The following is a 52,370-nucleotide window of genomic DNA, read 5'->3' on the forward strand; positions in this document are numbered from 1 at the left end:
GGGTAAAACTGTGTGTTTAGGGAAGGGGTATAGGAATATTTCATTTAAAATGTTTCTATATGTATATGCCAGGGTTTCTTAACCTTGGGCCCCCAGATGTTGATGGACTACAACTCCCATCATCCCCAGCCATGTCCATTGTGGCTGGGGGTGATGGGGGTTGTAGTCCATCAACATCTGGGGGCCCAAACCCTGGCATATATGCATATTACTTAAAACATATCTGCACAGTATTTCTTTTTTCTGAAGGGTTCCTTTGAATCCCTATTTAAAAGATTTATTTAAAACACTTCTATACCAGTCCCTTAAAAATAAACATCCTTTTAGAGGAAGAGAAATACTTTAAATGAGTAACAAACACACACACATCGTGGTTGAAGCCTGGGCGGACAACACCCCCGGGCAAGCAGAAAAGCCCGGCCACGGGGGAGATGCAGCCCCCGCCTGCAACCCTGCTCTGGCCGGGGCCCATCACCCGGGTATCAGGGCTTATAGCAAGCACCATAGGGTGGGGGGGCCTCTCGTGAGGTCTGGGCAGCTGCCAGGGAATTCCCAGGGCTGCCTTTAAACACTTAAAAAAATAAAAAGACTTGAGAAGTCAGGCCGTTGCCCTTATCTCTGGGCTGCAGAAGTTGCTGACGTGCTGCTGCAGAGCTACGTGCAAAAGGTGCCGTCCCTGGGTGTGTGCTGGGGGTGGCGGGGGTGAGAAGGGAACGGGCCAGGTGCAGGGGGGGGGCAGAGCCAGGGCGGGGGAGGCATCCGGCCATCAGTCCAGCCCGGCAAGGCGAATTCTGCCAGGCCAGGCCGGGGGTGGGGTGGGGCACCGCTCACCCCTCTGCACGGAGGGGCCATTTGTGACCCCGGACAGGCAGATAGGCAGAGATATGGTTTATTCATCCAGATATGTAAAGAATCGCGGAGTTCTGGTTCAGGGGCCCGTTTTCAGCCGGTGCTGGTACTTCTTCATGGTGCCGAGCGGGAGGCTGCTGCACTGGAAGTCTCCCATCGCGAGGGTGATCGGCCCTGCGTATTTGTCTGTGTAGGCATCCTTTTGCTCCGTGCTGAACCAGCGCAGCTCCCTCCATGGGTGGACCAAGTGGGAATATTTAATCTGGGGTGTGGGGAGAGAGCGGGGGGGGGCACAAACCTTCACTGGCCAATGGTACAGAACAGCTGGCTGAGGTTTGCTCAGTGGAAGCTCAAGATTAGGAGGCGGCCTCTTGATCACTGGTTGTCTCTCTGTGTTTCGGAATGAGACACCCATAACAGCTAAGGGAATTTGACACCCTCTCGGGCTGAAGGGGAGAAGCAGAGGGAGGAGGTGGGCAGCCTTCGGTTTGGAGATGGAGACAGACGGTTTAGCCGGGATTAGCCAAGTGTGGGGCACCATGTGCTGTGCTCTGGGGGCACTTCCACCTTGCAGGAGCGCCCCTTTGCCTCTTTTCATGCGCTGCCAGTGTATTTGTAAATGAGGCCGATATCACACCCTGAAGTATCCAGGGCACTCCGTTTCCGTCATAGGAAACTGGATCTCATCACCTGAGGCGGCAGAACCTCCCCATGTCCGGCATCCTGTCTCTGGCACACCCTCGCATGGCCAAGCGCTGGATCTGAGAGTGGGGCTGTGGATTCATTTCGCAGAGGCCGGGCTCGCCCCATTCCACCAGCAGCTCACCCTGTCGAGCTGGCAGGGAGCCAGAGGTGGCAGGGAGTGGTTAACCGCGCAGCTCTACCTGACAGGCGGCCCGCCTGCAGGCGGCGTGGCACGGGTGGGGCAGGCTGGGAGAGGGAGGGGCCGCCCGAGCTGCTGGCGGGAAGCAGAGGCAGCTGTGCCCCCCTTAGCGCCCCCCCCAGCTGGCTAGGAGAAGCCGCTGCCGCTCCGTTCCCGGTGGTTGGAGGGCAGCGCCCGGGTTGGGAACCTGCCCCTTGGCCCGGGGGGTGCTGGGGGCCTGGGCCGCCTCGTGGCGCTTCAGGGCAGGCCGCAAGGCCACGAGGGCCCTCCCTACCGTCTCCAGATCCTCCTCCGTGAGCTGGTGCTTTGGTTGCCGGTGAGGAACGAGCATGTCTTGGGTGGAGGTGGTGGACGGCCCCGAAGCTGCAGGGAAGAGAGGCCGTGAGGGGACCCAGCAAGGAGCCCCGTCCGCTGGAGGCAGGCAGCAAGGGACGGGGCAGGGCTGGGCATTTCTTGGGCCCATCCTGCTCTCTCTCTCTCTCACACACACACACACATATCCACCCACCCACCCAGCTGCTCTGTGTGTGTGGGCATTCCAGGCTGCCGTCCAAACCCTCATTGGTGCAGTTTGTAATGATGACATCCACCCCGATCCAAGGTGGCAGACACATGAACATTTGTAGTGCAAGAGATCTGACTTGTGGACCTCGATTTGCACCAAATTTAGTCCAGATATAGAGACAGTGAAAGGAAAATAGGCTGATTAGTTCTTACTAGAACAACTTGTTATTGGATTGTTTTTATCTTGCTGTTAACCGCCCTGGGGTCTTAGGATGAAGGCTGGTATAAAAATATAAATAAAGAGCTTAACGCTGAGCTTCACCTGAGTCCAGCAATTAGGTGGGTCTCTGCCTGCGAGCGCGCGTTAATCTCTATAGCACCTCCCTTTCCAAACACCAGGGTGACCAACCCAACCCTAACCAACTGGTGACAAAATGGCCAGGCCCTGTTGGAGATGGAGTTCCAGTTCATCAGCCTTTTGCGCCAACTGTCCTAATGACCACTAGCGGCATTGGGAGGAGAGATAGTGAGTAAGGGTCTCTCTAGCTGATCTACCGGTCTCTACTCTATGACCCCTGATTGGACTCCTCAAGTATTTCCTGTTAGAGTCAAATTCCCTTCCTGAAGAGAAGGCGGAGAGCTGGTCTGGGGGCAGCAAGCATGACTGGTCCCCTTAGCTAAGCAGGGTCCACCCTGGTTGCATATGAATGGGAGACTACATGCATGAAGCACTGTAAGATACTCCCCTCAGGGGATGGAGCCGCTCTGGGAAGAGCAGAAGAAGGTTTCCAACTTCCCTCCCTGGCAGCATCTCCAAGAGAGGGCGGAGAGAGACTCCTGCCTGCAACCTGGGAGAAGCCGCTGCCAGACTGTGTAGACAATACTGAGCTAGATAGACCAATGGTCTGACTCAGTAGATGGCAGCTTGCTATGTTCCTTTTAGAGAGCAGATGGAAACATCTCTCTCCCTCCCTATTCATTATGTAGTTCTATAGGTGAAGGTTAGGTCTTTCCTATCCAAAGTGTACTTAAGCAATAAATATTTAGTATTTAGTTCTACAAGAATCTCCATGTGTCTTCTCTAAATAGCTGCAACAACTAAACTCTGAGCCAACTACTCTGTCATTGGAGTGGGTGCTCTCTTCCCTAGTGCTCTGCTGTTTACCTAAAGGTAAAGTGTGCCGTCAAGTCAATTTTGACTCCTGGCACCCACAGAGCACTGTGGATGTCTTTGGTAGGATACAGGAGGAGTTGGCAGTATGAGATGATGCCTTTCAGCATCTTCCGATATTGCTAGTAGCAGCGGGGATTTGAACTGGCAACTTTCTGCTTGTTAGTCAAGCATTTCCCCACTGTGCCACTTAAAGTGGCTTGGATGTTTACCTATTGGGGGTGAAATTAACTACCCCCAAAAGGCCCTTGGACCCTAGGATTATTGGGATGGAAGAGGGGAAAGGATCTCCCACCACTCTTCCAGAGAGAGAGAGAGAGAGAGAGAGAGAGAGAGAGAGAGAGAGCACGCTCTTGGATCCAATGAGGAGGGTCAGCATCTCTCTGCCGTCAGGCTGGTTTGGGGCCAGTTTGGATTTAAGGTTTCCCCACCAAACTTGCTGTCCCTCCTCCTGTATGTTGGAAGTTAAAGGACTTTGCGCTGTCTCTTTGTCTCAGACAGTGGAGGACAGACTAGCCAGTCAGAGGGCTAGAGGATCAAGACATTGGTCACCCCTTCTCCACTGCTCTGACACTATCCCTTTGAAATGTAGATTGGTACTCTTAGGGATGAGCTTCCTTCCTCTCTCTCTTCCCTACCTGTCCTTCTACCCTGCAACACGGCAAGCTCCTCTCCCTGCACCATGTGTGCAGAGAAGATGCAGAATCCATCTGCATCCAGCTAGACAGATAGATTAAAGATCCTAACTCCTCACTTTCCTATCTAGAATGGAGTTCCTTAATAAATGCCTTTTATATTGATTTGAAACTATGAATTGGCTCCAAGTTACTTTACTCTCAGCACACACGCATGCCTAACTGAATTCCGCTGTGTTGTGCCTCTGTGCACTCTGCTATGATGAGAAAGGGATTCTCTCACCACAGAGAATTTCCAACACTGTAAAGGTGGACCAAGCCAGGACCAAGTTGCCTATTATGAAAAAGGGATTAAGACGCCACACCGAGATGGCTCTGCTCCTTCCATAGCAAGAGGCAAGGAATGGAGAGGAAGGAATGTTCCCTCGGGCGCCCTGCAGCCAAGAGGGAGACCTGCATTCCGCCCACACAGAAGAGCCCAGGATAGGGCCCCTTCCAGTGGGTCAGCCCTCCCACTCTCCTGGCTGGCCGGCCGGCATCTTGAGTCTCACAGTGGCCAAGCAGATGCCGCTGGGAGTCCCACAAGCAGAGGATGAAGGCCCCAGCGACCACCCCACCCCACCCCACCCCGGTGTCTGTCCCTCAGTGACTGGGGTGCAGCGGTAGGCTGCCTTTGGACATTGGGGTTCCATCAAGCCATCACGAATAGCCATGGAGAGACGTCGTGAATCACCATCCGTGGTTGTGTCTGGTCTTCCTTCCCCACCCACCCTGCTCTCTGCCTTTTTGGCCAGTGGCCATTTCCACCTCTTGTGGCAGGGCATTCCATATGCTAAATCATGCATTGTGAAATCAATGTTCATGCGTGAGAAAAGACCTCCTCTCATCTCTCCCGAATCTACTGGGAGAGGCGGTAAGTCTATGAGGGTGAATTGGTTTCCACCCACACCACAAAGGTCCCTTAAGTGGGGGGGGGGTTGTTTCAAGGGCTTGGACGGAACTGGGAGCTTTCCCAGGCGGGTTTCCCCGCCCGGTGGCAAGAGCTGCACTTTAGGTATCGGGCTGTCAAGGGGGTCTTTCTCTCTCTCTCTCACACACACACACACACACACACCAGCAAAGGGGGCCGTACCAGGACAGTCGAAGCGAATGCTGCTCTGGAGATTCCGGTTCGGGGCCTTGGCCGTGCGGACCTCTGGGAGCGGCAGGTAGTCGGAGTGCTGGGTGGTGCTGAAGGACGCAAGGCGCTGGTCCCCCAGGCACAGCTTGGCCCGGCCTTTGACTGGGCCGCGTGCTGGCTGGTCTTCGGCTTTGGGCTGGGCAGAGGAAACACAGGAGGCGGCTGGGTCCATGGAGCTCAGCACGGTCTGCTCTGACGGGCAGCGGCTTCTCCAAGGCTGCAAACAGGAGTCCCTCCAGGCCCTGTCTTGGAGATGCTGCCGCCAGGGAGGGGACTTGGAACTGTCTGCAGGCAAGCAGGCGGGGGGGGGGGCTCTTCCCAGTAGGCGGCCCCATCGTCCCCTGGGGGAGAATGCCTCCCAGTGCCGCTCACACATTCAAATGCAAACTCTGCTTAGCAAGGGGGGGGGCAGTTCAGGCCTGTCAGATCTCATGGGCATGTGCAGAGGGCAGCTAGTCTTTGTCCCCCTGAACTGTGGGCCCTCAGGGCATGCTGCCTGGTTCTGGATCAGACCCTTGGCCCACCTAGCCCAGTACTGGCTGCTCTGACCGGCTGGGGCTCTCCAACATTGGGAGCCAGCGTGGTGTAGTGGTTAGAGTGCTGGACTAGGACCCGGGAGACCCGAGTTCAAATCCCCATTGAGCTATGATACTTGCTGAGTGACTCTGGGCCAGTCACTTCTCTCTCAGCCTAACCTACTTCGCAGGGTTGTTGTGACGAGGAACTTTAGTATGTAGTCTCCTTGGAGGAAGAGCGGGATAGAAATGTAAATTAAAAAAACAAAAACATCCTGGGCAGTCGGAAGACCGAAGGGCCCAACCCAACCATTGGCGGCTGCCTGGCTTCATCCAGTGTGACTGGCATCCCCCTCCCTCCCCCAAATTGTCTAGCCCCCCCCTTCAAGCCATCACTGCAGGGAGCCCTGCCAAGAACTCCTTGCTGTGTGGGACAGGAGGGGCTTCGTCTCCTGCCTCTCAGACCTCTCCGTAGTAAAACTGGTGGGTGGTCATGCCGATGTTCTCATTCTTGGAGTCCCCTCGGAGAATGGAGGAAGCATTCTTGTCGGCGGGCGAAGCAAACCCCGGCCCTAGAAACGCCGCAAAAGAGACGGAGCTCAGATCGGGGCTCTGTGGTGATGCCTAGGAACAATCTTGCCTCTGAGGGTGTGCAGAGTTCCTTTCCCTCACCCCTGAGCCAAGATAAACAGATACAGTCGCCCCGGGTAATAGAGGGGAGGAATCGGTCCCGGTGTGCGGGACTGCCTCCCACCGTACCAGGCTCTTTCCATCGGAACGATTCGGACATGATGGTGGAGAAACGTCGGCATCCGTCCCCAGGCCGGATGTTCGTCTGGAAGACCTGAGCAGCGGCTCTCTCGGGGTCATAGCGGCTGGAGGAGGAGGAGCAGAGAGGGGAGGCTGGGGTGTGTATCAAGATGGAATCGGCACCTTTTTGAACAAGATGGACAGCATCGTGTCAAGTTAAAAGCTGGAGACGCTAAGCCCCGAGTTTGGACACAGGGCCTCGGGTTGAAATCTCTCCTCCCAGAACCACCAGGCAGTTCCCCTACAAGTCGGTGCCAACGCCGGACTTCCATGGGTCGTAGTGCCGGACCAGGACCTGGGAGACCCGAGTTCAAATCCCCGTTCAGCCCTGAGACTTGCTGGGTGACTCTGGGCCAGTCACTTCTCTCTCCGCCTCACCTCCTTCGCAGCTGCTGCTCAAAGACAGAGTCACAACATGACCTAATCAGCTCTTCAAAAAGGCCTCCTTCGGCCAACTGATGTAATCCCTTAATGGCGGAGGAGTGCAAGGTTGTCTTTGCCCCCTTTTATTTTCACAACAACCCTGTGAGGTGGGCCAGGCCGGGAAAGTGTGACCGTGCCCCAGTGGCCCAGTGAGTTTCACGGCATTTGTCAGTCACGTGTGAGACCCACGGCTCCCTGAAGCATGGGGCTTACCAGCCATCAAGGCGCTGGACAGTATAGGCCCGCTTCTGCTCGCTCACAGTCTCATGGTACCGGGGATCACCCAACACCACAGACACGGCGTCCTGCAGGGGAGAGAGAGAGAGTGGCATAAACAGAGGCTGCAGCCGGCCCTTGCGTCTGCCGGAGCGAGGATTTCTCCATGCACAAAGCCTCATCACCAGCGCATGGCATTTGGGGCTGTTAAGATAGGGTGAGAACAGTATCCCCTCTAATAGGGACCCCCAGATGTTGTGGACTACAACTCCCACAATCCCCATGCAAAAGCCATTGCAGCTGGGGGTTCTGGGAGTTGTAGTCAACAACATCTGGGGGTCCGTTAGCGGGAACACTGGTGGTGAGGAGGACCAGAGGCACCTTTGGAATTAAAAAAAGGACAGTCACTCCATGGAGGACTGGCCCACCCATTGGCATGATGGCTAAGCTGAGCCTCCAGAGGCAGAAGCAGGCTATCTCTGAGTGCTCGGAGTGGTGCGGCAAACAGCAAAGGAGATCGGTTGCTCTCATGCCTTGCTGGAGGGCTTGCTGAAGCAGCCCGCTGGCCCCTGTTAGAGATGGCGGTGCTGGGCGAGTTGAATGTATTCTGCAGTGTAGCACGACCCCCCCTATATTTCTTACGAACAGCCGTCCACCCCAGAATGCCAGTGACAAGGCCCGGCGAGGGGGCAACCCGCAGCGAGCCTTCCCTGCTTCAGCACGCTGGGGCCCGATCCGACCCGTGTCGGTCTGATCCAGCCAGGATCGTCCTCCGAGAGGAGAGCACCCTGTTGCTGGCGAGGCCGCCTGTGTGCAAAGCAGGGGCACTGCGGCACGGCTGAGTCAGACCCTGGGGCCATCTGAAGGCCAAGTGTGCTTTTGTTGACTCCTGGAGCCCACAGAGCCCTGTGGTTGTCTTGGGTAGTTACAGGCGGGGTTGACCATTGCAGTCCATAAGAACATAACATAAGAACAGCCCTGCTGGATCAGGCCCAAGAAGGCCCCTCTAGTCCAGCATCCTGTTTCGCACAGTGGCCCACCAGATACCGCTGGAAGCCTACAGGCAGGAGTTGAGAGCATGCCCTCTCTCCTGCTGTGACTCCCCTGCAACTGGGCCTCTGAGGCTGGAGGTGGCCCACAGCCCTCTGACTAGTAGCCGTTGAAAGACCCCTCCTCCATGAAGTCATCCAAACCCCTCTTAAAGCCATCCAGGTTGTTGGCTGTCACCACATCCTGTGGCAGAGAGTTCCACAAGTGGATCATACGTTGTGTGAAAAAGTACTTCCGTTTGTTGGTCCTAGACCTCCTGGCAGTCAATTTCATGGAGTGATCCCTGGTTCTAGTGTTGTGTGAGAGTGAAAAGAATTCCTCTCTATCCACTTTCTCCACACCATGCATGATTTTATAGACCTCTATCATGTCAGGCCTCAGGCCTCATTTTCTGAACAAAACAGCCCCAGGTGTTGTAGCCTTGCCTCATAAGGAAGGTGCTCCAGGCCCCTGACCATCTGGGTTGCCCTCTTCTGCACCTTCTCCAGTTCTACAATGTCCTTTTTTAGATGTGGGGACCTTTCAGCATCTTCCTAGATTGCTGCTGCCCAATAGAGTCCCAGCGAGGATTCGAACTGGCAACCTCCTGCTTGTCAGTCAAGCATTTCCCCGCTGTGCCACTAGCCCAGTCCTTTCCACTCTGTCTGGCCTGAAACTGGGGGTGCGGGGGGCGTCTTCTGCAGAGCCCCCCCTGCTCTTCCCGACAGTCTTTCCCCCTGGACCTAGATGTGTGCAGGCTGGTTGGGCCCCCCCCCGCCCCACGCCAGAGGCGAGGGGAAAGCGGTCTTCACATGCCATGGGGCCCCCTCTGCCCTCCCTGCCAACCACCCCCCCCGCCCCCCACTGCAAAGCTTAACCCTGGCAGTGGAAACCGACTTCAGCGGGCGGCACGGCCGGAGTTACCTTCTCGCAGCCCTGGGCCGGGGGCCCCCCTTCGGCCCTGTACTGGGACTGGTACAAGGTGTCATGGCGGCTGCAGCCATCACCTTTCAGGACGGAGTCGCCTCCTGCCGGGGGTGGGGGGGGAGAAGAGAGAGAGAGAGCCTTGAGTCTCCCCCCCCCAGGCCCCTGCCGGAAAAAGAAGAGCTGGCTGCTGCCCCTGGGCCCCCCCCATCTCCTGGCCTTCCCGGAAGGGGTGGGGGTTGTCTGGAGAGGGGCTCCTGGCCAAGGGCTCTTCCTCTACGGCCGGCCGGCCTGTGCTTGGGCTGCCGCTGGCATTGCAGGGGTCTCCCCCCCCGCCGCTGCCCGCCAGAACCCACACAGCCAGAACTGGGTGCTGCTGAGCCCAACCCACTGGTCTGCAAGCCACAGGCCACCGTTGGGTGCCCATCGGCAAGGGCTCCCCCCAGAAGGGAGAGACTTGCCTGGTCTGAAAAGCGTGGCCTCTTTTCTCCCCTGGTGTCTCCCACAGGCATGCAGGGCCTATGCGCTTCTGCTAGGGGCAGCCCCCTAGACCTGTGGGGCTGCCCGACACTCTGGCCTCTGGGTCTGGGACTTTTTGCAGGTCACACCCGTGCACCACGGCAGAGCTGTCAGCTGCTGCCTCCCACCGGCAGGGAAATGCACTCTGCACATGCTTACAATCTCTTTATTGGCCTGGGATGTTTTTACCCTGCTTTTCAGCCAGGGCAGGTCCCCAACAAAGCAGCTTCAGTTTGCATAATAATAATTGTCCCCCAAGGCCTGTTCAAAAGCTTAGGGGAAAGGCCCTCTGCACATGCCCAGGGACGTGCAGCACACCCTTCTGGAAGCCAAGAGGGGAGCCCTGGCCTCGGCTCCAGTCCCTGCTCGAGTGCCCCTCCTTGGCCGCCCCAGGGGAGCCCCCAGGGGCCGGGTGTGCAGCGGCTGCCCCCCTCCCCACAGCCCCGCCACCCACCCAGATGCTGACTGGGGGCCCTGGTCACGGGCGGCACGTCCTGGTGGGCCGGGTACGATTGCTGGTAGAGCGACTCTGGCAAGGGGATCTTCTCCTGGTCGCCGCTGGGGAAGCTGTCGTCCCACTTGTCCACCCGGCAGGGCCGCCCCCGCGGGGTGCCGGCAGGGCAAGGGTAGCTGTCGCGGGTGACAGAGTGGGCAGTGCGCTGGCGGGGGTCGGTGTGCATGCGGAGACGGGAGGAGGGCCCGCAGACCCCGGGGCGCGGCCCCAGCGGCCAGGCTGGGTAGGCGCGGCACATCTCCGAGCGGGGCTCCCAGGAGCCGTCCAGGTCTTGGTTCAAGACGCCAGCGCACCTGGGGGGCAAGATGGACTCCCGCCGGTAGCTGCCCCAGCGCGGAGGGTAGTCGGTGCGGTAGGGGGAGACCACCGTGCTGCCCTGGGGCCGGCGCTCGAAGCCCACCTGGAAGTGGGAAGCCAGGAGGAAGCTTTTTCCGGCCAGCGGGGCCGGGATCCGCGGAGGCCGGGGGGCCTCGGGCCTGCAGGGAGCGCGAGGGGGGCCCTGCTCTCCTGGTGCTCCCCGGCCGGGCGGGGGCACGAGGCACTGGACGCAGCGCGGCATCTGGCAGGGAGGGGCCGGCAGGCGCCAAGAGGCCCGGATCCTGGCCGGGGGGCTCAAGCCCTTTGCCAAGCTGGGCGCGGGGGTGGGTTCCTGGGCCCTGCGGACAGACTCTTCCCTGGCCTAGGACCTGCAAGTCGTCTATACTCATTCCTTCCGCAAGGGGGGGGCGGCCCCCCTCTAGCGGCCCCCGAAGCTTCCCCCCCAACTCATCCCAAGGGTCGTCCTGGAGGACGGGTCCATGTGCACCGTGGCTTCAGGGACGCCCCCCAGGCAAGGCCGGCCCTCCTCCTGGGTGCCCTGGGGCGGAATGTGACCTCACGGATTATGACCTCACAGAGAAGCCAGCCCGTCCAGGATGGGGACACTGCGGCTACCCTGGCAGACAGAGGAGGGGGTTGGTCCCCCCTGGGAGGAGAAGGCTGGTGGTGGCGGCGGGGGGGGGTCAGGAGCAGGGGATGCACCTCGGTAATTTCGGAGCCTGGACCTAAAGGCTTTAGGAGGGCCCCCCCCACCCACTCAGCTTTTGAAACACATTTCAACATGGCCGCACCCCCTGGGACAGTCTGGAAATGATTCCCACCCCCACCCCCGGTGGAGGCCCTGGACTTCAGCCTGGAAGTCCAGGGGTCGGAGCCCCTCTGGTCAGGCGGTCACCAGCGGGCTGTCTTGGGCCGAGCCACATGTCCGCCTCTGGGCTGCCTTCTCTCCCTGGCCTGCCAGCCGCTGAGGTCAAAGCCAGCACAGGGACAGGGATATGGGGGGGAGACAAAGACCTTGTGGGGTGGGGGGACACTCACAGGGAACAGTACTGTGGAGGAGGAGGAGGAGGAGGGGCGTAACTCTAATAGGGCGAGGGGAGACAGTTGTCTGGGGGCCCCCTGCCTTGGGGGCCCCCCCGCAGGCAAGCCACATGACGGATTCCCCCAGCTGTGCACCCACCCGGGCTTCCTTCAGTTTGTATTCATCCTGCGAAATTGATGTGAGTGTGAAGACCCGGAGCTACCAGAAGAGCATCTCTTTCTCTAGCACCACCATTCAATGACTTGCATCGTCCACAATTGACAAAACCTTTAAAAAAATAATTTAGGATGATGATGTTCTATTGTGGCACATAGGAGATATAATTTCACTCCGCTTTTTGTGACCACTATTCAGCCTCATTTAAGATTTCTTTACTTCATGAGCTGAGCGTCAGTGAGGGGGGGCCCCTTTCAAAATCTTGTCTCTGGGCCCCCCACTCCAACCTTGCTATGCCCCTGGGAGGGGGAGCTGCGGGGAGACCCACTTTCTTTTTGTGAGGCTCCCTGGGAGGCACAAGGCACTCTTCGGCTCTGCTTCTCGGGAAGTCATCTGATGACAGAGAGAGACATTGCTCAGATATGGAGAACAGATGGTGGACTCCAAGATCCCGAACTCCCTCTTGGATCAGGCCAGTGAGATGCCAGGACAATTAGAACGAAGAACAGAGCGGCTGATATATGCATGCGGGGCAGGGCCTTCTCTGTGGCTGCCCCCAGACTCTGGAATGCTCTCCCGGTGGCTAATTTGCTCCTCGGTCTCCATCACAGTGTGTGAAACCTTGGCTTTTATATGATTGACTCTGCTGCTGCTTCTTTGCATTTTGTATGGTTTTAGTCAGATCTATGTTTTTATGTTCTAGCTTAATATTTTAATTGTATACTTTTTTATAGTCTTGTTTTAATTCTTCTGTGTGAACCGCCTTGGGGTTGCTTAAATGAAAGGCGGGATACGAATGTAACAATAAATAAGAATAAATGTAACGATAAATAAGAATCTTGGAGAAGATTTCATTTGACTGAAGCTTGCAAAACTTTATTGATTGAATCTATCACATTTGTGTGCCGCCCTAAACTTCCGTCTTGAGCGCTCCAAGACTCAGCATTTTGTCCATGGTATCATCACCCATTGGGTCCCTTATTTATTTATTTATTTTTAATGTCACATTTTATATCCTGTTCTTCCTCCACGGAGCCCAGAGCAGCGTACTGCATACTTAAGTTTCTCCTCACAACAACCCTGTGAAGTAGGCTAGGCTGAGAGAGAAGTGACTGGCCCAGAGTCACCCAGGCTGAACGGGGATTTGAACTCGGGTCTCCCCGGTCCTAGTCCAGCACTCTCACCACTACACCACGCTGGCTCTCGTATCCTGCAAGAGGTCCATCGCTTGCCTATGCACATATTCTCTTCTTAATGATATTACAATGCATCTTACTAGCACATTAGATGCAACCGTTTTCTGTATTTCATGACTGTCGTTTGGTCCCTGCCCTTCTTATCCCCTATAGGCTCTGCAGAAGTGCCTATCAATATATCCATCGGGGTCCTAGGAACATAGGCAGCTGCCATATATCGAGTCAGAGACATGGTCCATTTTTCTCAGGATTGTCTACCCAGACTGGCAGCGGCTTCTCCAAGGTTGCAGCAGGCAAGAGTCTCTCTCCGCCCGATCTTGGAGCTGCTGCCAGGGAGGGAAGGCCAGACGTTCTTCCCAGAGCGGCCCCCTCCCCTAAGGGTGCTCACACACGTCGTCCCCCACTCAAATGTAAACTAGGGTGGACCCTGCTTAGAAAAGGGGAGCATGCATTTTGGCCACCACAAGGCCAGCTCCTGCCTGCTGACCGGACATTCTGGCAGAAGGGTTAGTGGCCAGCAGCCGGGGGCAACCAGGGAGGCTCTCGCAGACCAGCTGGCCACCACCAACGGTGCCAAGCACAGAGGGAGGGAGAGGCGGAAGGCTGAGTCCGGGGCGTCCTAGCAAGTGCCGCCGAGGTGCCTTTATTTGGGAGGTGGGCAGCAGAGTCTACAAAGGGGCCAGGAGAGACCAGTGGGGAGGATAGGACTTCTGGAAGCTCTGCGCTCCCTTGGGGGGGGGCGGCCTTGGAAAACCCTGACTGGCAGCAGCTCAAACGAAGGGGGTCGTGCCAGGGTCTGAACCGGGGCCTTCTGCACGCAGGCCCCTGGTGCTGAGCTCTGGCTCCAGCCCCACCAGCTTCTCGTGAGTCCGGCCACCCCTTCGCCGGTGACGACAACTCTGACTGGTAGCAGCTCTCCAAGGAATCAGAGGCGGGTCCTTCCAGCCCTTCTCCCGGAAACCTTTCAAAACGGAGATGCCGGGGAAGGAATCGGGGACCGTCTGCCTGCAAAGCCAGGGCTCAGCATTGCCTCTCTCCTTGGGGGGGGTGGGGGAGCGTGGAAGCCAAGAGGGTGGACGCTCCCGGGAAGCTCCCCACGCCTCCGTGGGGAGAACGTGAGGGCCCGGCCAGGCCGCCCCACCAGCCAGCATCCAGGGCCACCTGGCTTGGGCGGATTCTGCCTCCGCCCCCCCCCCCCGGTGGTCAGTCCATGCAGTCGTCTCTGCCACTCCCCGCTGTCCTCCTGTCCGGGGCGAGCCAAGCCCCGGAGGCCCCCCCTCCCGCCGGCTTGACCCGCGAGCCCGCCAGGCCAGTCTGGGGAGCAAGGAGGAGCCTGCCCTCAGCCGAGGAGGCGCCCTCGGGGCAGGGGGAGCCAGCCCCCGGGTCCCCGCTCTGGAGCATCACCAGCTGGTCCCAGAGCCGGAAAGACAGCGGGGCCGGCACCAGAGGGAGGCCCTGGCCGGCGGGGAGGAGGGAGAAGTGGGCGCCCACTTCGGGGGAGGCCCCTGCCCCCTCTCCTCCCCCCCTGGGCCTGTCCTCTTCCGGGGGGCTCAGAAGCCCTTGGCCCTTGTACTCCGAAGGCAGGGCGTCGTCGGAGCCCGCCCACCCCTCCTTGGGCAACGGGGGTCCTCCTTCTGCTGCCTCCAGGAGGCCTGGTGGGTCCACCCTTGTCTCGGCAGCGGCCTCCTCCTCCTCCTCCTCCTCCTCCTCTTCATCAGGCAGCACTTCAATGCTGAGCGGTCCTGGGGGGCTGCTGGACTCCAAGGGCTCCAGAAAGTCCTGCAGGGGTTTCACCTGGAAGGGGTCATAGCCAGGGGGCTCAGTCCACCTGACGGGCAGGCGCAGAGGCAGATCCCACACAGGGCCTGTGACCAGGCCAGGGGGCATTTCGGGAAGGCGGAAGATCTGGCTGAGCCCACATCAGAGCCCCGGAGAGGGGCCTTGCCTCTCCAGAACCCTCTCCAACACCCCCTCCCCCAGCCATTTCTCCTGCTGTGTTTCTGCCCTCAGCTGAAAGGGCGTTGCCTTCTCCAAGTCTCGGGTATCCCATCCCAAAACTCTGAGAGACCTCCAGCAATCAGGAGCCCCAAGGGATGTGATCTATCAGATGGAGATCCTGGGCTAGCAAAGGGAGGGTTGGCCAGCGGGCCCTTCACCTGGGCCGAACTCAGAGCCTCACCTGGGCTGTCTCTGCAGAGGTGAGGATCTTAACGGCCTCTGCGTTGGCTGGGGTTGGCAGCGCCGGGCACAGCACTTTCTTGACCCTGGAAAAGAGGGGCGGGGAGCGGGTAGGCAAGCAGGATAGCATTTGGGGAAGGCCGTTGTTTTTCTCACCGAAAAGTAGGCCCCCTTGCTCTGGAGGTATGGGGGGGGCAGGCCCTTCATAGCACGCTGCCAGCATTTAAAGCGCTTTGCATCCATGGTCTTGTGCTCTGCACAACAACCCTGCCAGGTAGATCTGGCTCTTGCCATGTGCCTGTCCACTTCTGTGCACGTCGTCACTCTGAACGAGTTCAACATGCCAACCGACTTCCCTTTTAAAAAACTCCTTATAAATCCATCGGGACCTTTGTTTTCAGATACAGCACCCCCACACACACACACACACTCCACCAGGCCTGAGCAAGCCCAGTCCGTGGTGAGATCCAGAATGGCACTGGCTGCGTGGCCTGCTTCGAGTCGACGGACTCTCATAGGAACATAGGAAGCTGCTATCTACTGAGTCAGACCCTTGCTCCCTCTAGCTCAGTATTGTCTTCACAGACTGGCAGCGGCTTCTCCCAGGTTGCAGGCAGGAATCTCTCTCTCAGCCCTCTCTTGGAGATGCTGCCAGGGAGGGAAGTTGGAGCCTAGATGCTCTTCCCAGAACAACTCCATCCCCAAAGAGGGGAATATCTTGCAGTGCTCACACTTCTAGCCTCCCTTTCATATGCAACCAGGGCAGACCCTGCTTAGCTAAGGGGACAAGTCCTGCTTGCGACCCCCAGACTAGCTCTCCTCTCTCCTGGAAGCGAAACCAGCTGGCTGATTGCTTTTGACACGGGACAGGCCACCCCCACCCCACCCGGGGGGGCTCGCGAAGCAGAACCAGCCCCTCGTGGCTCCCAGCAGCCATCGGCCAAGGATTTGGACCTGCCCGGTGCCGCGTGTCCCACGGTCTCCCCAGAGCCTGTCGCCCCGAGATCTCACGTGCTGCCGCCTGGGGTTGGGCCTGGGACCCCCACGCCCTCTGCAAAGCAAGGAATCAGGGGCGTAGCAAGGTGGGAGGGGGCCCAGAGACAAGATTTTAAAATGGGCCCCCCCTCACTGAAGCTCAGCTCATGAAGTAAAGAAATCTTAAATGAGGCTGAATACAATACAATAGAACATCATCCTAAATTATTTTTTTAAAGGGTTTGTCAATTGTGGACGATGCAAGTCACGTAATGGTCCTAGAGAAAGAGATGCTGTTCTGGTAGCTCCAGGTCTTAACACCCCCATCAGTTTCGGAGGATGAATGCAACTGAAGGAAGCCCGGGCGGATGCCCAGCTGGGAGAGTCCGTCATGTGGCTTGCCGGGGGGGGGCAAGGCAGGGGGCCCCCAGACAACTGTCTCCCTTGTCCTATTATAGTGACGCTCCTGCAAGGAATGCTTTAAAGCAGGGAAGTCGGGGGGGGGAGAGCCACGGGGGGGGCCATCCCCCCTCCGGGGACTGTTCCTGGTGTCGCGCTTCTGTTTCTTTTTAGATGGTGAGCCCTTGGAGGACAGGGAGCCCTCTAACTGATTGGCGGACTGACTGATTGATTCTCTCGGTAAACCGCTTTGGAAACTTTTGTGGGAAAGCAGTCTATAAATGCTAAAGAATACATTATAATAATTGCTTTGAATAATCGTCTGAGGATGTTACTGTTTCGATCGTTGCGTGTCTTGTAATCTGTGCTGATTTTTAGAGATTGTTTTAGATTTTGTACACCGCCTAGAGGTGTCCATATCAGGCCGTATAAAGATATGATGGATAGAAAGGTGGGGTTGTTGTTGGGGGCCACAGCCAAGCAACTGAGGGCGAAGGGAGCGTCTGGGCACCTCCCTCGGGGGACGCCTGCTTCCGACACTTGGTGGCCGTGAGCTGGCCGGGCCTCCCGTCCCGGAAGGGGAAACTGCTGCTGCTCTCTTTCGTGGCCACGGTGAGCTCACCTTTTCTTGCCGCAGTGGAAGGTGGCCATGGCCAGGAGGAACCCCAGCAGCACCCCCAGGGACAGAAAGGTCCGTGCCACGGTCTTCTGCCTGGGATCTAAGGAGGGAGAAGGAGGGTTAGGAGGCATGTTGCTGCTGCTGCTGCTGCGCTGGGCATCCTGGGAGGGAAAGTGGGGGGGGGGTGGCCGTACCTGGGGGGCTGGTGGCAAACAGGAGGTGGGCTCTGCAGGCCCCTTCGTTCCAGGTGGTGGAGGCCCAAACCCCAACCTGGTAGGCGGTCTTGGGCTGCAGGCCCTGGATGGTGTAGTGTGTTTCCGAGGCGTTGGCTTCATAGTCTGAACGAGGGAAACAAGGGTGAGAGTTGCTGGGCCCTGCCTCTTTTCACATCGTCACAGCGGTCCCGAGCTGCTGGTGGCTGCTGCAGTGCCCCCAAGTTGCAGCTGTGCCGCTGCTGCCTGCGGAGTCAGACCCTTGTCCCATCTAACCCAGGGCTGCCTGCTCTGACCGGCAGCGGCTCTCCAAGTTCTCAGGCACCCTGTCAGCTGGGTGCTTCCCTGCCTTGCTCGTGGGCTCCCTGCTGGAGGCTTCTGGCTGTCCCCGGTTGGAAACAGGATGCTGAGACCTAAGAGAGAAGCTGGGCTCCTCTTGCCTTCTTGAAATACCGGGCATTCTGCCTTCCACTCACACCCACCAGCAGCTGAAACAGGAGGTGGATTGTCCATTTCCTCCTCCAGAACAGAGGCAGCCCGGCGGACGGAGCCTGCCGAGGTCTTGGCTCCGTCCACCGGCTGTGTGCAGCCAGTGTGTGAGACTCAGCACTCACACATGACGTCGCTGTCCTGCAGGGCTCGGCAGCAGATCACGTATTTCTTCAGGGCGCCTGGGCAGGCGGCGAGGTCTTGAGGGGGCTCCCACTGGACGACCACGGAGTCGCTTTGGCTGGTCACCTTGATGCGGATGGAGTCTTCGAGAGAAGCTGTGGAGAGGCAGCCGGAGAGAGAGAGAGAGAGAGAGAGAGAGAGAGAGAGAGAGAGAGAGAGAGAGACGTGACAAAGCGCTAGTCCTCAAGGGCCCTGGGCGGGCACCTCTCCCCACACAGCCCTGCTCTTCAGCATGCTTGCCCACCCCCACCGCCACCCCGGTCAGCCCCTCCTGGGCCTGTTTGCTCAAAGCAGAGCTGGTGAATGATTCACGGGCACTCCCAGGGTGGGGGGACGGGGCTCCCCTCTGCCCGCCTTCTGGGAGGTTGCCTCTGGCACTGCCGTTCGACCCTTTTGGAGAGAAGTCTTTCTCATCTCTCTGTTGGCTGCTGCCCAGAGAGGGACGTGCCTCCCTCCTCCACAGAGAGCGCCACTCTCCAAGAGACAAAGGGGGGGACACGGACCGACCTCCGGGTGGGTCACACCCCCGCACCCCTTAGGGTGGCCCCGTGAATTGAGGGGAGGAGGGGAGGCCAAGCCGCAGAGTGGGGCAGAATGCAGAGGGGCCGTAGCCGGGGGGGGAAGAGGGCTGTTGCGGGGGGGGGAGTGTTTGTGCAGAACCCCTGGAGGGGCAAGGGAGAAGTTTGACGGGGCCCGTGCAGAGCGTCAGCCAAGGGCTCCAAGCTGCTCGGAGGGAGGCAGGCAGGCAGGAGAAGAGGCCGCTCTTCTGTGGCCAGAGGCCGAGCGGCCCGTTTCCTCCACTGTCCGGCCACGCCAGCCACGGAGCGGCACGTCCGGGGCAAGTGGAGCCTCGGCACACTTTACCGTTTCTGGAGAAAAGGTGTGTGAATCCCAGCGTGGCCCAGCTTCCCCGCTCAGGCAGAAAGCCGTGCACAGCCAGGCGGTAACACTTGTTGGGCTCCACCGCCCCTAAAAGATCAAAGCGGACGAGAGAGAGAGAGAGAGAGAGAGAGAGAGAGAGAGAGAGAGAGAGAGTCTTTGGAGAAGGGGGGGCCTGCCTGGGCCCAGGGCTCCCTTTGACCCTGTAGCCGGGAGGCACGGTCACCCCAGGGCCATGCTGACCCTCCCCGAGGAAGCCCCTGCCGGACACAGTGGGGCTGTTCCGCCCAGCAGGGCCGCGCTGCAGCAAGCGTGGCCAGCCTCACCTGAGCGGGCGGCCTGCGCCTCCTCGACACAAGGCTCCCGCCGCGTTGGGGTCTGCCCCAGCTGCTGCTTCTCCAGGCAGTAGAACTCCACGTCGTCCGCCTGGGCTTCCCACTCCAGAGTGAAGCGCCCCCCTGCCAGGCTGAGGTTCAGGAAGCCGGCCCCTGGGGCTGCGGGCCAGGAGGAGAGGGGTGAGCAGTCGAGATGGTGCGGGGAGGCCCCCGGCTGGCCCAGGGGTGGCCCAGCCGCCCACCCCGCCTTCCCAGCGTCCAGCTGGCTTGTGAGCCAATTGGGCCGCGTGGACGGATTCCGTGGCACCGTCTCAGCAAAGCAGCTCCGTCGCAATCGGAAAAGAGCCCGGTAAGGTGAAGGGCTTCTCTGCCTTCAGACTGCGGCCAGTGGGGGGGGGGGGCTTTGGGGGGGCGGGATGGACTGGAATAAAGACCCATGTGCCCGGCCACAGGACCTCTAACCTTTCTAGCTAGAGGGATTCATTAGAAGGGTGGACGGGTTGATTAGTGGATTCGTTACAACGTGACTCGATTGTGAATCGCCCAGAGACGGGCGTTGGGGCGGTCTACAAATCTGACAAATAAACACATAAATAAATAGTGGTGGCGGGCGAGAAACGGACCCCTCTGAGACCCCCGGGGGCTTCTCCACACAGCAGGCTTGACTGCAAATTTATGGAGAGGCTTTACTGCGAGCTCAAAGTTGTCCCAAAAAACTGACACAAAGAGTGGCTTTTTTTAAAACTCCGGATATAAATTGGGCTACGCTCTGGTGAAAAACCCGCATTGTGTGTCAACGGCTCCCAGATAACTCGCAGGGGTTGCGGGGTAAATCTGGCCGATATGTGAACGCACCCCCTCCATTCCGGAAGAGATGCGAGTTCAAGGGCTTTGAAAGTCCCTTGTGAAAAACTTCCTGGGAAATCAACGGCAGCTGTTCTGTTCCTGACTCTGTCTGAGGAGGACGCTGGCCTGGCGAGAGGAGGAGCCGTGGGGTGAAAGGGAAGGGGCAGCCCCCCTCCTCTGGGCCGGCTGGGGCCGCCAGTCTATGAAATCCACACTGCACCCAGGGAAAAGGTGCCCGTTGCACAACAGACAGAGTGAGGCGGCCAAGCAGTCTTGTGGTAGCAAGCATGACATGTCCCCATAGCTAAGCAGGGTCTGCCCTGGTTGCATCTGGATGGGAGACTTGATGTGTGAGCACTGCAAGATATTCCCCTCAGGGGATGAAGCCGCTCTGGGAAGAGCAGAAGGTTTCAAGTTCCCTCCCTGGCTTCTCCAAGATAGGGCTGAGAGAGATTCCTGCCTGCAACCTTGGAGAAGCCGCTGCCAGTCTGTGAAGACAATACTGAGCTAGACGGACCAAGGGTCTGACTCAGTCTACGGCAGCTTCCTATGTCCCTATGATGGCTGCACTTCGATACCGACCTGCGTCTTGGGCCGGTGGGAGCAGAAAGGAGGTGGCCAAAGGAGCTCCCGCCTTGTTGAACGGCACCAGGGACACGTGATATCCGGCCCCAGAGATGTCAATCGCGAACTGCGTTCCATCCTGGAACTGGAAGGTGTCCTGGTCCTTTTCACAGGCACAAGGCAGCAGAACCAGCGTCAGGCTGTAGCTCACGTCTCCTTGCTCCACGCTGGGCTTCTGCAAAGGGGGCAGAAAAGGGGGGCGTTTCTGAGAGACCGGCTCTTCCTCCCAGCTCACCTCTCTGGCCAGCTTCCTGCTGGAGAGGGGTTTTTTTGGTGATGAGCCCAAGAGCTCTGCCGGGGGGGGCCACTCTCTCGTCTTGTTCACGGAGGGCCCTGCAATTGCAACGGGCATCTCTGTGCTTGCCCCGGGTGATGAGCATGGGACCTCTTCTGGGTAGGCTTTGGATTGAGACACCAGCAGCTAACTAACAACATGAACGATGACTACAGAAATGAGCCAGCAGTTACAGAAGCAGGCATGGCGAGCTCAGAAGCCACGCTGGTCTCCAGGGCTCTTTCCAGAGCAGACCCTGCAGCGGGGTCACGGAGGATCTGGGAAGTGTGCGTCCACACTCCCTGCGTCATGACACCACAGTCCCTACGGACAGCAGGGGGCCATTCACATTGCCCATGCCTTGCTGCGGATTTAATCGCAGCGCTAGAAAGCGAGGACGTGGTTTGTCCGGCAGCGTAAGGAAGTTGCCGTTTTTAGACTGCTGCTCCCCCTGCTGGCCACGTTTAGAATGCGGCTTGCCTGAACAGAGGCATTTTGCTGCTGTTGAGCAGCTAGGCTGGAAAGCGCCCCGGGGCCCATTCCCAGCATGGAGACTGGAGTCCCGCACTCTCTTCTCCATCCACGCTCCTGCCGGGAGTCGACCTGCCGTGGGGTGCCCCAGCTGGGGCCCTGAGCAGCCTCCTAGGGCAGCCCTCTGAACGGGAAGTGGGGTCTGCATGTGTCCCAGGGGGGAGCCTGGTCTGGCCTGCTCCGAGGGTGGGGCTTGGGCCCTCCAGCCTGTTGCAAGGTGCGACGGGGGGGGGTCGGTGTTACCTCCCACTCCAGGGTCACGTTCCTCAGGCCGTCCTGCCCAAGAAGGGGCTCCACCGTGACGTTCACCTTCGGGCTTTGGAGGATTTCTGGAAGGGGCAACAGTTTATCCCGGGGGTCTCACTCCCCGCTCCCCAGCATTGCAGCCCAATTCTCCTCCTCCTCCTCCTCCCCCTTGCATGGGGCTATTCCCTAGCTCCTCTTCAGGGCTGGGTCCAGAGGCAGGATCCGCCAAACGCCCTCTGGAGCTGCTGCCCGCCTCCGTCCTTGACTCGCAGACAAGCCTTTGCCCCCCCCCCCGACCCAGAGAAGGGCTGTGAGGACCGGCCCAGGCTCCCTCCCGGCCACACCAAAGCAGCTGCAGGAGGAGGAGGAGGAGGAGGAGGAGGAGGAAGAGCAGCGCGGAGGGGGGGGGCTGCCCAGAGGAGGACTCACCTGCCGGGACCCAGACAGATCCGCTCCAGTCACTCCAGTCACTGCTCCAGTGGGAGGTTTGGTACCGGACCTGCACCTCGTAGCGGAGGTTTTCCCCCAGGTAACAGGTGACTAGGGAGAGCCGTGGATAACATCGCAGTGAGCCCACAAGGGGGCCCCAAATGGAAGGGCCCCAGGATCGTGGCCCAGTGAGTTGCCCATACATTCATACACCGCTGAGTTCTCTGTACTCTCCTCTTAAACCTGCCTAAGCCAGTGGCCATCCCTGCACCTTGTGGCAGTGGGTTCCATGGGTCGGCTGTACACAGGGTGGAGAAAGTTCTCTTTCGTCCCTCCTGAATCTACTGCCAATCAGTTTCATGTGGTGACCCTGCATTCTAGTGCTCTGCAAAAGGGAGGAGACCTTCCCGCAATCTGCATTCTCCACCCCACGCATGATTTTATAAACCATGTTCATGCCCCCCCCACCATCGTCTTATTCCTAAACTAAAAAATACCAAATGCTGTTGATACGTCTCTCCTCTCTGAATCTCTCTAGTCTTTTTAAAGGCCACCTGAGCTAGTGTCTGTAATCTTGTGGCAGTGAGTTCCACAGGTCACATATGTATTTTTATAAAAATAATAATAGCTGGCATTGGTATAGTGCTTCCAGCTGTTTAATGCACTTCATGTTATGTGTTGTATTCTTGCCATTCACAAAATACCTGAAGAGTATGTAATTTTCTCTTGCAACCGGTAACTGTAGCGCGCTCTACTGCAACTGAGGCTGGGAGGGAGCGGCTGACCCCCAGACCAGCCCAGGCCAGGCCACCCAGGGACTTTCTGGTTCAGAACTCAGTCGCTGGACCACAACCCCAGGAGCTCCCTGGGGGCCTTTGGTACGCAGAGATGCCGAGAGGGTGCAGGGTGAAGCCCACCTACCCTGTAGCCTCCGTGTGGCTCGGTCGTCCTCGTCAGAGCTGCAGTTTCCCTGAAAGGCAACGCTCAGCATCAGGAGGCGGCTGGCTGCTGCTGCGGGTGCCCGGCTGGGCTGCAGGACCGGCCCTCGCTCAGAGCTGCACAGAGTGATGCTCTCCCCAGCTTTGGGGAGTGGTCCTGCCTGTTGGAGGAGCCCCACCTGCTGACCAAGGCCAACGCTCCGACCGGGGAAAGGCGGCTGGTTCGGAGACCCCTGCCTTGAGTTCTTAACTCAGTGAGATAAGAACATCAGAGCAGCCCCGCTGCTGGATCAGGCCCAAGGAGGCCCATCTCGTCCAGCAGCCTGTTTCGCACCAGATGCCGCTGGGAGCCACAGGCAGGAGTTGAAAGGGGCAGGCCCTCCCTCCTGCTGTGGCTTCCCTGCAACTGGTCCCTCTCTACCAGCCATAGGCGGCGGGGGGGGGGGGATTGGTGGAGCCTTGGGTTCCTGGATCTGTCTTGGTTTTGCCTGGGAGCAACGTGGTCCACCAGTGTGCTTGCTCCTGTGCCTCCAGGTCACGCCCGCCTCACACGTGCGCTTGGGTTTGTGGAGAGACCACCCGCCCAGGCAACAGACCTTGTTGAGAGAGGCTGCCAGGCCCTCTAGGAAGAAGGAGGGAAACCTCATGGCCCCGCTGCTGAGAATCCAGCTGTGCACGGCCCTCTTTGGAGCTTGCCGCTGCTCCCGATGGCTGGGGGTCACGTGGCGGGCAGTTCCACAGTTTGCAAGGACATTATTATTATTATTATTTTAAATCTACATTTCATATCCTGCTCTTCCTGCAAGGAGCCCAGAGCGGTGTACTACATACTTGAGTTCTCTTTCACAACAACCCTGTGAAGTAGGTTAGGCTGAGAGAGAGAAATGACTGACCCAGAGTCACCCAGCAAGTCTCATGGCTGAAGGGGGATTTGAACTCGGGTCTCCCCGGTCCTAGTCCAGCACTCTAACCACTACACCACGCTTCTGTCAGCTTGCAGTGCATAGGTTTTTTAATGTAAACCACCTCAAGTCTAAGGGAGTCAGGCGCTCAACAAATTCGCTAAATAAATACATACATACATACATTGCCTGGGCAGTTCAGGCCATAAGTAGTTCAGCATCCTGTAAGCTCCCAAGCAGGGTACCAGGGGCGATGGCTTTGCCTCCTCTATTTCCAGTAGCTGGTACTGGCAGGTAGACAGTTTCTGGACATGGAGGCTCCCTTTAGCTGCCTCAGCTAAGCGCCCTTGCTTAGACCCCGCCTCCCCCCCCGGTCCTTGGAAATGAGGCCCCCACGAGGCAAGCGAGCATCACTGGGGTCCTGAGGGAACTGGGGCTCCAGAGAGAGCCCCCACCACCACCGAGCCAGATCCACGTGGCATGCCGAAGGAGACCAGCAAGCGCCAGCCACAACACCCACGGACCCGTGCCACGGGCAGGCAGCGTGCCTACGTGGTCCTGACGTGTCAGCAGCCAGGCATCATCGCCGCCCAACAACTCCTGCTTCCCTCCTCGGTCCTGTGACGTCCAGCTGCATAATCCCGCCGTCTCTGCAGAAGTCCCGGCGTGGGGCCGTGGGGGGTTTATTTTGTGACGGCCGGAGAGCAGCTGGCCGTGGGGCGGGCCAGTCACCCAGGCGCCCTCATGCTCCGGGGGTGGGCTTAGCATTTACGTAACGGTGGCCTCTCCAGCAGCCGCCGCTGTTGGGAAGCGTCTGGGCCAGGGTGGGGTCGGGGGAGGCAGCCGGGGGGGGGGGAGGACGAGGACCCTCCACCGCATCTGGCTTCCTCACAGCCCTCGCTGCCGAAAGCTCGAATGGGCCTAGAGATCCCTGCACTCAGCATGCTGCCTCCTCTTGACACTGTAAGCCCCTCGGGGCAGAGACCAGAACTGTCCCCCGCCCCATACTCTGTACCGTATCTCCCTACACCATGGAGTTTGAGGGGACCGCATTATTATCGTTAGGAATGGGAGGGTTGCTGGTCTTGTGGTAGCAAGCATGAAGGGGCCCCTTTGCTAAGCAGGGTCCACCCTGGTTTGCATTTGGATGGGAGACTACCTACTGTAAGGTATTCCCCTTAGGGGATAATGGGGCCCCTCCAGGAAGAGCACCTTGCAGGCAGAAGGTCCCAAGTTCCCTCCCTGGCAGCATCTCCAGGTAGGGCCGAGAGAGACTCCTGCCTGCAGCCTGGGAGATCATAAGAACATGGCCAGAGTGGTGTAGTGGTTCGAGTGCTGGACCAGGACCAGGGAGACCCGAGTTCAAATCCCCATTCAGCCATGAGACTCGCTGGGTAACTCTGGGCCAGTCGGTCACTTAGCTCTCAGCCTAGCCTACCTCACAGTAGTGTTGTGAGGAGAGACATCGCCATGCACACCACTCTGGGCTCCTTGGAGGATGAGTGGGGTATACACGTTAAAAGGGGGAAAAGAGCATAAGAGCAGCCCTTGCTGACTCAGACCCGAGAGGAATCTTCTAGTCCAGCATCCTGTCTCACCCAGTGGCCCACCAGATGCCTCTGGGAAGCCGCTGCCAGTCTGTGAAGACAATACGGAGCGAGAGGGACCAAGGGTCTGACTCCGTAGCAGGCAGCTCCCGGAGTTCCGATCTTCCTAGGCATTTCTGACCTGGGCTGGGGGGTGAACTGTGCTGAGCCCCTCAGGACATCTGATGCCATCCCGAAATAGTCTCCCCCACCACCGTTACCCTCGCCAATGTGCCCCCGACTGGGGGCAAAGCCCACCCACCCACCCCTCGCTTTGTGCCCCAGCAGGCAACTCACCAGAGTCCACGCTGTGCCCCCCCTGGGCCTCACCCTGGCTTCTTTCTTCATGGGGGAGGAGCGGCAGTCGTGCAGGTCCGGCAGCGTCAGGGTCAGGATGCTCCCTGATCTAGACAGGCGGATGGACCCGCTGGGAGGGGGGTCAAATTTCACTGCAATGAGAGGACAGCGGCTCAAGGTGGGGAGGGGGGGCGAGGGCAGGACGGAGCCCTAAGAACAGCCCTGGTTCCTGGAGGTGCGGGAAGTGGGTCAGGGCTGCGAAAAGGGGCCCTGCCGTACTCCACAGGTCTCCGGGCACCCAGCAATCCACCCCACCCTCCCCAAAGTCCCAAATGCAGGGAAATTAGCATGGTTTTCTGTTGTTGTTGTTGTTGTTGGTTTACACAAATGAGCCACAAAACGGCTCTTCTTCCTAAAATGACAGATGGAGATGACCTCCGAGATCGTTTCTGGCTGTCCTGAACTCACGGAGACTTCGAATTAACCCTTTGCTGACCCCTCTCCCCGCAGGGGCGTAACTATAATAGGGCAAGGGGAGACAGTTGTCTGGGGGCCCACTGCCCTGGGGGCGCCCAGAGGCAAGTCACATGACTGTCTCCCCCAGCCACATGGGCTTCCTTCAGTTGTATTCATTCTCCCAAACTGATGTGAGTGTTAAGACCTGAAGCAACCAGAACGGCATCTCTTTCTCTAGTACCATGAAATGACTTGCATCATCCACAATTTACAAAACCTTTAAAAAAATAATTTAGGATGATGTTCTATTGTAGCACATAGGTTATATGTATTATACACACACACACTATACATACACACACATACGTGTGTGTGTGGAGAGAGAGAGAGAGAGAGAGAGAGAGAGAGAGAGAGTTACCACTATTCACCCTCATTTAAGATTTCTTTACTTCATGAGCTGAGCTTCAGTGAGGGGGGGCCCATTTTAAAATCTTGTCTCTGGGCCCACTACAACCTTGCTACGCCCCTGTCTCCCCGTGTATGCTGAGGTCGGGTGTCAATGACCCAACCGTGGATTTATTCCAGCTCTTGTCTCAAAGAGGTGACCCTCACACAGACTCAGCAAATTCAAGCGCAGGTATTGACCGAGAGGCCAGATTTCTAGACCTGCTAAACGACTGTGCCTTAGAAGAGTTAGTTGCGGAGCCCACCAGAGAGATGGCCACCTTGGACTTCATCCTGATAGACCTGCTGCCCTCCATGCATCTGTCTCAGCCCCTTTGAAAGCCATCCCAGCTGGTGGCCATCACCACATCCCGTGGCAAGGAATTCCATAGATTAATTAGGCACTGTGTGTGTGAAAAAGGACTTCCTCTTGTCAGTCCTAAATTTCCCGACCTTCAATTTCATGGGGTGACCCCTGGTTCTAGTGTGGTGTGTGTCTGCGAGAGAAATCCCTCTCTCTCCACACCATGTATGGTTTTATGGACCTCTCTCATGTCTCCCCTTAGCTGCCTCTTTTCCAAAGGAAAGAGCCTCCTAAGGAAGGTGCTCCAGGCCCCTTGGTTGAGCATCTTGGTTGCCCTCTTCTGCACCTTTCCCAGTTCTACGATGTCCTTTGTGAGATGTGGTGACCAGAATTGGACACAGTACTCCAAGTGTGGCTCCACCATCATTTTGTATAACAGCATGATAATCTTAGCCGTTTCATTTCCAATCCCCTTCCTAATGATCCCCAGCGTGGAATCGGCCTTTTTCGCAGCTGCCGCACACTGTCGACACTCTCAACTCTTCCTTTCCCATCAGGCTCCCCTTCCTCTCTCTCCACCCCACACCTTATGGGGCTTGGGCGGGTGGGGCAGGGTGGGTCCTCCTTCTGGCTTCTCTGTCTCGCTCCCTGCACCTCCGAGCGATGTTCAGCCGGGTCCTCAGAGGGCCACCACAGAGGTGCCGCCCCCCCGCCCCCCCGGGGAGCACTGGTTTGATCCCAGCAAGGGGAGAGGGACTCCCCCAGGCATTGTGCGAACCAGTGGGGGAGGCTCAGAAACCAGCCTGGCGTCTCCCTTTCTTTCTGGGCCTCTCTGAAGCTGGCACAAGGCCTGGGGAAGTCCCTACCCATCTCCAGGCATGGGAGGGGAAAGGCCCCTGCCTGGCACTGAGCCTCCGGCAGGATGAGTGCTGCTGGCGCAAGCTTGGGGTCGGGGAAGTGGGGTGCAACGGCCAGCGAGATGAAGCCAGGGCCAAGCTCCAGAGAAAGAAGGCAGCTTCCGGAGAGAGCAGCATGAGGGGGTCCTGCTTGCCCTTGGGTGGGCCGCCGTGGGGCCAGGGCTCCCCCATCCCCTTTGGGCGGCTGCCTTCTGGATTTGGTTCTCCCCACTGTGCAGAGACTCTGCGAGAGGGGGGAGAAGAAGCCCCAGGAGGCAGGGCAGGGGCCTGCCTCTGGGGCCACCGTTGAAGGTCCTTGTCGTCACCCAAATTCCCAGCTTGGTTTGTGGGGAAATGATGACACACCATCTGGCTTCAAGCCAGGCAGCCTGGCCCCCGGGTGGATGGGGGCTGGCCCCCTTCCTGTCTGTGTGTGAGGCTGCTCTGGGCACCCACCCCCCAGACTCTGCTGTGGCCTGTGCTTCCTGGAGGCCCCAAACCCACGTGGCAGGAAGCCACGCCAGCGCGTGGCAGGGCCTGAGGTGTTCCACCCTGCAAAAACCACTCCGGCTTCCGACTCACGGGCTTCGCTGATCTGCAGCGTCAGATTCTCCGAAGTGAGCCGTGGGCCGCCAGGGACCCGGCTCTCCACCCAGATGGTGGCGTTCTTCAGAGCATACACTCTATCCTGGTTCAGCTGGAAGAAGGTGTTTTTCCCAGCTTGGAAGGCCCATTTTTTCTGCTTGGTCTCTTCCTCGTGGTACCTGCGGATGAGGGAAACGACAGAGATTTTTACAATTCCTCTCTGTGTCTTTAACATCAGCCTGACACAGGCAGGAATGTAGCCGGAGAAGCTTCCCCTGTTCCCTTTATTCTTGTACCAGGGAAGCTTCACTGTCTGAACTTCTGCCTGCAGCAAGTTGCTCTTAGGCATGAATTTGTCAAATCCCTTCTTAAAACCACTGAAGCCATGGACCACCTTGTGGTGGCCCATTCCGCAGGCTGATAATGCCTTGTGCAAAGCTGAACCTGCTTTTCTCTAACCTGAGCCTTCTTATTAGAGGTCTAACATTTTGGAGGAAAGACCACCCCCCCCACACACACACAAAAAATCCCCACATTGTGCATCTTTTGTCTTGCATGAGGCAAGACTACAACACTTGGGGCTTTTTCGTTTAGGAAAAAGATGACTACGGGGAGACATGAGAGAGGTCTATAAAACCATGCATGGTGTGGAGAAAGTGGACAGAGAGAAATTTCTCTCTCTCACACATAACACTAGAACCAGGGGTCATCCCATGAAATTGATTGCCAGGTTTAGGACCAACAAATGGAAGTACTTTTTCACACAACGCATAATCCACTTGTGGAATTCTCTGCCACAAGATGTGGTGGCAGCCAACAACCTGGATGGCTTGAAGAAGGGTTTGGATAACTTCATGGAGGAGAGAGAGGTCTATCAATGGCTACTAGTCAGAGGGCTATATCGGCCACCTCCAGCCTCAAGGGCAGGATGCCTCTGAGTAGCAGTTGCAGGGGAGTAACAGCAGGAGAGAGGGCCTGCCCCTTTCAACTCCTGCCTGTGGCTTCCAGCGACACCATCTGTTGTGCCACTGTGTGAAACAGGATGCTAGACTAGATGGGCTGCTTTGGGCCTGATCCAGCAGGGCTATCATTTTGCAGCCCAGTTAGGAACATAGGAAGCTGCCATATACTGAGTCAGACCCTTGGTCCATCTAGCTCAGTATTGTCTTCACAGACTGGCAGCGGCTGCTCCGAGGTTACAGGCTGGAATCTCTCTCAGCCCTATCTTGGAGATGCTGCCAGGGAGGGAACTTGGGACCTTCTGCTCTTGCCAGAGCAGCTCCATCCCCTACCAGCTCTCCTCTCTGAACAACATATCATTATGTTGAACAGCATATCATTAGCATAGGATTGTAAAATGTGTACTGTTTTATTGTAAATGTTTACTGGCCATTGACCGAATACACACCTCTCTCTCTCTCTCTCTCTCTCTCTCTCTCTCTCTCTCTCTCTCTCTCTCTCCGTAGGAACTTAACCACACTGGACAGAGGTAGGCTGGTCTTGCGGTTGCAAGTATGAATTGTCCCCTTTGCTAAGTAGGTTTCACCCTGGTTTGCATTTGAATGAGAGACCACATGTGTGAGCACTGTAAGTTCTTCCCCTTAGGGGATGGGGCCGCTCTGGGAAGAGCACCTGCTGGCTTGCAGGTAGAAGGTTCCAAGTTCTCACCCTGGCAGCATCTCCAGATAGGGCTGAGAGAGATTCCTGCCTGCAACCTCGGAGAAGCCGCTGCCAGTCTGGGTAGACAATCCTGAGCTAGATGGACCAAGGGTCTGACTCAGTTGATGGTCGTTTCCTCTGTTCCTATGACCAGGAGAGTGCCTTGTTTTTTAAATAAATGGCCATTGCAGGGAGGAGGGAAGCCCCCACTCAGAACCGTGACACATGGGTAGGGATGGACTCCCCCCCCCCCCCGAGGCTGCTATTCTCCCCACACTGCAGCCTTTCTCCTTAGGGAAGGTACTCTAACCCCCATCATATTTGGATTCCCCTCGGTTAAAGGCAGAGGAGCGGGCCAGGTTTGAAAGAAGGGAGAGGGGGCTGGCCGGAGGGGGGGCACTGTGGCATGCAAACCAAGGTGCCCCTAGGTAATTTTGGAGCCTGGACCTCCAGGCTTTTGGAGGCCCCCTCCCTTGCCAATTAAGCCTCATCATGCTCGGCTGGCAACCACACCACCCGGGACAGACTAAAGAGGATTTGGGGGCCCCTGGGGGCTGTGGAGGCCCTGGACTTTGGCCCCAAGGGAGGTCCCGGGGTCAGAGCACCTCTGCACGCCAAGAGCAGAACAGCCGCACTCACCAGAAGTAGAGGGTGTGGTCGGCTCCGGGGCTCTTCCCGGCTTCCCAGGAGCAGGTGAGGAGGCAGAGGAAGGTCGCTCGGCAGCACGGCTTGTGGCAACGCAGGTTCCGGGGGCCCCAGGTGGCACCCACGTCCTCCTCGGGGCCTAGGAGGTGGGCAGAGACCGTGACCCAGGGGTGATCCATTTCCCACTCCAAAACCTTTCTATTGTGCCCACTTTTCAGAGGAACTCAAGGCGGCTTAAATTTGAACACTGCATATATCTATGTATCAGAAGCAGTTGTGGGAAAGGGTTTCGAATGCAGGTCCAACGTATTAAAAACACATTTTAAAAGTTTCCAAGTTTTGTCTTGTATTTAAAACTTAAGCACCCCCTCCAAAAACAAAACAAAACAAACCAACTCCCACACAAACACCTGTCAGGACTAGGTATCCATCCAAGGCAGCACACCACATTTTTTCAAAAGCACCTCCAATGTAAAACCAGATTTTTATTTTATTTTTTAAAATAATGTTTGTAATTGAAGAACACCTCAAGAATAGCCAAAGGGGAGGAAGCGGTGGTCCTGCTTGTGTGGTGGGTGACTATAAGGCAAACCTAGTTCTCGCCATGGCTCAATGGAGCCTCCCTGCTCTGGGGCAGTCTATCCCTGGACAGAGCTGCTGGGAAGCAAACAACAGGAAGGCTGTGGTTACCCTGCCCTACTTGTGGCTTCCCAGAGCATGCATGTGATTGGCCACGGTGGGGAAGAGGGTGCTGTACTGGGCGGGACCTTTCCCAAGCCGACCCCTCAGTGACCTTGTTCTGATGCCCAAGGCCAGCGATTGTGTGGTGGAGGAGGAGGCCTGCTGCGGCCTGGCCCCTGGCAAGACGAAGCCGCTGGCTGGTGTCCTCTTTTGCCAGAGAGGTGCCTTCCCTGCTGCCTGGCCTCCTCCTCCTCCACTCTCTCTCCCCGGCACCACCGCAGACGCCTCTTTTTGAGCAGAGGTGCACCTAGGTGATTTTGGAGCCTGGACCCAGAGGGCTTGGGAGGCCCCCCTCCGTGCAAATTAAGCATCCTCATGCTCAGCTGGGCCGGGCGACCACACCACCCACGACGGACTCAAGAGGCTTTGGGGCCCCCCCAGGGGCTGTGGAGGCCCTGGGCCGGCCCCAAAGTCCAGGGGCAGGAGCACCTCTGGGGCGTGGATGGCCAGTGTGGGCAGCTGCATGCCCCGAGCGCTGCATTGTGTGTGTGGGGGGGGGCGCACAAGGAAAGGCTGCGCTGCGCCCTCAAGGGACAACTGCTGGTGTCCTCATCCCTGGGGGGGGGGGATGGGGAAGGGGGGGGCGCTGCGCTCTCCCTTGCTGGGGAGGGGAGAGCCCGGAGGAAGGAGGTACTCCCAGCGGCTGGAGGGGAAAGGCTGCGCGCGCCAGAGCAGAACAGGCAGCCCCGGCCTGCGGCTTGCCTTGCCGGCGCTGGCTGCTGCCAGGCACGGGTCTGCTGCGCGCTGCTGCTCGCGGGCTCTGGCCGGCCGCCTCCCACGGACCTTCCACGTGGGTCCTCCGGGAGGGAGGAGGACGGAGGAGCAGCCGCCACCGCGCCCTCCCGGCAGCGGCGGCTAGAGCGGGGCTGGCGGGACCAGCGGCGGCCGGCCGGCCGGCTGCTCCCTTGCACTGCGGACGGTGCGCTGCTCGGTCCCAACAACCAGGAGGGCAAATCTGTGGAGGCCGCTTTTCCACAGGAGTCCCCCCCCCCCCCAAAGCGGTTTGCCTGGAGAACTCATCAGCAGGAGCTCAGTGGCTCGCTGTCCCCCCCCCAGAGGGCTCCCACCTCCAAAGACAAGCGCCTCCGGCAGACGCCAGCCACGGGAGGGATGCTGCTGTGCTTCTGGGGACGGAGTGGGCCAGCTGCTCCCCCCCCCGCCCCGTCCAGGGAGCAGCAGTCACCCCTTTGAAAAAGCGCCTCGTCTTTGCCCGGCTAGCAGCCGGGAGCTACAGCCTCGGAAGCGGGTCCTCCTGCTCCCGCAGGGCCGACGAAGACCGGCTGCTGGGGCCCGATCCTGCCCCACTCGCGGCAGGCCCGCCAGGGTGCCGTCCGGCTGTAGCAGCAGCACCCCCCCCCCCACCCCAGGACTTGCGGCGCTCAGCCTGCAGCAGCAGCAGCCTTCCGAGGAGATGCCTGGCCGGGAGGGCGGCAGCACCCAGCTCCTCGAGGGGGCCGCCCGCCTGCTGCTGCTGCCCCCCCAGGACGGCCCCCCTTCCCTGGTGCCTCTCCTCCAGCAGGGCGGCAGCAGCAGCAGCCGCGCCGGGGAAACGCGGGGGAACAGCCGGCGCGGGGCTCCAGCAAGGTCTCCGCGTGGCCGCCGCTGCGGGGCTGGCTGGCTCCTTCCTCCGGCCTCCTGCCCGGCGGCTGGGCTGCTCGGAGTCGGAAGCGCCTCCTGGTCCCCGAGGGGGTCTCCCTGAGGAGGGGGCCATTTCCTGGAGCCCATGAGAACGAGCCCACCCCCCCACCCCCCGGGATCACCCAAAAGAGAACATCGCGGGGGGGGATGGGGGTCCCTCCTCTTCCCCCACCCATCAGAAGCGAGGAACTTGTACAGGAAGGGCGCACAGGTGGTGGTGGTGGGTCCCACTGCGGGGGGGGCGGGGGGGCTTTGCTCCAGGGAGCCTCAGCGCTGGGCCGGCCCCATCCTGCAGGGGCAGGGGCAGGGACCCCCCGTCTGCAGCAGCAGCAGCCCCTGGTCCTGCTCGCCCACCAGCCCTGCTCGCCGCCTGCTCGGGGCTTCCTCCACTCTTGATCTCGCCTCCATCGCCAGACAGACCGAGATAAGCGACTCACCGCCCCGCAGCATCTCCGGCGCAGCTAACCGCACCGCCACCAGCAGCAGCAGCAGCCGGGCGGGCAGAGATCCGCCGCCGCCGCCGCCAGCCTGGGGTCCTCCTCGGCGGGTCTTCCCAGCAGGAGGGGCCCCCGCCATCCTGCGCGGGGCTCGCCCAGGGCCGCTTTGCTCTCCTCCCCGCTCCCCAATGGGGCATGTGGCTGACACGGGCCGGGTTCGAGGAGGGAGGGGCCTGCGTGTCCCCGTGTCACTCGTCTGCTGCCCTAGATTTCTCTCCCTCCCTCTCTCTTTTTCTTTCACTTTCCTTCACCTGCGCTCTTCCCCCGGCCGGCCCCCCCGCTCCTTCCTGCCACAAAGCAGGACGGCCGCCTGCCTGGCCACCGTGTGAGCCCGTCTAGAGGACCTCTCGCTCCCCCTCCCTCTGCTGCACCCTGGACCTGGGCAGTGGGAGGCAGATGCCGCCTCGGGGGAGCTTGGCCGGGAGGCAGCTGCCCTTGCCCTGCCTTGCCCGAGAGCGGCCCCTGGTCCCCAGCCTCTTCTCCCTCCTCCCCAGCCAGGGGCCCACCTCAGAGCTGCCTGGACAGCAAGCGGACGTTTTCATGGAGATGGGGGGGGGGGGCCTCGTCGCTCAGGGGCAGAGCATCTTCTTTGCATGCAGAAGGTCCCAGTTCCCCTCCCTGGCAGCAGGATCTCTCCAGGCAGGGCTGCCTTGGCAAACTGCTGCCAGCCGGTGCGGGCAATACTGAGCTGGATGGACTGGTGGCTTGACTCAGTAGGCAGATGGCCGCTTCCTGGGTTGCTGTCCCAGTCACCCCCCAAGCAAGCCCTGGGCCACCCTCTACTGCATGCCGCCGCCTCCTCCATCACTGGGAGCTTGTCTTCTTCAAGGGGCACAAGCTCTCCATCTGGCTCCAAATCTGGCTCTGGTGTAAAACCTTTTAATCCGTGATCGCCCCACACCACTCCCAGCGGCACTGAGGAATAAGGGTCTGGGGGCTTTCCACACCCAAAGCAGCAGCCCCTGATTGGTTGGTTGATTGGCTGATTAAGTGCCATCCAGTTGGTGTTGACTCTTAGCGACCACAGAGAGAGATTCCCTCCAGGATGATGATCTGCCTTCCACTTGGCCTTGAAGAAGGTCTCTCAGGGGTGCCTTCATGGCTGTCGTCATCGAGTTGATCCACCTGGCTGCTGGCCATCCTCTTCTTCCCGTCCCCTGGGCCACCTCACTCATGTCTGTTTTGATTTGGGGGGGGGAGACATACCCCAAGACGCTGCCACCCCATAGTGTCCTCCTGGAGGTGGGGGCGTAGCAAGGTTGGAGCGGGCCCAGAGACAAGATTTCAAAATGGGCCCCCCCTCACTGAAGCTCAGCTCATGAAGTAAAGAAATCTTAAACAAGGCTGAATAGTGGTAACAAAAAGCATAGTTAAATTTATCTATATCTATATCTATACAGTCTCTCTCTCTCTCTCTCTCTCTCTCTCTTTATATATATATATATATATATATATATATATATATATATATATATATATATATAAAACACCTATGTGCCACAATAGAACATCATCCTAAATTATTTTTTAAAAGGTTTTGTAAACTGTGGACAATGCAAGACATTTAATGGTACTAGAGAAAGACATCCTGTTCTGGTAGCTCCAGGTCTTCACACTCACATCCCTTTTGGAGGATGAATGCAACTGAAGGAAGCCCAGGCAGGTGTGCGGCTGGGGGAGTCCATCATGTGACTTGCCTCTGGGGGGCCACCCAAGGCAGGGGGCCCCCAGACGACTGCCTCCCCTCGCCCTGTTATAGTTACCCCCCTGCCTGGAGGTCTATCACTCAGCCTAAGGAGTTTCCAGATAGCTACGGTACTCATCACCCACAACCTTGGGGTTGTCTTTTAACGAAAGGCAGTATATAAATGCAAAAATAAAAAAATAAACAAACCATGGATCAGCTTACGCCCTATGAACCTATGTCTGTAAAACCACAAGGAAAGCCCTGCTGCTGGGTCAGGCCAAGTGGAGGGGCCATAGCCTCCCACCCCCCGTTTTGCCTGCAAAAAGTTCCGGGGTCAGTCCCTGCAGACAATAGCAAACTAGATGGACCAAGGGTCAGACTCAGGCCATTGCAAGGCCAAAGGGCCGGCTAGTCCTGTCCAGCGACCAGTGGGCTTGATGACCCTTGCATGCGGTTGGTTCCTCTGGAACCGTCTTCTTCGCTGTCTTCTCTTCTTCTAAGAAGAGAACGCCTTCTTCGGGATGAACCCCATCGCCCCTTGAGCTCACCAGGAGAGGTCCGTCTGCATTTGCCACCGGCTTGTCTGGTGGCTACTCGGGGACGGGCCTTCTCCGTTGCTGCCCCAGGGCTTGGGAATGCGCTCCCTCCCTGCTGAAAGAAGAGCCTCCCCATCTCTGACAACTTTTTAAAAGGCAGTCAAGACACGTTTGTTCACCCAGGCTTTTCATTAGGTACTGTTTTAATTGTTTGATTTTTAGATAGTTTTAACCTTTTAAAAGTTTGGGGCATTATACAAATATGTCAAACAAACAAACAAATAAAACTGGTGCTCAGAGGTAGAATGCCTTTGGACATGGAGGTTCTACTGAGCCCTCCTTGCGACTAAGAGTCATGGACAGAGCTGTCCTCTACGGGTCTGTCTTCCCTTCTGTTTAAAGTGTGCTTCTCCCCCCCGCCCCGCCACACACACACATTGAGGTGGCCAAAATTCCCCTTCCTTTGCTGCCACAAGACATGCACCCGGCCACCTCCCTTTCTGTCACTTTCAGTTGCTTCTGTGGAGAAAGCAGAAGACACGATTCCTGTAAGAACCAGATCCTACCTTCTAGTAAAAATGAGAGAGAAACTTGCTTTGAGCTTGAATGCTGCTGACGTTGTCAGGGTAGGGAGAATGCCTCGCTCAACAAAAAAAGAACGGAAAGGAAGAAAGGAAGGAAGGAAGGAAGCCACATCCCTTTTTCACAGTGTTTCTCTACCCCCTGTGGAAACAGCGGGCCTCATCTTGGAGACGGGAAAGAGCAGCTGCCCACAGAGCTGTCCTTTCTTAGAGCACCCTGGTGAGGTGCAGGGCCCGAGACTAGTCAGCCAATGCAGGCGGGGGACCTCCCAGCTCATCCTGATGCGGGTTGAAAGAGCAGCGGGCCCTGCTCAGCTGCCCGTCTCTCGCTCAGAAGGCCCGTCCTTGGTCTGGTGGCTACCCCGGTTACGACACGCATGCAGGGATAAACTCCCAGCTCCTGCTGCAAAGGGATCTCTGTGGCCCCAAGGCTAACCTGTCTGTAGCCGCGACTTGCGAGAGCGAGGAGGAGACAGGTTTTCAATGCAAAACGTGTCGCATTTATGAGAAAGCAATCAAACAGTCTGATGAGGGAATTAGCAAAATAAATCATTTACAGATTTAAATGATCTGTAAAGCTATAGGCCACCTCCAGCCTCCAAGGCAGGATGCCTCTGAGTCCCAGTTGCAGGGGAGTCACAGCAGGAGGGAGGGCAGGCCCCTTTCAACTCCTGCCTGTGGGCTTCTTGGAGGCATCTGGTGGGCCACTGTGCGAGACAGGATGCTGGACTAGAGGGGCCTCCTTGGGCCTGATCCAGCAGGGCTGGTCTGATGTTCTTATGTACAGGGGGAGGGGAGTTTGGGAGAGCTGCAGTCAGACCACCTTGTGGGAAAGAAGCGCCAGCTCAGAGGAGCAATGCCTTCAAACCGTGCACCTGAAAGGAATGGGGTGAAACCCGCGAGTTGCAGTTCCTAGAGGGTCTAGCTAGGCTGGCCATTTTGCAAAGCAAGGTGGGAACGTGTCCTGGGAGGAAAGGAGAGGAAGAGGGTGGCGAGGAAGGAGTCATGTCCTAGCGAAGGGATCCTCAACGTTGGGGCCCCAGATGTTCTTGGACTTCAACTCCCAGCATCCTCAGCTGCAGTGGCCTTTGGCTGGGGATTCTGGGAGCTGAAGTCCAAGAACATCTGGGGGCCCAACGTTGAGGATCCCTGTGAGAGAAAGAGCGACATGATCGGGCAGATTGGGCTCCTTTAGTTAAGCAACATAAGGGGGAAAGCAATACCTTCCCTAGGTCTGCAAATAAGAACACGAGAGCAGCCCTGCTGGATCAGGCCCAACCAAGCAGGCCCCTCTAGTCCAGCATCCTGTTTCCCACAGTGGCCCACCAGATGCCTCTGGGGAGTCCACAGGCAGAAGTTGAAAGGGTCATGCCCTCTCTCCTGCTGTTGCTGCCCTGCAACTGGTATTGAGAGGCATTGTGCCTCTGAGGCTGGAGGTGGCCCACAGCCACCAGACTAGTAGCCACTGATAGACCTGTCCTCCATGAATCTGTCTAAGCCCCTTTGAAAGCCATCCAAGCTGGTGGCCATCACCACATCCCATGGCAGTGAATTCCATAGGTTAATTACGCACTTTGTGAAAAAGTACTTCTTGTTATCGGTCCTAAATTTTCCAACCTTCAGTTTCACGGGATGACCCCTGGTTCTAGTGTGGTGAATGGGGGGAATTTCTTTCTGTCCACCCTCTCCACTCCATGCATAATTTCATACACTTTGATCATGTCTCCCCTTAGTCGCCTCTTTTCCAAGGTAAAGAGCCCCAGTTGCTGTAGCCTAGCCTCATAAGGAAGCTACTCCAGGCCCCTGGTCATCTTGGTTGCCCTACTTCTGCACCTTTTCCAGTTCTACAATATCCTTCTTAAGTGTGACCAAAACTGGTCATCCTTCAACGGTGACCAAAGCTGTACACAGAACTCCAGAGGTGGCCACACCATAGACTTGTATAAGGGCATTATAATATTAGCATTTTTATTTTCAAACCCCTTCCTAATGATTCCTAGCATGGAATTAGCTTTTTTCACAGCTGCCGTGCACTGAGATGACTCTTTCAATGAGCTGTCCACCATGACCCCAAGATCTCTCTCGTGGCCAGTCACCGACAGCTCAGATCCCATCAATGTATATGTGAAGTTGGTGGTTTTTGCCCCGATGTGCATCACTTTACACTTGCTTACACTGAACCGCATTTGCCATTTTGTCGCCCAGTCCCTTTTTGGAGTTCCTCACAATCCGTTGTGGATTTCACTACCCTAAATAGTTTAGTGTCATCTGCAAATCTGGCCACTTCGCTGCTCACCCCAACTTCTAGATAGTTTATGAACAAGTTAAAGAGCACTGATCCCAGTACCAATCCCTGGGGGACCCCACTTCGTACCTACCTCCATTGTGAAAACTGTCAATTTATTCCTACTCTCTTTTTCCTGTCCTTCAACCAGTTACCGATCCACATATGAACCTGTCCCCTTATCCCATGGCTGCTAAGTTTACTTTAGAACCTTTGATGGGGAACTCTGTCAAAAGATTTTTGGAAGTCCAAGTATACTATGTCAACCGCATCCCCTTTATCCACATGCCTGTTGACACTCTCAAAGAACTCCAAAAGGTTAGTGAGACAAGGCTTTCCCCTTCAGAAGCCATGCTGGTTCTCCTTCAACAAGGCCTTTTCTTCTATGTGCTTAACAATTTTGTCCTTAAGTACGCTTTCCATAAGTTTACCCGGCACCAAAGTTAAGATGACTGACCTGTAATTTCATGGATCCCCCTTGGATCCCTTCTTGAAAATCAGAGTCACATCACTACTTTCCAGTGCTCTGGTACAGATTCAAATCTGATTCAGTCCTCTGGTACAGATTCAAATTTCACATTTGAGTTCCTTAAGAACTCTTGGGTGGATGCCATCTAGCCCTAGCAATTTGTTAATTTTTAGCTTTTCAAGACAGTTTAGAACATCTTCCCTTGTCACTTCAAATTCACCCAGTTCCTCAGCCGCTAAACCTGAAAAACTCATTTCTGGAGAGGGTATATGGTCAGTATCCTCCGCCATGAAGACAGATGCAAGGAACTCATTCAGCTTCTCTGCAATCTCTTTAACAATCCCTTTCACACCCTCATCTAAGGGTCCAACTGCGTCCCTGGCAGGTTTTCTACTTCTGATATATTTAAAGAAGTTTTTGTTATTCCCCATAACACTTCTAGCTATATGCTCCTCAAACTCTCTCTTTGTATCCCTTATTGTGTCCTTGCATTTCTTTTGCCAGAGTTTATGCTCGTTCCTGTTCTCTTCATTTGGGCAGGACTTCCATTTTCTGAAGGAAGTCTTCTTCCCTATTATAGCTTCCCTGACTCTACTTGTTAGCCACGCTGGCATCCTCCTGGACTTGGTGGTCCCTTTCCTCCTTCTTGGGATACATTCAAACTGTGCTTCTAGTACTGTGGTTTTGAATTCGTTCCATGTTTTCTGGAGTGATTTGGCCCTCCTGACTTTCCCTTTCAGCTTTCTTCTTACCAGTCCCCTCATTTTTGAGAAGTTTCCTCTTCTGAAGTCCAACGCATCTGTGTTGGACTTCCTTGACAATTCTCCACTTGCATATATGCTGAATTGGATCACACTATGGTCACTGCTACCCAATGGTTCTGCAACTCTGACATCTCGCATCAGGTCCTGGGCACCACACAGGATTAAATCCAAGGTCACCATCTCTCTGGTTGGTTCTGTGACTAACTGTTCTAAGGCACAGTCATTTAGCACATCTAGAAATTTGACCTCTCTGTCATTACCTGAATGTGAATTTGCCCAGTCTAGGCGTGGGTAGCTGAAGTCACCCATTATTACAGCTCTGTTTCTCTTTGATGCCTCTCTTATCTGTTTCTCCAACTCCAGGTCACTCTCAGCGCTTTGATCTGGAGGGCAATAGCACGTCCTTAGTAACACATTTCCTTTCAGTCCTCGTAATGTTACCCATAATGATTCTGTGGAGGACTCCGGTCCACCTAGGTTTCCTAGCTTGTTGGAATCTACCCCTTCTTTGATATAGGGTGCCCCTCCTCCCCCAATCCTCCCCTCCCTGCCCCTTCTGTAGAGTTTATATCCAGGAATAATCGTGCCCCACTGGTTCTCACCATTCCAGCTTTCCTGGGCTGGCATGAAGAGGTTGGAGAGCTGCTTAGTGAGGGAACTCCAGGCATCTGGGCTGAAGTTTGCCATGTGGGTCAGGGCAGGATCCAGATTATAGTGAAATCCGCTCCTTAGGAGTCAGACAGAGCCACAGAACGAACTCTCCTTCTCTCTCCCCCTCCTTTGCAATGGCTCTCTTTGGGGGGCAGAGACCAGTGTGGTGGTCTCTGGGGACAGTCCACAGGAGTACTCTCTCGCTCTCCCTCCCCCCCAGCTAGCTCTGAGCTGGGGTACCCCAAAATTCTTTTCTCATGGGTAGGGGGCTTCTGAGAAGGGGGACCATCATCTCTTGTCAGGAAGGAATCTCTCCTTCCTATTGAGGTGGAAGTGTGGAGGTTGACGGGCCTCAGGGAGGAGGTTGGCTGAGCGCTTCAGGGCAGAGAGCCCTCTCTAGGTGTGCAACTAGCCCTGATTAATGGCTCTCCTCCAGTCCTCCGGGCTAATTCAGTAAGTTGTAGGAAGCTGAGCTCATGCCTCAGGCAAAATTGCTCTGGCCGAGGAATGAATTGCCTCTAAGGTTCAGTGGGTATTTTGGCATATGCATACCAGACTTAGTTGCAGTAGTTCCTTCTGGGTCTTCCCAAGTTTCAAACAAGCTGAAACTTAATCCAGATAAGATGGAAGTACTCTGGGTTGGTAAAACTGATCCTTCAAGTCAAAAACCCCAACTTCAAGTATATGCTGATGGGATCCGAGCTGTCGGTGCCTGACCAGGAGAGGGATCTTGGGGTCATGGTGGACAGCTCGTTGAAAGTGTCGACTCAATGTGCGGCAGCTGTGAAAAAGGCCAATTCCATGCTAGGGATCATTAGGAAGGGGATTGAAAATAAAATTGCTACTATTATAATGCCCTTATACAAATCTATAGTGCGGCCAGACCTGGAGTACTGCGTACAATTCTGGTCACCACATTTTTAAAAGGACATTGTTGAACTGGGAAAGGTGCAGAAGAGGGCAACCAAGATGATCAGGGGCCTGGAGCATCTTCCTTTGGAGGCAAGGCTACAACACTTGGGGCTTTTTAGTTTAGAAAAAAGACGACTGCGGGGAGATATGATAGAGGTCTATAAAATCATGCATGGTGTGGAGAAAGTGGAGAGAGAGAAATTCTTCTCCCTCTTCCATAACACTAGAACCAGGGGTCATCCCCTGAAACTGATTGCCAGGAAACCTAGGACCAGCAAACGGAAGTACTTTTTCACACAATGCATAATCCACTTGTGGAATTCTCTGCCACAAGATGTGGTGACCGCCAACAACCTGGATGGCTTTAAGAGAGGTCTGGATAACTTCATGGAGGAGAGGTCTATCAACGGCTACTAGTCGGAGGGCTACAGGCCACCTCTGGCCTCAGAGGCAAGATGCTTCTCACAATACCAGTTGCAGGGGAGCAACAGCAGCAGGAGGGAGGGCAGGCACATACCTCTTGTCTGTGGGCTTCCCAGCGGCATCTGGTGGGCCACTGTGTGAAACAGGATGCTGGGCTGGATGGGCCTTCCTGGGCCTGATCCAGCAGGGCTGTTCTTATGAGTAGTGAGGTAAATCTGGTCTTGGATGGGGTCACGCTCCCTCTGAAAGACAAAGTCTGTAGCCTGGGGGTGCTTCTGGACCCGATGCTGTCCTTGGGAGTCTCAAGGTTGGTGGGCAGAGGTGCCTTTTACCAGCTATGGCTAATACACCAGCTGCAACCCCACTTGAAGAAGTTGGATTTGACCTCAGTCACTCATGCGTTGGTGACACCCAGACTGGACTACTGCAATGCACTCTACATGGGGCTGTCCTTGAAGACTGGAATCTTCAGCTGGTCCAGAACATTGCTGCAAGGAAGCTTGTGGGAACAAGTCGCTTCATGAGTGTCACATCCATCCTGTGGCAGTTTCACTGGTTATCAGTCCACTTACGTGCTAGATTCAAGGTGCTGGTCTTGACCTTTAAAGCCCTGCACAGCTTGGGGCTGGGGTTTCTGTCAGACCGCATTCGCCCATTTGAACCTGCTGGGGCCCTCCGCTCAGCATCCACTCAGCTCTGCTCATGAGCTGGCCCCAGTTGGCAGGGACTAGAGACAGGGCCTTTTCGGTTGTGGCCCCTCAGCTTTGGAATGCCCTCCCCAAAGAGCTTTGCCATGCTTCCTCCCTCAGTGTTCTTAAAAAGCAATTTAAAACACATCTTTCAAAAGAGGCTTTTAAATGTTTTATCTGCTGCTTATATCCGGTAGGCTCTTTAGTTTTTATAGTTCTCAGTTTTTATCTTTTTATTAATAACTTTTAATCTGAAACTTTTTAAAAACAAAATGTAATTCTAAATGTGGTTTTAGTCTGGACTTTTAAGTTGTTTAACTTTATCAATCTTTTGTTTTACATTGTTTCTATTTTATTAGTGTTGTGAGAGGTCCCGAGCAATAGTGTATTGGAGGGGCGGGCTATTCATATTTTAAATAATACAAACAAACAAGTCAAACAAACAAATAAGAATCACCCTGAGCCATTTTTGGAAGGGTGGTATAGAAATCAATCAATCAATCAAATGAACAAACAAATCAATTCGACTTGCTCAAAGACCTGATCTGCCCTTTTGTTATTAGTATCAATAGTCTGTGGGTCAGAGGTCTAAAAATGGGCTGATTGGTACATTTTGAGTGAATAACCGGAATAGTGGTTTTGGATTGCTTTTGACCTCAGGAGAATTATTAGCCATGACGACCTTTGATAATGAGTAGCTTTCACCCCAAACAACCAGCTTATTGTGTAAAAAAATAGCTTGCAAATGCATAATAAGCAACAGCTTACGAAGGCCAAACAACATTACTCATCCAACATTTTCTATCTGAAGTAACAGACTGATGAAGAAAAAAGAAAAAAGCAAGTTTTCCCATGGCAACATTTATTACTTGATTAGTGTTTTAAAAGCATTCATCTGCAGGAAACACTCCAAAATCACAATAATTCTGTAGAAATTTGTAAGGAACTGCAAAGTTTTCAAGTAAAGTTCTTTTCGCTAACCATAAAAGTCCTTATCAGAGTCGTCCTCCTCTTTGCCACCGCTCAAGTCATCCTCCTCTTTGCCACCACTCGGTTGTCACCTGCTCTGCCTGACATGATACCGCTGTGTGGGTCAAAGCATTCCTCCTCCTGCAAAGACCCAGCAGCGCAAGACTGGCAGGACTGCAGTCCGGGAACGGAGTCAGGAATCAGTTTCCCAGCCGTCCACTGTGTTGGAAATTCTCTGTGGTGAGAGAATCCCTTTCTCATCATAGCAGAGTGCACAGAGGCACAACACAGTGGATTAGTTAAGCATGCGTGTGTGCTGAGAGTAAAGTAACTTGGAGCCAATTCATAGTTTCAAATCAGTATAAAAGGCATTTATTAAGGAACTCCATTCTAGATAGGAAAGTGGGGAGTTAGGATCTCTAATCTATCTATCTAGCTGGATGCAGACGGATTCTGCATCCTCTCTGCACACATGGTGCAGGGAGAGGAGCTTGCCGTGTTGCAAGGTAGGAGGCCAGGTAGGAAGAGAGAGGAAGGAGGGAAGTCCCTGAGATTAGCAATCTACACATCAAAGGGATAGCATCAGAGCAGTGGAGAAGGGATGACCAATGTCTTGACCCTCTAGCCCTCTGACTTACTAGTCTGTCCTCCACTGTCTGAGACAAAGAGACAGCGCAAAGTCCTTTAACTTCCAGCACACTGAAGGGTCAGTCCCTCTACCTGTTCCTCCACCCACAGCTGTCTGGGCTGGGGATTTCTGGGAACTGGGTCATCAGGCCGTTGCCTCTCCCTCTTTGCACCAATTTGCCTTTCTCCTTCTTCTTCCTTCCCCCTTCGATGGGGTCTTCTGAGCATGGCTAAGTCCCAGCTCCCTGCCTCTCTCCTGGGGCCCGGCCTCAGTTTTTCGAAGATGTTCCAGATCCATGCTAGAACAGAGCGGAGGCAGAGGTGGTGTTCTCTGTCTGCAAAAAGAAGAGGAAGAAGAAGAAGGTCAATGGTTCGCTCTCTTTTGGCTGCTCTGTGACAGCCTCTCCCTCCCAAGGTCCATGGCTAAGTGCACCTCTGTCCCAACTATAAATGTAATAAATAAAGAAATAAATACCTGCCTTTGTCATTGTGGGAAGAGGTTTCAAAGCCGCAGGATCATGGAATGGAAGCAGAGGCGGGGGGCAGTTCTTCACTCTTGAATTGTTCTGCAAAAAGAAGAATTATTCAGTGTTTCGCTCTCTTTTGGTTGCTGACCTTGCCCCTCCCCTGACCATAGCTTAGTACCTTTTTTTGGTTTCGCTGCCTCTGCCTGGATTCCTTCCCATGGCTCAGGTTCTCTCTGAGGGTGGGTCTACTCTGAACCATAGTTTTAAGAAGCAGAGAGTTCAGCAGTCCCTGCCTCTGTCCTGGGGCCGGGTCTAAGCTTGTCAAAGATGTCCCATATCCATGTGAGAACAGAGCGGAGGCAGAGGCGGTGTTCTCTGTCTGCAAGAAGAAGAGGAATGAATCAGTGCTTGGCTCTTTGGGCTGCTGTGCAACAGGCCCTCCCTGACCAGAACTTGGGGTACCTTTTTTGGTTTCTCCGCCTCTGCCTGGAACCTGGGTTCCTCCCGCAGCTCTTTTTTCTTCTGGGGGTATTCCTTGACCTCTTCCCCATAGTTGCAAGGTCCAGCCCCACCCATGCCTACCCCAGGCTGGAGACTGAACTGTGCTGGGGTAAGATTTCGCATGTGGTGGTCACAGGGGGTGGGCAGCTTGGCTAGGCCTGATCCAGCAGCAGCAGGACTCCGCACACACACACACACACACACACACACACACACACACACACAGAGCACCTTTGTGGCTGTTTTTTAAAAATTTAAATATCCCCAACGGGCTTTCCCCTCCAATTGACCCCGGCCATCATCTAAAGCAGAGATTCTCAGCGTGGGGTCCCCAGATGTTATTGGACTTCAACTCCCATAATCCCCAGGCCCAGTGGCCTTTGGCTGGGGATTATGGGAGTTGGAGTCCAATAACATCTGGGGACCCAACCTTGAGAATCCCTGGTCTAAAAAGTGTTGCCACAAAATATATATTAGTTTTCCTTACTCTACACTCAACAGCACAGTGGGAAAATGGGACTACGACTAAATGTCAAGAAGACTAATGACAACAGACACAGCAAGCAGCCTCAGACTTGACAATGAAGACATTGAAGTGGTGGGGAGCTTCTGCCTTTTAGGACCGACCATCAACAGTCAAGGATCCAGCAGTCAAGAAATACGCCGCAGACTAGCACTTGGTAGGGTTGCCACGAAGGCCTTGGAAAGGAGATTGAGATGCCGTGATATGTCCATACCTACAAAGATTAGAATAGTTCAGACAATGGTTTTCCCTGTGACACTCTATGGATGCGAAAGCTGGACTTTGAAGAAGCAAGACAGAAAAAACATTGATGCTTTCAAACTTTGGTGCTGGGACCATGGACAGCCAGGAAAAAAAACGAATGGATCCTAGAACAAACCAATCCAGAATTCTCACTCGAGGCACAAATGAACAGGCTCAAACTATCCTGCTTTGGACACATTGTACGAAGATCCAGCTCCCTCGAGAAGTCCATAATGCTGGGGAAAGTGGAAGGAAAGAGAAGAAGAGGACGGCCGGCAGCAAGATGGATGGACTCAATTACGACAGCAATGAATGCACCAGAGACCTTCAAGGCCAAGTCAAAGACAGATAATCCTGGAGATTATCTATCTATCTATCTATCATTATTATTATTTGCATTTATATCCCACTCTTCCTCCAAGGAGTCCAGAGCAGTGTACTACATACTTAGGTTTCTCCTCACAACAACCCTGTGAAGTAGGTTAGGCTGAGAGAGAGAGAAGTGACTGGCCCAGAGTTACCCAGCAAGCATCATGGCTGAATGGGGATTTGAACTCGGGTCTCCCCGGTCCTAGTCCAGCACTCTAGCCACTACACCACGCTGGTTGCTAAGAGTTGAGACCCACTTGATGGCACCTAATTAATCAATCAATCAATCAACTCTACACTCCATTTTAAATATCTGCTCTGACCCCCAACAAGAGCACCAGAAAGCAAGATAATTTTTATGTGAGGTTCCCTAGTCTGCAAAGGGAGCAGGGAAGGTTTCCTTTTTTTCTGTCCAGGCATCACTGGAGCCAGCCCTAGTAATGCGACGTGACGAGGGAAGGACCCCACGCCCGAGAGGCAAGGGGCGCGCGCCGAAGGGGGCCGGCCTAGAGCGGCCATGGGCCCTCGCTCCCGGTTCAGGGAAAGACGACAGCGGAGAAGACGGTCCGGATCCGAGGAGAGAGGGAGGCGGCGGAGAGGACGGGAAGAAAGGTGCAGAGTTGTGGAGGGGAAGGAGGTGGGGAGGCTTTGTTTGTCACCCTTGTCACCATAGAGTTTAGGAGGATCATAGAGTTGATCTGTGATAGAGAGGGCATGGAGCTCTCCCCACCTGCTGCCTCCCCCATTGGGAGGCTTAATAGGGGAGGGGGCTGAAGCTAAGCCCCCCCCACACCTCTTATCCCCCAAAGGAGGCAGCTTAACCCCCTGGCCTGTTTCCATGGGTGCCTATCTTGGAGGGCCCGTGTGCACAGCTGAGTGTGGGTGTTCCCTCTAACAGGGATTCCCAGATGCTTTTGACTGCAACCCCCAGAATCCCCAGCCAAAGGCCACTGCAGCTGGGGATGCTGGGAGTTGTAGTGAACCCCATCTGGGGATCCTTGTTCGAGGGGAACAGTGCCTCTGCGCCTATAATGATTGTGACGGGTCCTCCTGGGGCTCAGTGCTGGATTTGGTCGCCTGGGAAGGGTGTTTAAAGCTCAGGTTCAGGGCCTGCTTGAAAAGATGGACATGATGATGATGATGAGAGCGGGGTGCTTGAGCCCCAGGAGGACCTGTTTTCCTCTCCCTTTTCCTCACAGGTGGTGCATAGCCCAAAGCCACCCAGTGAGTTTTGTGACTGAGTGGGGATTCGAACCCGGGTCCCTGCAGTCCTCGTCTGCTCTGATCCCTCCTCTCCACTGCCTCTTGTTTCTGCTGCTGCAACAGACTTAGGCCATGTGCCTGATCTGGTCTCTCTCTCTCTCTCTCTCTCTCTCTCTCTCTCTCTCTCTCCAGAAAGGTTGGCAAAATCAATTGCTGTCATGGATGGCTAGTGGCCCCAGCTTCATCCCTGCTAACTGGGCAAAGAGGCCCCCTTAAATGTGGCGATTCCCTGCCCCAAGGGGCTCACAGTCCATGCCTGACACAAGGGGGAGAAAGCAAGTACGGATGGGTGAAGAACATGCCGTTATGTTGTTAGCACGGACTTAAAAGTGCTAATAGATGAAATTGCCTCCCAGCCAAAGGGATGATCAACCCACAATACAATATCTCCTGCTAACTGAGCAAAGAGGCACCTTCTGTAAGTGGCAATTCTCTTGATTTAGCAGGGGGAGCGTAACTAACCCTCTCCACTCCCAGCACAGCATCTCTCCAGTGACTGTTGCTGGTGTCTGCCTTATGTTTCTTTTTAGACTGAGCCCTTTGGGGACGGGGAGCCATCTGATTTATTTATTTTATTTAATATTCCTCAGGGCTGCTCAACTCCGGCCCTGCTGCAGATGTTGGCCTACAACTCCCATAATTCCTGGCTATTGGCCATTGTGGCTGGGGATTATGGGAGCCATAGTTCAAAAACACCTGGGGGGCCTTAGTTGAATAGGCCTGCTCTATCTTTGTAAACCGTTTTGGAAACTTTTGTTGAAAAGCGTTATATACATATTTGCTTTTTGTTTTGTTTTTTTAAAAAACGGCCTTGTTAATTTCTAGTGTTGTTTAATTATTTTAGAAAAGGTTCAACTGGGGGAAATTCCAGGGAGAATTTCTGGGACACATTTATGGATAGGGATGATTATTCATTCTGCCAAGCCTTTGAGAGCATTCCTGGACTAAACTGTGAGATCTTTGTTTTGGTTAATTTTTTTTAAAAGTGCACATGGTTTCTAATATTTTTCTTTTCAGAGGCAGAAATGGCAGAAGAAGAAAGAAAAAAGTGGAGACCACCACCACAAGAGACACAAGAAGTGCACCCACCCCACACACACCAGGACCGCTCCCTCAGCTTGGATTCCTCACTGGAAAAGCGAGGCCACAGCAGCGAGAGGAGGGGGAAGAGGAGCCGAAAGCGCTCCAGGTCCAGGTCCTCAGTGTCCTCCGTCTCATCGCTTTCTCTGCCGTGGTCCCAAGGCTCCAGGGAAGACCTGGGCGAGCAGCTTAACCTCCAGGAGCGCTTGCAGCTGAAGGAGGACAAGAAGCAGAAGGAGCTGCTGAAGGCGCTCGAGACCCCCGAAGAGAAGCGGACCCGGCACCTGGCCAAGAAGGAGGCCAAGGAACGGAAGAAGCATGAGAAGAGGGGCTGGGGGGAAGAGTATATGGGCTACACCAACACTGACCACCCCTTTGGGGACAACAACCTGCTGGGAGCTTTCATCTGGAGCAAGGCGAGTCTCGAACCGGAACCCAAGGTCATCTCGTGTCGGTAGCTGAAATCTGGCTCAAGATGCTTGGAGAAATGGTTCACAAACCGAACACGTTTTTAACTGTTCTGTGAGTTGTTAAAATTTTTAATTAATTTATTTTATTTATTGTTAAATTTATATACCGCCTTTCATTAAAAACAATCCCAAAGCGGTTTGTGACATCATCTTCAAATATATAAAATGACATCATCTTCAAATATATAAAATAATATTTTATTTATGTATGAATAAAATATATAAGAAAATTAATATCCTTTAAAATATAAGAGCCCTGTTGGATCAGGCACAAGGCCAGTCTAGTCTAGCATCCTGTTTCCCGCAGTGGCCCGCCAGATGCTTCTGAGACAGTCACAAGCAGGCAATGGATTTTTATTTATTTTTTGGTCTTGCCGGCCCTACTGGTGGCTTTATTGTTCTTGGATGTTTTACGTGTTGTTTTTAATTTGTCGTATTGCCAACTTGATTTGCTTTTCTCTTGATTGTAAACCACCCTGAAGGCATTTATTAGTTGGGTAGCATACAAATTTCATAAATAAATAAAATGAGAGCAATAGCCCTCTCCTGCTGTTGCTTCCCAGCAACTGGTATTCCGAAGTAGACTGCTGCTGCACATGGAGGCTCTACAGAACCCTCATGATTACAGCCAGTGAGAATCATCTCCTCTTTCATGAATTTGTCTGATCCCCTTTTAAAGCCATCTAGTAGCCATCCCTACAGCTTGTCAGTTAACTTTTACAAATTAGTTCTGTTGTGTGAAAGTTTCTCTCATCTGTCCTGAATTTGTGCCCATCCATCTCATTCGATAGCTCTTGAGTACCTGTGTTAAGAGAGGGGCAGTCTAACTTCTCTCCCTTTCCTTCACACTGTGCTGCTTTATAAATCTCTGCCCTGTCCTGCCCCCCCTGCCATCTAAAAAGGCCTAAATGTTTATTTATTCATTCATTCATTCATTCATGTTGGGAGTCTTTCTTCGGGGGGGAGGTGCTCTGGCTGCCTGCTCATTGTAGTTGCCCTTTTCTGTGTTTTTTCCAGCCCTTCAACGTCCTTTCCTGAAACACAACCATCGGAACTGGACACCGTGTTGCAAATGTGGCTGCATCCTAGATTTGTATAAGGACACCATGATTCCAGTCCCTTTGATGCAGCCTGTCTTGGACCTTTTCGGGGGCTAACTTCGTAGCTCTTGGTCTCACCTGGTTTCTGGGTTGCTTCTAGGCCCTGGAGAAGAAGGGGGTTGGCCACTTGGAGGAGAAGGAGCTGAAGGACTAGAATTAGTGGCTTCAAGAGGAAAGTTACCTGGAGCTGCAGAAGGTAAGAGCTGGAAAAGGGAGGCGAGCAAGTCATTTGCTGTAACTCGTGTGAAAGAATTAGGGTTAGGGTTCTCTCCTTCAGGGCTTTTTTTGAACCCCAGGACCAATGTTTTGGCCCAGGGTACAGCTTTGAAATGCAGGGAAAGGAACATCTCTGAGCAAGTACAGAGTGCCCTGCCCTCCACATTGAATATCCCCAGCCAACTCCTAGACCCATAGGGTTAGGGGGGAGAAAACCCTGTAGCTCAGAGGATGTGATCTGCAGCTCAGTGACAGAGCATCTGGTTTGCGTGCAGAGGGCCCTCTTCATCCCCAGCACAGCATCCCTCCAGTGGCTGTTGTTGGTGTCTACCTTATAACTCTTTTTTAGATTGTGAGCCCTTTGTGGACAGGGAACCATCTTATTTACTTATTCTTTATTTTTCTATGTGAACTTTGGAAACTTTGTTGAAAAGGGCTGCCTCTGGAGCAAGGACCTTCTGTTTTCAGAGATGGGGAGGCTCTTATTGCAGCAGGGAGCACATTCCAAAGCCTCGGGGCAGCAATGGAGAAGGCCAGTCCCTGAGTAGCTACCAGACGAGCTGGTGGCAACTGCAGATGGGCCTCTCCGTATGATCTCAGTGGGTGATGAGGTTCATAGTGAAGAAGAAGACAGGTGATTGGACTGTTCCAACTCTGTGGTCTTTAACAGAAGGAAGCCTTTGCTGGTGGCACAGCCTCCGGCAGGTCTCCAGCAGACGAGCCGCCTGCAGGTGGCTGCCAAAGGGGGCTGGCCTTCGGGGGTGGGAACAATGCATCTATCTATCTATCTATCTATCTATCTATCTATCTATCTATCTATCTATCTATCTATCTATTTATTTATTTATTTAACACATCTTGATATCGCCCAAAATGCAAGTTCTCTGGGCCCTTTACAACAAAACAAAACAACCAATAAAAAGATTAAAACATTTCAAACACAATTAAAACAATATCTAATTAAAAGCCTGGGTGAACAGATGTGTCTTGACTGCCCTTTTAAAAGTTGTCAGAGATGGGGAGGCTCTTATTTCAGCAGGAAGTGTGTTCCAAAGCCCTGGGGCAGCAACGGAGAAGGCCCGTCCCTGAGTAGCCACCAGACAAGCCGGTGGCAAATGCAGACGGACCTCTCCAGATGATCTCAATGGGCGGTGTGGTTCATAGCAAAGAAGACGTTCTCTTAAGTGCCCAGGGCCCAAGCTGTTTAGGGCTTTATAGGTTATAACCAAAACCTTGTACTTTACCCCGGAAACTTATCGGCAGCCAGTGTAGATCTTTTAAGATGGGAGTAATATGGTCTCTCTGAGATGACCCAGCGACCAACCTGGCTGCCACATTCTGGACTAACTGCAGTTTCTGGACTATGTACAAAGGCAGCCCCACATAGAGCTCATTGCAGTAGTCAAGTCTGGAGGTGACCAGCAGATGTACTACTGTTCTGAGATAATCTATCTCAAGAAACAGACGCAGCTGGTGTATCAGCCAAAGCTGATAAAAGGCACCTCTGGCCACTGCCTCAACCTGGGACACCAGGGAGAGTTTTGTGTCCAGAAGCACCCCCAGACTACGTACCTGTTCCTTCTGGGGAAGTGTGCACCCCATCCAAATCATCTCCCGAGTTCCGACCCCACACAATAAGTACCTCTGATTTATCTGGATTCAGTCTCAGCTTGTTACCTCTCATCCAGCCCATCACTGCCTCCAGGCAGGCATTTAGGGAGGTTATGCCTTCTCCTGATGATGTTGGCATGGAGAAAAAGATTTGGGTATCATCATTATACTTATAACACCCTGCAGCAAATCTCCTGATGATCTCTCGCAGTGGTTTCATGTAGAGGTTAAACAACATTGGAGA

The 52,370-nt window shown here is 55.2% G+C and overlaps 3 protein-coding genes and 1 long non-coding RNA gene across 4 annotated transcripts; 1 reads left to right on the forward strand and 3 right to left on the reverse strand.

Moving 5' to 3' along the window:
• Positions 1–879: 879 nt before the first annotated feature.
• TEX45 (testis expressed 45) lies at positions 880–11,024 on the reverse strand. The gene is made up of 8 exons (XM_053297832.1): positions 10,113–11,024; positions 9,140–9,243; positions 7,184–7,275; positions 6,497–6,612; positions 6,203–6,309; positions 5,175–5,358; positions 2,007–2,095; positions 880–1,111 (listed from the first exon to the last, which is right to left on the reverse strand). The coding sequence occupies exons 1-8, from the start codon at positions 10,729–10,731 to the stop codon at positions 929–931; spliced, it is 1,494 nt and encodes a 497-aa protein (XP_053153807.1). The 5' UTR covers positions 10,732–11,024; the 3' UTR covers positions 880–928.
• A 3,063-nt stretch (positions 11,025–14,087) lies between these two features.
• Positions 14,088–33,770, reverse strand: IL12RB1 (interleukin 12 receptor subunit beta 1). The gene is made up of 15 exons (XM_053293190.1): positions 33,632–33,770; positions 30,810–30,954; positions 28,509–28,690; positions 25,827–25,978; positions 23,025–23,202; positions 22,104–22,214; positions 21,672–21,757; positions 20,582–20,798; positions 19,145–19,312; positions 18,804–18,908; positions 17,882–18,034; positions 17,250–17,393; positions 17,059–17,155; positions 15,064–15,148; positions 14,088–14,678 (listed from the first exon to the last, which is right to left on the reverse strand). The coding sequence occupies exons 1-15, from the start codon at positions 33,768–33,770 to the stop codon at positions 14,088–14,090; spliced, it is 2,553 nt and encodes an 850-aa protein (XP_053149165.1).
• A 10,333-nt stretch (positions 33,771–44,103) lies between these two features.
• LOC128342279 (uncharacterized) lies at positions 44,104–45,057 on the reverse strand. Its single transcript, XR_008314886.1, has 3 exons — positions 44,929–45,057; positions 44,759–44,849; positions 44,104–44,614 (listed from the first exon to the last, which is right to left on the reverse strand). It is a non-coding gene; the product is annotated as an uncharacterized LOC128342279 (long non-coding RNA).
• A 1,799-nt stretch (positions 45,058–46,856) lies between these two features.
• On the forward strand, positions 46,857–51,494 carry LOC128341718 (splicing factor Cactin-like). The gene is made up of 3 exons (XM_053288154.1): positions 46,857–46,998; positions 48,667–49,251; positions 50,217–51,494. The coding sequence occupies exon 2, from the start codon at positions 48,675–48,677 to the stop codon at positions 49,185–49,187; it is 513 nt and encodes a 170-aa protein (XP_053144129.1). The 5' UTR covers positions 46,857–46,998; positions 48,667–48,674; the 3' UTR covers positions 49,188–49,251; positions 50,217–51,494.
• Positions 51,495–52,370: the final 876 nt, after the last annotated feature.

This window comes from Hemicordylus capensis, chromosome 2 (assembly GCF_027244095.1).
Source record: "Hemicordylus capensis ecotype Gifberg chromosome 2, rHemCap1.1.pri, whole genome shotgun sequence".
NCBI lineage: Eukaryota > Metazoa > Chordata > Lepidosauria > Squamata > Cordylidae > Hemicordylus > Hemicordylus capensis.

What these genes read in the sequence shown, in the direction of transcription:
- TEX45 (XM_053297832.1), bottom strand. Translation starts at nt 10,731, where the DNA reads ATGCCGCGCTGCGTCCAGTGCCTCGTGCCCCCGCCCGGCCGGGGAGCA. An exon ending in GGCCCCCAGTCAGCATCTGG is followed by an intron (nt 9,244 to 10,112) that starts GTGGGTGGCGGG and finishes CACCCCCGGCAG; the next exon opens with GAGGCGACTCCGTCCTGAAA. An exon ending in CGGAGGAGGATCTGGAGACG is followed by an intron (nt 1,112 to 2,006) that starts GTAGGGAGGGCC and finishes CCCACACCCCAG; the next exon opens with ATTAAATATTCCCACTTGGT.
- IL12RB1 (XM_053293190.1), bottom strand. Translation starts at nt 33,770, where the DNA reads ATGGCGGGGGCCCCTCCTGCTGGGAAGACCCGCCGAGGAGGACCCCAG. An exon ending in GACCACACCCTCTACTTCTG is followed by an intron (nt 28,691 to 30,809) that starts GTGAGTGCGGCT and finishes CCTCATCCGCAG; the next exon opens with GTACCACGAGGAAGAGACCA. An exon ending in CCTCTGCAGAGACAGCCCAG is followed by an intron (nt 14,679 to 15,063) that starts GTGAGGCTCTGA and finishes GACCCCTTCCAG; the next exon opens with GTGAAACCCCTGCAGGACTT.
- LOC128341718 (XM_053288154.1), top strand. Translation starts at nt 48,675, where the DNA reads ATGGCAGAAGAAGAAAGAAAAAAGTGGAGACCACCACCACAAGAGACA.